The sequence below is a fragment of the Gopherus flavomarginatus genome, chromosome 1 (genome assembly GCF_025201925.1).
Source record: "Gopherus flavomarginatus isolate rGopFla2 chromosome 1, rGopFla2.mat.asm, whole genome shotgun sequence".
Classification (NCBI taxonomy): domain Eukaryota; kingdom Metazoa; phylum Chordata; order Testudines; family Testudinidae; genus Gopherus; species Gopherus flavomarginatus.
In genome coordinates, this window is record NC_066617.1 from 71,406,916 (window position 1) to 71,479,004 (window position 72,089).

General features: G+C 41.8%; 1 protein-coding gene and 1 long non-coding RNA gene across 3 annotated transcripts; one reads left to right on the plus strand and one right to left on the minus strand.

Moving 5' to 3' along the window:
- Nucleotides 1–19,836: 19,836 nt before the first annotated feature.
- Nucleotides 19,837–25,893, minus strand: LOC127042734 (uncharacterized). Its single transcript, XR_007772035.1, has 3 exons — nt 25,789–25,893; nt 23,023–23,233; nt 19,837–20,641 (listed from the first exon to the last, which is right to left on the minus strand). It is a non-coding gene; the product is annotated as an uncharacterized LOC127042734 (long non-coding RNA).
- TMEM19 (transmembrane protein 19) lies at nt 25,220–55,825 on the plus strand. Of its 2 annotated transcripts, none has more exons than XM_050935768.1 (7): nt 25,220–25,347; nt 26,085–26,232; nt 46,390–46,503; nt 48,335–48,472; nt 48,835–49,089; nt 50,679–50,888; nt 53,027–55,825. In XM_050935768.1, exons 2-7 carry the CDS (start codon nt 26,106–26,108, stop codon nt 53,188–53,190), a joined length of 1,008 nt encoding a protein of 335 aa, XP_050791725.1. In that variant the 5' UTR covers nt 25,220–25,347; nt 26,085–26,105; the 3' UTR covers nt 53,191–55,825. The 2 variants fall into 2 exon arrangements, with proteins under 2 accessions (XP_050791725.1, XP_050791729.1); XM_050935772.1 differs by lacking the exon at nt 25,220–25,347 and adding an exon at nt 25,703–25,887.
- Nucleotides 55,826–72,089: the final 16,264 nt, after the last annotated feature.

The following is a 72,089-nucleotide window of genomic DNA, read 5'->3' on the forward strand; positions in this document are numbered from 1 at the left end:
ACTGCCATCCCCATGTGTCCCTGCACATGTGTCCGTCTCCATGTGTCCCTGCACCCCTACTCAGACACCCTTCCTCCTCCCCATCCCCAAGTGTCCCTGCACCCCCACTGCCATTCAGCCCCAGGCTCAATGCTGTCACCCCACTAACTCCTGTGCCCGTCCCAGTCTGTCCCCCCCGCTGGCCCTTCTGAACCCCAGTCTGTGACCCTCCAGCAACCCCATGTGCCCCATTCTGTCCCTCCTGCCCCATATCTCATGTCTCCTCACCTGGTCCCGCAGGCAGGGCACTGTGTGGAATGCAGATACTGGCCCCTACCTCTCCATGGGTGGCCAATCCCGGTCCTGAACTGGCTGCCCTTTCTTCTGGTGTCACAGAAGCCCCTGGTGGGTGAAAGGTGTAAATGCAGCACCTTTCCAGCAGAATATATTTTCTGTGGAGAAAAAAATCTTTGGGGGACATGAATTCTGCATGTGCCCAGTGGTGCAGAATTCCCCCAGGACTACTCTAAAGCTAGTGGTTAGGGTGTCTATGTGGATGACTTAGGTACCAGTCCCCATGATCTAATGCTTCTTTAATTATTTATACATGATTAAACAGATTTGCCAGGCTAGAATGAGGGAGCTCTCTTACATGAGACCATCCCACAGCTCAGTGGTTCGAACACCACTCTTGAGATGTAGGAGAACTCTGTTTAAATCCATTTTCCCCTCCAGCAGAGAGGGAAATTGAACCCAGGTCTCCCACAGCCCAGGCAACTGCACTAAGCACTGGGCTAAAAGTTATTTGGTGGGTGATGGCAGCTCCTCCTCCTCCTCTGACTGTTACGTGTGGACTTAGGCAGGCACCCAACTCATTCTCACAAGAAACTACTTAGGTACCTACAATGTTTTGGGCTCCATCCAGACATAAGGGGTTCCATCACCCCCTGCTCTGTAACTCTGGGGGCCTATGTGCTGTGCAGCTGTAGTCCAATTCCAAGACACCAGTAGCCTGCACATAAGCATAAGGTCTTATCCTGGCTCTCACTAGCCTAGTTATACTTTGCAGGGTGACACCAACCGCCCTTCCAGTTCCCGATCTCCTCAAATACATCTTCCCTGAGTTCTTAATTACCAGTCACTTGAACTTTTCCCCTCTGGTTCATCACTCCTGAAGGTGTGAAGCCTCGCCTCACTTTGGCACACCTACTCCACACAGTTTGCACACCAGAGACTGCTTGGGAGGAAAGTGAACAAAAAATTTATTTACTAGAAAAACCACAGATCCAAAGATGAAAGAGTGTGAGGAAAGCAAACATACAAGTTACACAGAAAACAAACAAAGACAACCTCCAGGTTTACACTTTCCTATCAGATGAAAAAAATCCCTTTTCTAGTAAGAGTTACCTATTGCTTTAAAACAGTTTCCCAGTGTATCCCCTTAGCTGTAGGAGGGATCCAGCATTCTCAGACAGTTTCCCATCCTAAGACTATCCTCCCCGTTCTAGATGCTCTCAGTCAAAACCCCTTCCATTTTAAAGTGGTGTGCAGTTACTTTTTTCTTCTGCCACTATATGTATTCAAAGTGAGGAAAATTCCCTCCTTTCTTAGTTTTTGAAGACTGGGGGTTTCTTTTCAGTTTCAAGCTATTCTCATTTGCTTTGATGGTTTCTCAATGTTTTTTCCTGGGCTACACAATGACTAAGGCCTGGTCTACACTAAGCATTTATACCAAATTTAGCAGAGTTAAACCGATTTAACCCTGCATCCGTCCACACAACGAAGCCCTTTATATCGATATAAAGGGCTCTTAAAACCGATTTCTGTACTCCTCCCTGACGAGGGAAGTAGCGCTGAAATCGGTATTGCCATGTTGGATTAGGGTTAGTGTGGCCGCAATTCGACAGTATTGGCTTCCGGGCGGTATCCCACAGTGCATCATTGTGACCGCTCTGGAAAGCCATCTGAACTTGGATGCACTGGCCAGGTAGACAGGAAAAGCCCTGCAAACTTTTGAATTTCATTTCCTGTTTGGCCAGCGTGGAGAGCTCACCAGCACAGGTGACCACGCAGAGCTCATCAGCACAGGTAACAATGCAGTCTCCTGAGAATCGAAAAAGAGCTCCAGCATGGACTGCACGGGAGGTACGGGATCTGATCGCTGAATGGGGAGAGGATTCCGTGCTAACAGAACTCTGTTCCAAAAGATGAAATGAAAAAACATTTGAAAAAATTTCCAAGGCCATGATGCAGAGAGGCCACACCAGGGACTCAGTGCTGTGTGGACGTTAAGGAGCTCAGACAAGCCTCCTAGAAAACCAAAGCAGCAAACGGAAGGTCCGGGGCAGGGTCGAAAACATGCTGCTTCTAAGCTGTGCTGCATGCAATTCTTGGGGGGTCTGCCACCACTATCCCACCCCTGTCTGTGGATTCCGAGGTGGGGGTGATAATCTGAGCCATGGCTGAGGATTCTGAAGACGGGGAAGATGAGGAGGAGGAAGAGGAGGACGAGCTTGCAGAGAGCACACAGCACTCCGTTCTCCCCAACAGCCAGGAGCTTTTTCTCACCCTGACAGAATTACCCTTCCAGCCCTCCCAAGCCACTATCCCACACAATGAAGCCATGGAAGGGACCTCTGGTGGGAGTACCTTTGTAAATATAAAACATGGTTTAAAAGCAAGTGTTTTTTAATGATTAATTTGCCCTGAGGACTTGGGATGCATTCACGGCCAGTACAGTTACTGGAAAAGTCTGTTAACATGTCTGGGGATGGAGCGGAAATCCTCCAGGGACATCTCCATGAAGCGCTCCTGGAGGTACTTCAAAAGCCTTTGCAGAAGGTTTCTGGGCAGGGCAGCCTTATTCCATCTTCCATGGTAGGACACTTGACCATGCCATGCATGTAGCAAGCAATCTGGTATCATTGCATGACAAAGCCTAGCTGCATATGGTCCCAGTGTTTGCTGGCATTCAAGCAACATCCGTTCTTTATCTCGCTGTGTTATCCTCAGGAGAGTGATATCGTTCATGGTAACCTGGTTGAAATTCCGGAATTTAATTAAGGGGACAGAGATGACCATTCCTACTGAGCTGCTTCCCTGTTGCTTAAAAGAAATCCTTCCTTGCAGGTAGCCAAGCAGGGGGAAGGAGGACGGGTGATTGGCCCTGAGCTCTTTTGCGTTTGGGTAGCAGGGATCTTCCCTGCTACCAGCCATGTGGGTGGGTGGGAGGGGGTGTTTAGCAGAGATCTTCCATGATACCAGCCATGCGGTGGGAGGAGGGGTAAAGCGATCATCCCAGAGAATTGGATGGGAGGGTGGTTTCTGCTGCTGCATGTGTGAAAGTAGAATGAATTAAATTGTAAAAAAAGGATGGATTAAAGAAATGTTGTATGTACCTTTAAGCAGAAATAAGAAATGTTGAAATACAGGTGCCAGGAAAAGAAACATTAGGCATAAACAAGGGTGCTAATGGTGAAACATTAACAGAGGATCGGTAATAGTTAGTAAGGAAATAAGATATGCATGCCTAGCCCTGTAAATTTATCAGATTCTGCTTCCTTTGTTATTTTGTTAAGCGCTCGCCCTTTTATCTGTATAAATAAGATAGTTTGTGCCTTGCATGGTGCTCACATTATCTGGGTGTTATTACCAGAGCGCTGTGCTAATAAAACAGAGTGGTCTGACAAACTGTGAGTCCTGAGTCTAACTTTGACAATTTGGAGGTTCCACCGAGATGGCAACCGTCTTCACTGGGGCTGTGTGTTTCCTGACAATTTTTGTAGGATGACCATGGCAACCGGCACCTGGGCATTTGGCCTGAGCGGTCCTCCACTAGAGCGGAAAGGCGCACAACCACAGTGAGGTCTACGCCATCAAACCTGTTGGTTCCCACTCTGTTCTGGTAAGGATCCCGGGATCTGACATCAGGAATCTGGTCAGGTAATTATTTCTGTGTTTTGTCCAGACTGAGGACTGTCCTGTCTCTGTGTCTATCCGTCCTCTTGTGGAGTGTTTGAGTCTGGGTGCCGTCTCCGTCCGGGGATAGGCCGACCAAGGGGTTCCTGTCCCTGCGGTCTGAGTGAGTGAAATCTGCACAATCGCAGCTGCACCGCACTTTGGGTAAAACCCCTGGTGTGAGAGCAAGGGTGATTGAGGCAGTAGCCTGTGGGCTCCTTTTGTGTGTTGCACAGGGCATCGCTCTGACGAACCTGAATTTCCTTCTTGTGTGATTGGTGTGTGAAGTCCTCCTGTATGGGTAACCAGACGTCTAAGTTGGGACCGTTCCCTAAATGAACGCCGGCTCATTTTATGTATTTAGGATGGGTCCTGACTCCTGTAAAAAGGGTCCAGACTCCTGTAAATTTCTGGAAAAATGGTCTAGGCTAACTCAGGGGGATCCCAAAACTCAGTGGCCACTGTTAAAATCTTCAAACAAAGACTGAGTGGACGTCTTAAAGGACAAACTCAGCCAACCTAAACTAAATTGGCTAAAGGAGAGGTTAATTGTTTCATGCAGTGGTGGCAAGAGCAAATCATAGGTGGACAAAATCAAAACTCGCCTCTCAATTATTCAAATAATAAGTTAAAAGCTTTATTAAAAGCCTCCTCTCCCACCACCAGATTGAGTGCTCCCCTTTACCCCGTTCTCCAAACCCCAGATCGATCCAACTCTCTTCATACTCCCATCTCATTGTAAAAAGGACAAAAAGCCCCTTGTTCTGTTCCCCTTTGTTGTCTGCCTCAGAAACTGATTCTTTAGTGTTCCACTACCAATTCAGCAAGGCAGGGGGCAGGGGGTCCTCAACTAGCCCCCACCCTTCCTGGTCCCTTTCCTTGAACATTTCTTTCAAAATTGTGAAATGACCACAATATCACTCACAAACGGTTCATTGGAAAAAGCAGGATCAGGCCCAGACAAGCAGGCAAGCAACAGATAAAGAAACAGGTTGAAAGCCCTAAGGGAATAGTGTCAAGAGCAAGAAAAGCAGTAAGTGCAGGCATGAACCCCTGGAACAATACTTAAAATGGTGAAATCTGAGGTGATAAAGGTGTCATTTTGGGACATAAACAAGTGATTTAAGGAAAGAGAGTGAAAAGTTAACTCTACAGAGGCTGGAGAGAATTAAGCAGTTAAACTTTGTGAAAATGTTAAAAAAGGACCATGTTAAAGAGAGAGAATTCTTGGTTTCTTTGCAGCCATTCTGAAGGGAAAATGGGCCCTTTTCCAGAAGAGTGCCTGTAAATAATCCAAATATATATACAGCTATGTAAAAACAAAGCAGTGTAAAAAAAATGTTAAGGAAAAGAAAATGTGTATGTATCTATTTGTCTGTGAAAATATGTAAAGTTCTAAATCTAAACCAGCACATCTGGTTTGTAAAACTCCTGTTTTGTAGGTGTAAGATAAATCGATTTTGTTTTTGTTTTTAATGCCACTAAAAATTCATTTGACTCTTTAATTCAAAGTTGCAAAACTGACAGACCTTTTTGCAAGACACAGGTAATTAGTGCTGTTTGGCTTTGGGATTTAGCATTTAACCCTTAAGGGGTAACTTGATTCTTTACAAAAATTAAAATATTTTTAAATAAAGACCAAGTCATGGCTGCAATAGGGCAGTCAAAATCAGGAGACTAGGGAGAGATTCTGGAGTCTTTTTGTTTGTTTGTTTTGTTTTTTTGTAACAATAGCAGATAAGAGTTGTAATGAAAGAATAAGAAATTAACAGTGACCCTCTGAAGCAACAGCAGAGGTGAAGTGCACAAAACAAAAAGAAGCAATGTTAAAAACACTGAGCCTTAAAATGGCTCTGTGTAATTAGACTGTCACTTTGATAAGAGTACATGAAAACTCTGTAAGAACAAAAGAAACAGTTACACCTTATGTAAAAATTAATATGGCTAATGTTTTTAAAAAAGTTATAGTATAGAAAGAATGTGCATTTTCCCTAGGACATGTGCAGTGTATATTGTAGAAAGGGGTAAAAAAAATGCAAATGAAACGTGCTGCAGAATTAAAATCCTATTAGGGCTCCAAAAAGAGCCACAATAGGTTGTGTTTTCTTTTTCAGATCCCTGTATGTTAAGACAGAGGGCTTGTCTACATCAGAAAGTTGCAGCGCTGGTGAGGGAGTTACAGCGCTGCAACTTAGGAGGTGTACACATCTGCAGGGCACCACCAGCGCTGCAACTCCCTGTTTGCAGCGCTGGCCGTACTCCCGTTTTGTCTCGGGTGTAGAGGATCCAGCGCTGGTGATCCAGCGCTGGTAATCAAGTATAGACACTTACCAGCGCTTTTCTTGACCTCCGTGGAATAAGCAGGTATCCCAGCATACCTGAGGAAGCCTCTGGTAATCAAGCTGGTCTCCTTCCCCGGTTTGCTCTCGCGTTCCCCGAACCCCGAGCAAGCAGGTTTCCTTCCCTGCGGTTTGCAGGGTGGTTCGGGGAACGTGAGAGCAAACCGGGAAAGGAGACCAGCTTCGCCGCGGTTTGCTCTCGCGTTCCCCGAACCACCCTGCAAACCGCAGGGAAGGAGACCTGCTTGCTCGGGGGTTCGGGGAACGAGAGAGCAAACCGGGAAAGGAGACCAGCTTCGCCGCGGTTTGCTCTCTCGTTCCCCGAACCCCCGAGCGAGCAGGTCTCCTTCCCTGCGGTTTGCAGGGTGGTTCGGGGAACGCGAGAGCAAACCGGGAAAGGAGACCAGCTTCGCCGCGGTTTGCTCTCGCGTTCCCCGAACAAGCAGGTCTCCTTCCCTGCGGTTTGCAGGGTGGTTCGGGGAACGCGAGAGCAAACCGCGGCGAAGCTGGTCTCCTTTCCCGGTTTGCTCTCGCGTTCCCCGAACCCCCCTTGAAGCCGCCCAACAGCGCTGCAGTGTGGCCACATCTAACACCACTTACAGCGCTGGTTGCTGTAAGTGTGGCCACTCTGCAGCGCTGGCCCTATACAGCTGTACTAATACAGCTGTAACAACCAGCGCTGCAAAATTTTAGATGTAGACATGGCCAGAGTCTCTGAGCTCTGCTGATGGCTTTGAATCCAAAAGCCAAGCCTGTGTTGATGCAAATTACCTAACTGATAAAGAAAGGTGAGAACTGCCAGCACAAAAGAAGCTGCAAATAAAGAATACACCTGGTGTGCAAACAAATTGCCTACATAAAAGGCATGGTATAACAAGATACCTTTAATAGATTTGATGCTAATGTTATTGTTAATATTAAATATTAAAATAACTTTAATGTTAGTAAGTACCCCTGTAACAACTTGTAGTGTGTATGATTTTTGGAAAAATCTTTTAAAGTAATATGGTAATAATGCTTCTCAGCTATTACCTGTGAATAAACTTAAAGCTTAACACAGCAGGAAAAACATTACAAACTTGGTCTGCTATATAAGAGGAAAAACTTGAGGTACACCACCTCATGAATTTAATAACTAAACAGTGGAATAATTTCCGCATAACCTTTAAAAAGTAGAACCCATTAAAACCTGGCCTGCCTATAGAAAAAAAAACACAAGAAAATATGGGGGTAATTCCTCTGTTTTGCCTGCAATCAGCAAGGGTATTTGTAAAAGACAGGAATCTTTTAAGTAATAATCAATGCCACCCCAAAAAGGGGTAGAAAAATGTTATTTTTGTCTTTCAGATAATCCAAAGTACTGTATAATGGGCTATGTGTATCTGTTAATTCTTGGGGAAAAGTGTTTAAAAAGTGTGAGCAACCCACCAGAAGACAAATGTAAATGTAATGTAAGTACTGTGTTTACCAATAATCACATTTACTATTTGCCACAACAACAACAACAACAACAGAGTCTCAGCTTACTGTAAGCACTGATTTAGCTGAGTTCTCTATCAATCTTGGCATTGAATGGCAAACAGTTACCAATCATCTGTTAAAAGGTAAAAAGGTAACATAGTTCCTCAAAAAAAAATGTGGAAAACTGGATTATTCATATTATACACGCAAATGGGGACATGTTAAGAATTGCCACTGCAGTAAGACATAACAGCTTACCATTGGTATAACATATTTTCTGGATGGTCTCCCACAACTACTGGCATACTAATGTTACTACCCCTAATTGTTTTTGGTTTTAAATTGTATGTGTTTAATTGAAATGTTTAAAATGTGCTGGTGGATAAAACAAATGTATGTAAAGCTAAAGCCACAGGCCCAAATCACATCCCAGTATTTTCTATTACGTGGACTAAATAAGAAGTGACACTGACAATTAATAATCTTAGTGTCAAAAGGGGGATGTGTAGGAGCAGGATTTTATAATGTCCCATAAGAATTAAAGTATAATTTGATTTCATCCTGCTAGCCACCTTTTTTAAATAGCAGAAAGAAATGACCCCCTGGGACTATAAGATTCTGTTTTCCCATATGCATTACAAATTGGGCCCTCTCTAACTCTTTGTTTTAAGATTTAGGTAGTAAGAGACAGGATTCTCTGTTGTGTCTATGTTAAGTAAATTAGAGAAACATTGAAGGCCTGCGTCTCAATGTAAATTGTCTTGGTTATCAACTGTAAAACTTGCAAGGTTTAATTTGCAATGCTTTTTTGCTCGATATAAAATACTACTGTTTGTATTCTCAATCTATTTGTGTGAATGAGGAATGTATGCATCAGGAAAACATAAAGGTGTGAAGGCCATTGTTATAGCCAGAGTCAAGGAAGAAGTAGTAAAGAGACTTAAAGAACATCAAAGAATCACCAGGCACTGCTTACTACTCCAATGGCTGTTAAACTGTCTGGCATCTCAGAGTGGATACATGCTTCGCTGTGTAAAAATGCACCACCCCCAGTGAACCAATCATCACCTCAGGACTACGCAGAGTCAATTGTGACTCCAGAAGAAGACGTAGAGGAACAGCCTGCAATACCTTACAATCTACGTTCTCCTAAGGGTTGCCGGAAGCAGACGACTACATAAAGCAAGGCCCAAGAAGAAGCAGTAGTGAGCCTAGCGCCTGCTGCCTGGTGGACATAAAACTGTGACTGCAGTTCCCTCAGTTGAGGTTGTCAGAACCAGAAGGGCCCTGCCTCCAACATGCGCCTCTGGTGGTGCCTGTTCCTCGGCTGTTGGTGTCTTAAGGTCTGGGGAGTCCACAATGACAAGTCTTTTATCCAGCAACAAGTGTGGATAGCTCAGGCCCTTAATATTTCTAAATGCTAGGTCTGCAGCCACATCCCAGCCCACTCTCAAACTGGTGTTCCTGTCCTGGCTCCGATTCAATTCCCCAGACCTCACTGGAGGACTTTGTCCATTTAACACAATATGGAACAGTAATGACACCTGGGAAGAGGCTATTGGCAGTTCCTTTATCCCACTTGGGGGAGCAATATACCAGGCAAAAAGGCTCCTAAGGTTACAATCAGTAGTTAAAATAATGGCAAATAAAACCAGAGAAAGTTTAAGAGCCCTGGCCAAAGAAACAGGGGCGATCCGACAGGTGGCCGCCCTCCAGAACCGTCAGGCATTGGACATAGTGCTTGCGGCCAAAGGAGGGACCTGTGCTCTCACTGGAAAACAATGTTGTGTGTTTATACAATACCAATGAGGTAACAGATCGCTATAGCCACTTAGAACAAATCGCATATCTTCCCCATGTATAGCCAAGTTCTTTATGGAAGTGGCTAAGTAACCTGTTCACTTTCTCTGGCAAAGGAAACTGGTTGTTTCACGGAGCCCTAACTATCCTGTTTGGAATCTTAGTGATTTTTGTATGTCTTCAGTTAATCTCCTGTTGCATCCAAAATGGTGTAAGACATGCCACACAGATAGCTGCCCCAAACCAGAGTGCTAATATGATGATTTTAAATATCACTGATGAAGAAATAAAGAACGATTGATTTGTGGAACCAGTAAAATTTTGGTCATGGCGTGAGCTTGACCAAAAGGAGGGATTGTGAAAGTAGAATGAATTAAATTGTAAAAATAAGAATGGATTAAAGAAATGTTGTATGTACCTTTAAGCAGAAATAAGAAATGTTGAAATACAGGTGCCAGGAAAAGAAACATTAGGCATAAACAAGGGTGCTAATGGCGAAACATTAACAGAGGATCAGTAATAGTTAGTAAGGAAGTAAGATATGCATGGCTAGCCCAGGTAAACTTATCAGATTCTGCTTCCTTCGTTATCTTGTTAAGTGCTCGCCCTTTTATCTGTATAAATAAGATAGTTTGTGCCTTGCATGGTGCTCACATTATCTGAGTGTTATTAGCAGAGTGCTGTGCTAATAAAACAGAGTGGTCTGACAAACTGTGAGTCCTGAGTCTAACTTTGACACATGTTAACAGGAAAGAAGCAGCACTGAACGGGCTTTGCTTGATATTTGGTAAAGGATGGTGTCATAAACAGATAGTTAAGGGTTAATGTCTCTTTTACCTGTAAAGGGTTAACAAACAGGGAACCAAAAAAACACTTGACCAGAGGACCAATTAGGAAACAAGATACTTTCAAATCTCGGTGGAGGGAAGCCTTTGTTTGTAGTTTTTGGGTTTTGCTTTGTTCTCTCTAGGCTCTGAGAGTGACCACACATACCTACAGGCTCTCTAATCTTCTGTTTCAATTTTGTAAGTACAAAAGTAGAAAGACAGTTTAGTCTTTTTAATTGTTTTTCTGTATTTGCAACTGTGTATCTGGCTGGTAGAGTTTTAATGTGTATTTGGGTGAAAGTATTTTAAATTGTATTTCTGCTGAAGAAAGCTTTCTTTCTATTGTCTATAAGCTGAAAGACCCTGTAACTTTTTACCATCTAAATTGCAGAGATAGACCTTTTATTTTTTTTCTTTTTATTAAAAGTTTTGCTTTTAAGACCTGTCTGATTTTTTTCCCCTTGTTGAGGCTCAAGGGAATTGAGTCTGTACTTAACAGGGAAGGAGAAGGGAGAGGAAGGGTGGAATCCCTTTGTTTTAGATTCACGGAGCTTGAATCATTCCTCTCTGTGTGGTGATTCAAGGAATTGAATCACGGTGATCTTCTAGTGTACCCAGGGCGGGAAAGAGCTGGGAGGAAGAAAGGAGGGGGAAGGGAAATGGTTTATTTCCCTTTGTTGTGAGACTCAAGGAATTTGGGTCTTGTGGTCCCCAGGGAAGGTTTGGGGAGACCAGAGTTCATCAGGTACTCAGAATCCTGATTGGTTGCAGCGTATCAGATCTAAGCTGGTAATTAAGCTTAGGGGAATTCATGCTAGTACCCATATTTTGGACGCTAAGGTCCAGATTTGGGAATTATACTATGACAGATGGCGCTGGATATATGAAGGCTGCAGAAGACAATGACTTACCATGGCATCATGCAAGCCGAATTCTGCTGCCTGGACCTGCATCTGTGAGATTTCTAACACCAGAGCCGCAGGCACTCAATATTAAGATGCAAAATGCGACCTTGTAGTCAAATCACATGTGCTATGTAAGGTGAATAGTGTTGTTCACCGTGAAAGAATATAAGCATTGTTCTGTAAAATGTATCTTTTTAAATACTTCTCTTCCTTTTTTCCCTCCCTCATGCAGCTGCAAATTTTTCAAGCCTCCCTACTCCATCCCGAAGGCTATCTCAGATAAGGCGGCGGAAAAAAAAAGACGCGAGACAACATGTTCTCGGAAATCATGGAAGTGACCCGCAATGAACGAGCTCAACTGAATGAGTAGAAGGATGTGGTATCAAATTACAGGAAAGATGCCAGTGAACGTGAGGACAGGAGGGACGCTCGAGATGAGAGGTGGCGCCAGGAAGATCAGAGGTGTAGACAGGAAGATCAGCGGTGGCGGGATGCAACTCTGGGGCTGCTGCGTGATCAAACTGACATGCTCCGGCGTCTGATGGAGCTTCAGGAACAGCAGCAGGATCACAGAGTGCCACTTCAGCCCCTGTATAACCACCCTCACTCCTCACCATGTTCCACATCCTCCTCACCCAGACATATAAGAACGCGTGGGGGGAGGCTCCGTGCACCCGCTCACTCCACCCCCGTGGATAGTTCAACCAAAAGGCTGTCATTACTTTGAAATTTTTTTAGTGGCCTTTTCCTTCCCTCCTATCCTCCTCCCAAACCACACCCGGGCTACCTTGTCAGTTCTCTCCTTCTTTTTATAATGAATTAATAAAGAATACATGATTTTTAAACGATAGTGACTTTATTGCCTTAAGCAAGCTGTAATCAAAGGGGGAGGGTGGGTTGTTTACAGGGAATGAGTCAATCAAGGAGGGGGGGTTCATCAAGGGGAAACAAACACAGCAATCACACTGTACCCTGGCCCATGATGAAACTCGTTTTCAAAGCTTCTCTGATGCACACCACTGGTGTACTCTTCTAATCGCCCTGGTGTCTAGCTGCACGTAATCAGTGGCCAGGTGATTTGCCTCAGCCTCCCACCCCGCCATAAAGGTCTCCTCCTTACTCTCACAGAGATTGTGGAGCACACAGCAAGCAGCAATAACAAAGGGGACATTGGTTTGGCTGAGGTCTGATCGAGTCAGTAATGTGCGCCACTGCGCCTTTAAACGGCCAAATGCACATTCTACCACCATTTTGCACTTGCTCAGCCTACAGTTCAACAGCTCCTGACTACTGTCCAGGCTGCCTGTGTATGGCTTCATGAGCCATGGCATCAAGGGGTAGGCTGGGTCCCCCAGGATAACTACAGGCATTTCAACATCCCCAACCGTTATTTTCTGGTCTGGGAAGTAATTCCCTTGCTGCAGTGTTTAAACAGAGCAGTGTTCCTGAAGACGTGAGCGTCATGAACCCTTCCTGGCCATCCCACGTGGATGTTGGTGAAACGTCCCTTATGATCCACCAGTGCTTGCAGCACCATTGAAAAGTACCCCTTGCGGTTTATGTACTGGGTGCCCTGGTGCTCCAGTGCCAAGATAGGGACATGGGTTCCATCTATCGCCCCACCACAGTTAGGGAATCCCATTGCAGCAAAGCCATCCACTATGACCTGCACATTTCCCAGAGTCACAACCTTTCATAGCAGCAGCTTAATGATTGCTTGGGCTACTTGCATCACAGCAGCCCCCACAGTAGATTTTCCCACTCCAAATTGATTCCCGACTGACCGGTACCTGTCTGGCGTTGCAAGCATCCAGAGGGCTATTGCCACTCGCTTCTCAACTGTGAGGGCTGCTCTCGTCTTGGTATTATGGCGTTTCAGGGAAAGGGAAAGCAAGTCACAAAGTTCCATGAAAGTGCCCTTATGCATGCGAAAGTTACACAGCCACTGGGAATCATCCCAAACCTGCAAAACTATGCGGTCCCACCAGTCTGTGCTTGTTTCCCAGGCCCAAAATTGGCGTTCAATGGCTAGAACCTGCCCCATTACCAGCAGGATCCCCAAAGCACAAGGGACTGCGGTTTGAGAGAATTCTGTGTCCACGTCCTCATCACTCTCGTCGCCACGCTGCTGTAGCCGCCTCCTCCTCACCTGGTTTTGCAGGTCCTGGTTCAGCATAGACTGCACAATAATGCGCGAGGTGTTTACAACATCCATGATTGCTGTCTTGAGCTCAGCAGGGTCCGTGCTTGCTGTGCTATGGCGTTTGCACAGTTCACCCAGGAAAAAAGGTGCAAAATGGTTGTCTGCTGCTTTCACGGAGGGAGGGGTGAGGCTATACCCGGAACCACCCACGACAATGTTTTTTGCCCCATCAGGCACTGGGATCTCAACCCAGAATTCCAAGGGTGGGGGAGACTGCGGGAACTATGGGATCGCTATGGGATAACTACCCACAGTGCAACGCTCTGGAAATCGACATCAGCCTTGGTACATGGATGCACACCGCCGAATTAATGTGCTTAGTGTGGCCGCGTGCACTCGATTTTATACAGTCTGTTTTAAAAAAGACGGTTTCTCTAAAATCGGTATAATCCTGCAGTGTAGACATACCCTTAGTACTTGAAGCCCATATCTCATAACAATTACTAAGTTCATAAAAGCTCTTACTCGATATACTCGTACAATAAAATATCATAATAATGCAAACAATTGGTTTAACTGGGGGTTTGAAACCTTCTGTTCTCTCCTTGGGATGTCTGGACCCTGCTTGTCACAGCACCTAAGCCACCTGACTCCATGAGAGTTTTCCTGGTTGTGACTTGCAAGCAGAGATCAGTGCTTCTCTACAGTCTGTATTTAGTTACCTAGCTCTGTGGGAGGGGCAAGACTTAGGACGTTATCCCCCATAGGTTCTGCCTAAGCTAGCCAATCTAGTGGGCTGGCTTTTGTGGCTCTATCATAACCTTAGTCCCAGATTTGGACCTTAGCGTCCAAAATATGGGGGTTAGCATGAAAACCTCCAAGCTTAGTTACCAGCTTGGACCTGGTACTTGCTGCCACCACCCAAAAAATTAGAGTGTTTTGGGGCACTCTGGTCCCCCTGAAAAACCTTCCCTGGGGACCCCAAGACCCAAATCCCTTGAGTTTTACAACAAAGGGAAATAATCCTTTTTCCCTTCCCCCCTCCAGGTGCTCCTGGAGAGATACACAGACACAAGCTCTGTGAATCCAAACAGAGTGACTCCCCCTCTCCGTTCCCAGTCCTGGAAACAAAAAGCACTTTCCTCTTCACCCAGAGGGAATGCAAAATCAGGCTAACAAATCCAACACACACAGATTTTCCCTGATTTTTTTCTTCCACCAATTTCCTGGTGAGTACAGACTCAATTTCCCTGAAGTAAAGAAAAACTCCAACAGGTTTTAAAAGAAAGCTTTATATAAAAAAGAAAGAAAAAATACATACAAATGGTCTCTCTGTATTAAGGTGACGAAATACAGGGTCAATTGCTTAAAAGAATATTGAATAAACAGCCTTATTTAAAAAGAATACAAATCAAAGCACTTCAGCACTTATATTCATGCAAATACCAAAGAAAAGAAACCATATAACTTACTATCTGATCTTTTTGTCCTTACACTTAGAAACAGAAGACTAGAAAGTAGAAACTACTTCTCCAAAGCTCAGAGAAAGCAGGCAGACAGACAACAAAGACCTTAGACACAAACTTCCCTCCACCCAGAGTTGAAAAAATCCGGTTTCCTGATTGGTCCTCTGGTCAGGTGCTTCAGGTGAAAGAGACATTAACCCTTAGCTATCTGTTTATGACACGCCCCCCAAATTGCAGACAGTGGGGAAGCTCACTGGCGGCGATTTCCTTCTAGAACTTGAAAATAAACAGATTAATACAACACATGCACCTTTACATATACCCCTAAGTATATAACTAACAGACTTCTACATTTTAAGAACACTTTTTAACTACTGAATTTTGGGAAATTTTCACGGGAGAGTGCATCAGCTACTTTGTTAGAGGCTCCTGTGATGTGCTGAATTTTAAAATTAAAATCTTGGAGAGCTAAACTCCAACGAAGAAGTTTTTTGTTGTTCCCCTTGGCAGTATGAATTCACTTTAGTGCAGCATGGTCAGTTTGTAGTTGGAACCGCCGTCCCCAAACATATGGGCGTAGCTTTTCCAGGGCGTACACAATGGCATAGCATTCCTTTTTACTGACTGACCAGTGACTTTTTCTCTCAGACAGTTTCTTGCTGAGAAACACGACAGGATGGAAGTTGTGATCTGTTGCTTCCTGCATGAACACTGCTCCTATACCACGCTCAGATGCATCCGTGGCTACTAGGAATGGCTTGTCAAAGTCCGGGGCCCTGAGCACAGGGTCAGACATGAGCGTTGCCTTAAGTTGGGTAAAGGCCTTTTGACACTCATCAGTCCACTTAACTGCATTTGGCTGGGTCTTTTTGGTCAGGTCGGTCAATGGGGCAGCGATTTGGCTGTAGTGTGGTACAAATCGCCTGTAGTATCCGGCCAAGCCTAAGAAGGATTGGACCTGCTTCTTTGACCGTGGGACAGGCCACTTTTGGATAGCCTCCACCTTGGCCTGTAGGGGGTTTATGGTTCCTTGACCCACCTGGTGCCCCAGGTAAGTTACTCTGTTTTGGCCTATTTGACACTTCTTGGCCTTAACAGTTAGTTCTGCCTGCCTGATGCGCTCAAAGACCTTTTCCAGGTGTAGTAGGTGTTCGGGCCAGGAGTCTGAAAAAATGGCCACATCATCGAGGTAGGCAACTGCAAATTCTCCCAGTCCAGCTAGTAGACCATCTACCAGCCTCTGGAAGGTGGCGGGTGCATTTATATAGTACTGGTAATGACTCTCAATGGGAGTGCTATTGTGTGACAAAAGACTCTTAATAGCACCTTAATGGTTTCTTGCTTAAGATGCAAGCTACAAACTACCAGAGAGAGCAGAAAAAAAAAATTCTCTCTGGTTCCCTTTTAAAACCAAACTGTTTCTCTCTGCTAAAAAGCCCTTAGCAGAGAAAAGAAAAATATAATATTCCTACTGGCTTCTGGATTCTGTCTATATCCCAACTGCTGCTACTCATATCATAACCTTAGCCCCAGATTTGGACCTTAGCGTCCAAATATGGGGGTTAGCATGAAAACCTCCAAGCTTAGTTACCAGCTTGGACCTGGTACTTGCTGCCACCACCCAAAAAATTAGAGTGTTTTGGGGCACTCTGGTCCCCCTGAAAAACCTTCCCTGGGGACCCCAAGACCCAAATCCCTTGAGTTTTACAACAAAGGGAAATAATCCTTTTTCCCTTCCCCCCTCCAGGTGCTCCTGGAGAGATACACAGACACAAGCTCTGTGAATCCAAACAGAGTGACTCCCCCTCTCCGTTCCCAGTCCTGGAAACAAAAAGCACTTTCCTCTTCACCCAGAGGGAATGCAAAATCAGGCTAACAAATCCAACACACACAGATTTTCCCTGATTTTTTTCTTCCACCAATTTCCTGGTGAGTACAGACTCAATTTCCCTGAAGTAAAGAAAAACTCCAACAGGTTTTAAAAAAAAGCTTTATATAAAAAAGAAAAAAAATACATACAAATGGTCTCTCTGTATTAAGGTGACAAAATACAGGGTCAATTGCTTAAAAGAATATTGAATAAACAGCCTTATTTAAAAAAAATACAAATCAAAGCACTTCAGCACTTATATTCATGCAAATACCAAAAAAAAGAAACCATATAACTTACTATCTGATCTTTTTGTCCTTACACTTAGAAACAGAAGACTAAAAAGTAGAAACTACTTCTCCAAAGCTCAGAGAAAGCAGGCAGACAGACAACAAAGACCTTAGACACAAACTTCCCTCCACTCAGAGTTGAAAAAATCCGGTTTCCTGATTGGTCCTCTGGTCAGGTGCTTCAGGTGAAAGAGACATTAACCCTTAGCTATCTGTTTATAACAGGCTCGCATTCTGAAGTGCTTTTCTCTCCCCATTCACTGTACAGGGAGTGCTGGCACCTAATGTGGACTTTGTGGATTTTAGTGTTGTTTCAGAGATTTCTAGCTGCCTAAAAGTAGGTACTGCAACACTTAACTCTCTTTGTAGATCTGGCCCAAAGTCTACAACAACCTCTTCCTTGCTAACTATCAAGCACTTTACTCCATCTTCATTCTACTTGACTGCTGCTTTTTTCATTGTCGATCACGCCCTCTTTCTCGATATACTCTCTTCTCTGGTTTCTGTGGTCCAGTCCTTTCTCTAACACCATCTTCCTTAACTGGAACTTTGGAATACTTCACTGGCCCCTTCTCCTTTAGTGCATTAAACGTAGACTTTTTAATGCCTTCGGAACCCTGTATGACTCAGCCTCTCTGTCCCTAATGATACCAGCCTTAACTACCCATTTTTCAGCTTCCCAAAGGTATCTCCCTGCTTTCTTTGACACTGCCCTTATGCATGGAAGGACTTCACTGAACTTAGCCATAAGAGCCTAGATAATGTATAATAATAGGAGATATACCTATCTCCTAGAACTGAAAGGGACTTTGAAAGGTCAGTTATTGAGTCCAGCCCCTACCTTCATTAACAGGACCAAGTACTGATTTTTGCCCCAGATTCCTGGGTGGCCCCCTCAAGGATTGAACTCATAACCCTGGATTTAGCAGGCCAATGCTCTAACTACTGAGCTATCCCAGCCCCTTCCTCAACACCTCTCTGTTACAATGCTTATAGAAGTTTGCTAGCAATCATTGTTCCATTTGAGAAATAAGTTGGGCATAATTCATATCACATATATATGTATTCACATAGGTATTTGGTAGGAACACTGTATTTGTTGTTTCACTTACCTCAGCTATTGTTTATTTTCATGTGTGTGATTATGAGCTTCTGGGGATACAGATCATGCTTTTTTTTCCTGTTTGGAAAGAACCTAGTACAGTGTGGGTATGTGTAAAATAATAGCCTCTGTACCAATATATTCTGAATCAGAGTCGTTTGTCTCACATCATACTTGTTTATATGTATTTAATGCCAAATCCATCAGAAGTCTTTCATTTAGCATTCCCTCCAGTATGATTATTCATAAGTTCCATACCCCTATAACTGGACATGTTTCCTTCTATTTGCTTTAGCATCCTCACTTAAAAACACCATTATCTTGAAAATATCATGTTACTATCTATTTTGTTAAGAAAGATGCAATGCTTAAAATGACTATGTGATAGATTTTTTTAAAGCTACTTTTCTTCACTTTGTTAATTTTATGCATTTAACATTACTTTGTTCAGAATCAGTTTTTCCATTAATGAAAAGGACATCATCAGGAAAACCCTAATAGGAACTTAAAAGATTTTTTTATTTTTATAAAAGTTCCAGGATATACTATTTAAAGGTTGCTCTATCAGACACATGGATTTTTAAAAATCATTTTTAAAGAACAAATTCAGTTGATAACTAACTATTTAATAATAAAACCAACCATCAATATTGCCTTTATGGAAGAAATATAAAAGCAATGTAAAAGGCCGCTCCTGATTATAAAGTTTTGCTCTAAGTCAAGCTAATAGAGATATATTTTAAGTAAAAATGAATAAAATGTACACAGAACTACCAAACACCCTTAAGTAATTAAGAACACTCTAAGTTTTCTAATCTTTACTATCAAACTAATTCCAACATAACTATATCAGCAGGCCTAGAGTTGTATTTATATAGACTCAGCTCCACCCCTAATTGGCATAAGCTCACCTGTTAAGGCTTTCAGTTCCCCCTGCTCTTCCTGTTATTCCTTGATTAAACAAATATAGTTCCTGTTATTTAAAAACATCCACAAACAGGTAAAAATTGACTAATTTATAATGAGAGTGTTCCCTCTTGATGTTACAGCCCTAAGGAAAGAATCTGAACAGTGATACAAACACTGTCTTTTCAGAAACAGAGAGATCATGGATATGAATTTACTTGAGAAGTGGTGAAGAAAAGGAGATGCAAAATACTAGATTAGAGGGTACAAGAAAGGAGGGGAAGGCGGGGGAAAGCAGTAAACAAAATCTATTTTCAAGAGCTCTCTGGGATAGGAAATATTTTATGTTCTGATATTATAAACCTACATTAGAAAATGCCAAATCCTGAAATATTTCTGGGATTTTTTCAATTTTAGAATGTAGATGAGTGCATTGTGATTAATATACTGTATATAGTAGAATGCTAGTATCTTCAAACATCATATTTCCTTTACCTATTCCTTTTTCTTATGATGGTACTGCAGTGTAGGAACTTATAGACTCAAAATCAGTTTTGGTTTATAGTGCTATGATTGGTGTGCTGTAGCTGCAGATAAGAAGGCCTTCAGTTCTAAACTTTTGCTTTCAGTTGCATACACCTTCTTTTAAAAGATAACTTTTAGCTGAAACTTTTCATGATGTTTAGACCAGAAGGGCATTTATTTAGGAAAGCTGAAAGAAAAGGCCTTTCCAAACCATTAAGAAAATTGTTTAGTTGCTTTTTTGGCACTGAATGGCTCATGGTTTATTTAAAAATATACAGATTATAAATTTTACAAGCATGAATGAGTAAAGTGTGCTGCTTATATTTATAGAAATTTAGTTATTAGGTGTTGAACACTGTGTACTAAGCATGGAAGGCACTTTACTTTTTTCTACTGATTTAAGCACATATTGAAGAACAATATTCTTAAAACTAGATAGTGTGAACATTTTAATATATTTTATTTAAATCTTTGTCCATAACAAAGGTAGTGTAAATTTGTATTGCATAAGAACAATAATTATGGAGTGAGAGTCTAAAAACAATACAGACCTTTACTTCTTCTATACTGTTTTGTACTCTCTCTTCTTTGGTCAGGAACTATAGGGATAAATTCCATTTGTTCTCAACTGTTTAGTGCTGTTTGCTTGGTATGTCTGATGTTTTACTGTTCTATAATCCTTAATTATAATATATAATCCTGTTTCCCCAAGCATAGTACCAATTTCAGGATCCAGAACTCATGTATAACTTTCGCAGGTGCTAATAAAAACACAAGCCAAGATTAAAAAATAAAAAAATAGGACACTAAAGTTAGCATTTGGATTGACTTCATTAGAAGCTGCTAAGTGCTTAGCACTTTTGAAAATCTGGCTACTTATTTAGATGTCTAAAAGACCCTAGCTTTAGGTTCCTATTTTTTAAAAATCTTGATCATATTGCTTCATGTGTATTATACAAATTACCTCTTAATCCTGGACCCAACAGGCATATATTTTGGATTATCATAGTTGAAGATGCTTGGGGCAAACCAAACCAGGCTTTGACAGATTGTGGACCAAAGCCCCACAAACTGAAAGAAAGAGAAGGTGAATATATATATGCAATCATCATTACAGAATTAGTGATTCCAACTTTCTTTATAATCAGATAAAATTACAACTTGAAATCTTTCTGGAAAGCTGATCCTTTAGAGTCTTTACAGTCTTTTGTTCAGGATGAGCACAGCTCAACAAACACTCTTTTGCTCCAGTAGTAACTCTTAACTTTTCAGTGTGCTACTCTAAGAGTTTACACTAACTTTAATATTTTACAAACAAAAATAATATTGCAGATAGATAAGTTCATATTGAAATGAATAAGTTAGGGAGTTGATTGCCACTAACTAGGCAATGGTTTATTAGACTACTGATCTGAATAAGCATGATCTTGCCTTGTTTTAAAAGTTAGGTCATTTAGATTCTGTTAAGTATTTATATATGTGCACTCTAGCATTGTTACTTCAGTGTGGCCCTTAAACAATTGCCTTTTTTGTAGGGTTAAACTGATAAAAACAAAATCATGTTAGCTGTTTGCAAATAAAGTCATGTTTATAGATGGATTTTTCTTTTCTTTTTGCGGGGGGGACGTGGGGGGAGAAAGACAGCAACACTACAACTAGTTCAGCTACATCAGTGTTAGCATTTGTGGGAGCTGGAGTGCAGAGAAGATTCCAATGGCTGCTGGCTTTTATAACCACAAAAGAGGGTTGCAAATAGGCTGAAAGTCACCAGAGTCTTGTCTGAAACACTTGACCTAATGGTGGCATCAGTGGTAATTTTTTCACTAAAATTACCAGAGCCTGTATGCTGTAAACACTTACGCAGGTGCTTAACATTAAGCACAAGAGCAGTCCTATAGACTTTAATTAAATTAAGCATGCATGTAAATATTTATTGGATCAGACCCCTAATATAGACAAAACAGAAAGGCCTGCAAGCAGCCGTTTAATAATTCCTCCATCTCCACAACAACAAAAGAACCTCTGAGCTCTTGCAACTATTGCCAGAGGATCCCCAGTCTTAGGATATGGCTACATTTGGAATTTCAAAGCGCTGCCCTGGCAGCACTTTGAAGTGTGAGTGTAGTCGGAGCAGCAGCGCTGGGAGAGAGCTCTCCCAGCGCTGCATGTAAACCACATCCCTTACGGGTGTAGCGTGCAGCGCTGGGAGCCGCGCTCCCAGCGCTGCCGCCCTGATTACACTGACGCTTTACAGCGCTGTATCTTGCAGCGCTCAGGGGGGGTGTTTTTTCACACCCCTGAGCGCGAAAGTTGCAGCGCTGTAAAGTGTGAGTGTAGCCATGGCCTTAGCTGTGTTTGTAAGTACTGTTTAAAAACTGCAGCAGACGCTGAATGAAACTTGATGTAACATGAACCAAAGCCTCAATAGATGACACCTGCCAGCTTGTTCAAGCTAAAAATGTTTTAAATGGTGTAGTTCTTCAGGGAAATGATCAAATATTACATAAAACTTCCAAATTTTAATTCCAAAACTAAGATTTTTAAACAATTGCCATCCCTTCTAAGTCACCAGAATTTAACAAAAATGTAAACATGGCTGTTGCCAACTCTGTCTGCATATCTATTCAAGGTCATAGGACCTAGCCACACCATCAGGGATTAATTCACCTGCACATCTACCAATGTGATATATGCCATCATGTGCCAGCAATGCCCCTCTACCATGTACACTGGCCAAACTGGACAGTCTCTACGCAAAAGAATAAATGGACACAAATCAGACCTCAAGAATTGTAACATTCAAAAACCAGTAGAACACTTCAATCTCCCTAGACACTCAATAACAGACTTAAAAGTGGCCATTCTTCAACAAGAAAACTTCAAAAACAGACTCCAATGAGAAACCGCAGAACTGGAATTAATTTGCAAACTGAACACCATCACATAAATAAATAATGACTGGGAGTGGCTGGGTCACTACAAAAAGTAATTTTCCCTCTGCTGATACTCCCACCTTCTTGTCAGCTGTTGAGAATAGGCCACTTCCATCTTAATTGTATTGGCTTGTTAGCACTGATGCCCTCCTGCTTGGTAAGGCAACTCCCATCTTTTCATGTGCTATAACATATATTCTGCTTACCGTGTTTTTCACTCCATGCATCTGATGAAGTGGGTTTTAGCCCACAAAAGTTTATGCCCAAATAAATTTGTTAGTCTCTAAGGTGACACAAGGACCCCTCCTTGTTTTTGTTTGCTTACAGTTACTCAGCTGTATAAATATTTGTGGGATATAGGCCTTTTAGTATATGGGCTGTGTATATAACAATGTAGAATCTGTGAATGATACTTCAGAATTGTGTAGATTGTAGAATAATCCCCAAAATCTTGTACATTTGATGGCTATCTGCCCCAAAAGGGAAGGAGAATATACAGAAGGTTCTAGAATTTCATACCTTTCTTTGCTTTGTGGATGTACAAAGTTTCTGATACTTGGAGTCAGATGCACTCATATCCAGGTCCCCGCCCATGCAATGTGTGTGGTCACAGAGCACCTCTCTTAATAACTCCTATTGGCTTCTTTGCTGATCATCTGGCACTCTCTAAACAATTCTGGCATGTACTCAGAAAAGTTGCCAGACTGGGTTGGTCTGCACTCATCTGAAACTAATTGTAAGGCGGTGTTAAAGTCTTTCACTCTGACACTATAGGATTTTGCTGTGTTTCAACAAGTTTAAAATCTCCTTCAGGACATTTGGAGATATCACTGCTACTCCCATGATTTCATGCTCTAATCCTTACATTGATGCCATCATCCTGTCATTGTTATTCTGTGAATCGGTAAGTGAGATTGTTACCTATTAATTTTTGATTGTTCCATAATATAAATCATGTACGGAATTCTATAGCTCCTTGGCTTCAAGTTGTATAGCCAGTACTGACCAGCCCCAGAACTGACTGAACGGGAGTGCACAAAGCAGGTGGTGTCACAGACTTGGTGCTTCGTGAGTGGAGCAGGGGTTGGGCATAGAATCAATATTCACTGCAAAGGATGGGGCACACAGCCCAGGTCTGAGGGTGGATGGAGATCTCATTGAGGAGACAGTACAGAGTACAGACTCATCGCAAGGAGTGGGGCACGTAATCCTGGTTCTCACTGAAGTATTGGGAAAGGTAAATACTCAGTGCTCAGTGTGGGGTGGGAGACAGCCACAGGTATCACTCTCATAGAGGGGATGTGGGGACCCAGCCCGTTGTCACTGAGGGGATGGGAGAGCATATAGTCAGTGCAAGAGAGGGGAGCACAACCTTAGCTCTCACTGAAGGGACTGATGGAGGCACAGGCTCGATGCTTAGTTGAAGAGAGGGGGGAGGTCATGGGTTCCATGCTGGAGTGGGGTGAAACTGCCCCAGGTCTCAGTTCTAGTTTCAAGGAGGGGATGGGGCTGGAGCCCAAGCTGTAACTGATGGGAGGAGGCTACTGGCGGTGTGCGTATTTGTAAGTAAGTTTGGGGGGGAACAGTTTCCATGGGGTAGGTAGTCCCCACTGTTACTTAGAGGTTTCGGGGATGGCCTCAGTGGTAGGGGGGAATCAGATCCTGCTATCACAGGGTGGGGAGCTGGGTGTGTGTGTGGGGGGGGCAGTCCCTGCTGTTAGGAGGGCATGGGCTCTGTGGTGGAGGTTGATCCTGCTGTCTCAGAGATTAAGGGGGCCTGGGCTCATGGGGGGCAGTCGCCTCTGTCACTAGTGGGTGTGGAGCGCATGAGCTCAGTGGGGGTGTCAGTCCCCACTGCCACAAGGATGGGCAGGAATGATGTTGGTTGGGGGGGGTCACTTTCACAGTCAAGGAGAGCATGGGCTCAATGTGTTGGGGATGGGGTGGGTTACTCCCCACTGTCACAGGTGGGGGCCTGGGCTCGGTGGGCGGGTCAGTATCCACTGTCAAGCATGGGGCGCAGGCTCTGAAGGGGGATTAGTCTCTGCTGTCACAGGTGTGGGGATGGGGGAGACGTACTTGGGGAGACTCTGGGAGGGGTCAGAACCAGCTGTCACAGGCGCGGGGGGGGGAGCCCAGTAAGTGGGGAAAGGCCAGTCCCCGCTGTCACGGGCTCGGGGGCGGGCTCAGTCCCCGCTGTCACGGGCTCGGGGGGGGGGTGCTCAATCCCCGCTGTCACGGGCTCGGGGGGGGGGGGCTCAGTCGCCGCTGTCACGGGCTCGGGGGGGGGCTCAGTCGCCGCTGTCACGGGCTCGGGGGGGGGGGCTCAGTCGCCGCTGTCACGGGCTCGGGGGGGGTGCTCAATCCCCGCTGTCACGGGCTCGGGGGGGGGGCTCAGTCGCCGCTGTCACGGGCTCGGGGGGGGGTGCTCAATCCCCGCTGTCACAGGCTCCGGGGGGGGGGCTCAGTCGCCGCTGTCACGGGCTCGGGGGGGGTGCTCAATCCCCGCTGTCACGGGCTCGGGGGGGGGCTCAGTCGCCGCTGTCACGGGCTCGGGGGGGGGGCTCAGTCCCCGCTGTCACGGGTTTGGGCGGGGGGCCTCAGTCCCCGCTGTCACGGTGCTGCGCCTGTCGCGGAAGGTTTTTCCCTGAGCGGAAGCAGATGGGTAGGAAGCTCCGGCAGGCAGTCGACAGAGCATGCGCGGCTGGGTGGCGGCCGGAGCCCTGAGGCTGCGCGGAGCCCGGGTCCCTCTCTCGCTGCCGGTGCCCGACCGCGCCAGGGGCCGAGCATGAGGCTCGCCCAGCGGCTGGGGCAGGACAGCAAGTCCGCCGTGCGTGGCCAAGGGTGAGATGCGGAACCCTCCTCCCCGGCGCCGCCGCGGCCGGGCCGCCACTTTGTGGGGGAAAGGCCAGTAGACCCGACCCCGCCCAACCCCTCACGTGGGGGAAAAGGCCCGCACACCCGATCCCCCCCCCACAAACACCCCTCACGTGGGGGGAAAGGCCCGCACACCCTACCCCCCTCCAGCCCCTCACGTGGGGGGAAAGGCCCGCAGACCCGACCCCCCCATAAACACCCCTCACGTGGGGGGAAAGGCCCGCACACCCGACCCCCCCCACAAACACCCCTCACGTGGGGGGGAAAGGCCCGCACACCCGACCCCCCCCACAAACACCCCTCACGTGGGGGATAAAGGCCCGCACACCCGACCCCACCCCACAGCCCTCACGTGGGGGATAAAGGCCCGCAGAACCGACACGCTCCCAGGGGCGGGGTATCACAAACTTGCTTTGCCTTTTCTGACGCTCCCTCTTTTATTTCGGGTGGGGATATGGACTTGATGTCTCTTGCGTGTGCGCGCTGGGAGAGGCTCCCTCTTGCTGGGTTAGTTTCCAGATGCTCCCTCGTTGTGGGGCGGGGCGTTGTCATGTGGGAGTGTAGTTGTCTTTAACTTAGCAATGATCTGAGGAATGGTCCCTAGTGCTAGGGCCCAAGGCACAGCCCCTGCATTAAACTTTGTTTTTAAGAAAAATGTTTATTTAATTGAAATTGTCTGATACTTTGTTCTTTTCCTCCCATAGGTAATTGTCCTCTGAATTCCCATGACATACCGGCAGGAGGACTACAAAGAATCTATCAAAATGATGACAAATATTGTCATTTTGAGCTTGCTTATTTGTATTTCATTATCTTTCTGGATTGTGTCCATGACAGCAAGTACATACTATGGTAAGTCTGTGACCAGCCTACGTGGCTGAGTAAAGCTAAGCCTTATGCTCAACTTGATGGCTTTTTTCTGATAGTAAATGATAACTTTTGAACACTGCCTCCAGTCAGTCCAGACTTTTAGAGGATGTTCTAGTCATCAGTGGGACCCTATGGATTTTGATGAAAATTGAAAAACCATTGGAGGACATATGGAGGCCCCTGGCATGTAGTTAGAGACCCATCAGTTTCAGTGAGAGCTGTTAATGGTCTATAGATCAAAGAACCAGTTGATGGTAGCCATTAATACCTTCCTGCATAGTACCTCCCATCTGAGCTCTGCCCATTGATTCAGTAGAGTTTAAAATGTGGTTGCCCTGAATGGCTTATCTCCCAGACAGAAAAAAAGAAATAATTGTGTAGGGGGAACATAAGGGTAGGGGCACAGAGACAGGTGGCAGGTGGCACTGAGACGAGTGGTACAGGAAGAAAATGGGGGACCCTAGTAAGGGAGGAAAGGGAGGACACATGGGGCCCCTGGCGTGAAGGAGGGGTTTCTGTATGGAGTTTCTAAAATGGAGGGAAGTGGGAGGGTGGCCCTGGGAGCTTGTGGTGGGGAATTGAGGAATTCAAGCAGTGTGGGCAATGAGCTCTGCCTCCAGAAGCAAGATGTGCCAATCCTCTAATAGATCATATTTTGTTAATTTGCAGTTTTGTAATATTGATTGAAGAAATCTTACTTTTAGACAAAATACATGTCAGGATCCTTGTAGTAGGAGAGTATTAAAGAATACTTTACATAAATGTTCTGTTATCATTTTAGTCATTATTTCTGGTGACTGTACACCTACCAACTGCTGCCTTAACTCAGAATCGCAACATGCAGATTCTTTCAATATCTGCATCACGAACTATATACTTAATTACAAAGACTTCAAACACTGCTGAAAAAATTCATAAGTATTTCTTTTGGTTTTGAGTTAAGGTGACCGCAATGTGTAAAGTGAACTGCCACGTGTTTACATTGTCTTTAACCACATGTATGAACTCTGTGAGTAATAGTATATTTAGTAAATTTAACTTAACAGTTTTTATGTGGGAATTTTCTTATTTTCTCAGAAGAAATATAAGAAGCCTTGTAAACTTAAAAGCAGTTGGCATGCACAGTACCCATACATGTCTCTATAGAAAATTTTGTGTTGGGTGATGCTGGAAAGTACTAGGCTGTTTCTTACACATCTTAGGTATGCCCAGGTGGAGCTCCTCTCCTGTGTATACTATAGGAGGTCCACAGCAACAAGGCTCCCCTCCTGTCATCTCCCAAAGCACTTGCTTTGCACTCTTGTACAGAGGAGAAGGGGTACTTCTGTCTTACGAATCTTTTTGCATACCATAAAACATGCATCATTTGTTGGGATTCCCTCTGAGACCTTTTCCAATTGGCTTATCCATAAGCTCCTTCGTTTTCAGTTTAAACCAAATTTTACTGAAAAAAACTCAAATTTTACAGAAAGTATTATTCAGTTATTTATGATTTTCACTCCACTTTTATATCACTCAAATAAAAATAACTAGTTTTATTAGGAAAATAGAATACATTGCATGACATATATGTATTATGATAACACATTAGTCTGTGTGTATGTGCAAAGCTGCCTGTTGAAGTAAGGCTATGTATTAGTCTAGAACAGGGGTTCCCAAACTTGATTCATGGCTTGTTCAGGGCAAGCCCCTGGCAGGCCATGAGACGCTTTGTTTACCTGAGCATCTGCAGGTACAGCCGTTCACAGCGGCCGTGGTTCACTGTTCCCAGACAATGGGAGCTGCGGGAAGCGGGGGCCTGGCCTGCACAGCTCAGGTAAACAAAGCTTCTCACTGGCCGCCAAGGCCTTACCCTGAACAAGCCATGAACCAAGTTTGGGAACCCCTGCTCTAGAACAATGGTTCTCAAACCTTTTTTTTTTTTTTTTAGGGACCACATGCTGAGTGTCTTGGTGGACCACTTAGTGATCTTTCCAAATGTTGTTTGTGCCATTAGCTAACTATTGTAAAGCACTTTGGGTAAAAGCACTATATAAAAAAACACCTTAATAGTAATTGTTTTTTTGTTCTACAAATAAAAGCACACATTCATATTTTAATATCAGTAGTCTTACTTTTCTAATGCAATGGATGTGCCTTCTCTCCCCAGCTGTGGCAGCCCCTAAACTAGGGCTGGAAAGAAGGAGAGTCTCTCCCCCACTGTGGCAGCCTCAGCTCTGGGGCTGAGGAGGAGGCATTCGCCACTTTCTGTGGCTGCCACAGCCATGCATGTCCCAAATTCCCCCCACCTTCTCTTCTCACCCTATTGCCCCCTCCCACCTACCCCTTCTTCCCCCCCAGGGCCACCACCTCACCTTACATGTGTGTCTTCTCCAGGGTACAAGCACCTAATTAGTGGAGCCATGCCTGTGTGACTCCACTAATTAAGTGGGTGGCCCTTCATTCTCTTGTGTGTGGCACCCAGGCTCGCACCTTAGAGGGAACTATCCATGGACCACCTGAATGGAGCTGGCAGACCACAGTTTGAGAACCTCTGGTCTAGAAGATACAAACAGTAGGCACGCACATAAGCTCTGAAGTGCATGTGCATCTGAAAGTACTGATGAATCTCACACCCACCATGTACATATTTAAAGCTGTTAGCAGATAATGGTTTAAAGATCTCCCTCTAAAATGGAAAGAAAATGAAAATCTGTATCAGAATACATTTCAGAACACAAGGAAGTATTCAAAAGCTGGAAAAAAAACAAAAACAGGAGAAAAGAATGAAGTTAAGTGTGTGCGCTGCAAATGGCGTGACCCAGTTATTAAATGTAAATATTTATAGGCTAATAGTTCTAAGTCTACAACAGTAAACTGTTCAAATAAAAAGTTTTATTTTGGGTTTAGATGTATTGTTTTGTTAAATTCACTATGTTTTGAGTTCTATTTTAGTTCTGTAGCAAACCACATTGAATTCCATTAAATCAAAGCATTAATCTACTGAATGCTCCCCCCCCGTCCTTCCGTCCATCAAAATAAACCCCAATATTTACCCAGAAAAATTAATAGCTTTTTCCATCAATTTTCACCTGTTTTTGTTGTTGTAATACAGGGCATTTAAGCTAATTTTTCGAAATATTCAAATTGTTGCCCACGGCAGACTCATTTCGTGGATTCCCTGGCAAAACTAAATACAATAAAAGCCAAAAATGAAAGGTCCTACTTATCCAGAACAGTTTGTCCAGTTGTGGGAGAACACTCATTCAGTTCTCTGGAATCCAAAAACCTTCTTTGACTCCATATTTAATCATTCAAGTTCCTTTACTTGGCGTACAGCGAATATATGCAGAGTTGATCAGACTCAAGGGGGGGATGGGGGAGGGGTAATAGGGCTTACAACACATCCAAAGTTACACAAAAACCTCTTCATTTATATACATTTACACGTTACATTGACTATACATTGCATCATGTGTTTTTTGATTGGATTGGTTATTTTGCAAGGACCAGTCCCTCTGTAGCCTCTCTGACCATGCATTGTGAACTCTCATCCTCTTTTTACTGTCCTAACTTATCTTGTCCATTGTTAGCAAATGGTTCGATGGCTGTTCTCCCTCTTATTGAAGCTGACCCAGACATTGTCTTTTTAGCCTAGTGACCTGTTTACTTCAGCCTAATGATCTGTTTACTTCCATAATTTTATCCTCCAAGAAATGAGGCCTCCCTCCATGTGTTAACTACTTATGTCATGGCAGGTTTCAGATACGTCACTGCAGAATGTGCCTGCTCTGTAATAACCTTGAGCCCTTGGGGATCAGGAACCCCTGCATCTGCAGAGCTTTGAGCTCTGCTTGCCAGGCACTGCTTTTTCTCGTGTTAAGAGCTGATGTCCAAGGTCATGATTAAGGATACAATTTTGTCACAGATTCCGTGACTTTAACGGACCTCTGTGACTTCTTTGGTTTCAGCCATCGTGTCCAGAGCAGCATCCCTGAAGCAGTGGCTTGGGCTGGGACTAACAAAGGGACAAGTCGCAGACTTCTGTGAATTTTTGTTTATTGCCTGTGACCTGCCAGTGACTTTTACTAAAAATACCTGTGTCCGTGCAGTAGTTCTTGCAGCACTGAGACCCAAAACTTTAAATGCCAAGTTTTGATGAGTAAAATTTTAAACGTTGCATTTCAAAAATAATTTCAAGCCAAATCTCTTGATTCTTAACTATGAAATTGCTTCATATATCATGCTATTCTAGCAACATGATTCCCTATCATACTTCAATTTTTTTGACTGTGTTTAAGATGGAATTTGGACTTCCAATTTAATATCAAAACAAGACAGTAATAAGAGAATATGAAGGTTGCTGATACATTGCTGCTAATCTAGTAGCCTTATCAGAGGTTGTATCCTGACTGAATATCCTGGGTGCTGTAGCTAAATACTGTTAATGGGTTCAGTTTCAGTAAAATGTTTGAAGTCACTGTAGAAAACCATGTTTAGCTGAATGGGTACAAGTTGATCCTTTTTATAAGTTAACTGGTCAACATTAGTCTGCCATGGGCACTGATTTGAATATTTTGAAAAATTAGCTTAAATGCATTGTATTTATGCTTTTCATATTGAGAGACGTTGGTAAGTGATAATACTGTTACCCCATGTAGTATTTTTCCTTTGTGATCATCAAGGTAATCTATCAGACAGTGTTACACAGTAATTGATCTGATAGGACTAGGAGTAATTTCTTTCCTTCTCTTGTATCCAAGAGTAGACTTTTGAGCTTTCTTAACATCCTTGTTGTTGCCGGCAGATAACTGCCTGAGGCCAAGCAACAGCGGCGGGTCCGTCGCCTGGTGTGCCGCGCCAATAAACACACCAGGGTGGAGAAGCAAACCAAGTTTATTTGAGCTCAAATAAGGTGCAAGGGAGAAAATCTCAAATCCTGCCCCCCTAAAACAAGCAGTTTCTTCCTTTTATATCCCAGTTGTTTACTACAAAACTTTTTCGTGCTGACTAGCTAATCTCTCACTCCCCCCTCCTTTCCCATCCAGCTGCAGTATCTTTTCTCATTCAATCTTTTGTCTTACCCCTTCCTCCCCCCTCTCCGCTGCTGAGACATGCATACAGTATCTTAAAGCGGCCTTGAGCGGGCTTTAGCCTAGCTTCAATGTATTACAGCAGAGAACTGAGTTTTCGGTTGTAACAGCAACTGCTAACACTACATTTTTGCAGCTATTAGTACATTAGGTTACACAAGGTTACACAAAGTGTTTAACATGGAGTAACAATGGTTCATTGAGGCCTACAACAGGAGGGCTTCATTGACACTTGTGGTCTACCCCCTTTTCGAGTTACCTAGGGTTATGCCAGATTGACACCAACAACTCTCTCCTTTGAGAATACTCAACAAACTTTTGGCTGAGTGTTCTCACATTTAAAGGATAACATGTGATTAAGCTCTAGGGAGCTGGAGTGCTTTACAGCAAGCAAGCAAGAGAAGAGTAACAATACACAACACCACACCAGTGAGCAGGAGGTGAACAATACCTTCCCCTAGTTCTCCCAGATTGAGTAACCAGCCCCAGAGGGAATCAAAAATAGTAGGTTTCCTTTCCTGGGCCTTCCACTGTTCAAAAGCCTGTTTGGCTGACAGGATGTGCTTGTTAATATCCTGTGCGCTTTCCGGGACATAAGTACAGTATTCATCCCCTATAAGGGCGCATACCCGGCCCTGGGAAGCCATACTTCCACTCTGGAAGTGTCCACATATGTCTCCATGATCACAGATCAGATGGTATTCCTGATGCATCTGTAAGGGCAGTGGGCCAAGTCTGGTACTCAAGATCACTCCGAATGGCCATCAGCTGGTCATTCAGGAAATCCCGAATACCTAAGCATACTAGATCCCACTGCAATGCCTTTCCAGCCTCAGTTATATTCAATACCATCTTTTCTTGGTGTAGTACTATAATACACCTGTTATTTAACTATTCTCAGGTACTGTCAAAAGGCATTCCCCTTAATAGCATACATTATTAGTCACTGGAATGATTTCAATACGGGTAAAATTTCTAGTAGCAGAACAAACTCTTTGGGTACTTGTTATTTAAAATCCAATTAGAGAGAGCAATACATGCTGAAGGATTTATCCAGAACACAGGGCACAGCCTGTAGAATAAACCCTAAAATCCAATTATACACATTCCCAAACATGAGTCGCACAAATGTCCTCCCACCAGTGTATAATTCTTTGTTTCTTCACCAGGGTCAGTTCTTAATGTCCTTTCTAGTCAGGAATTCCTGGACTTTGGCAATTTCAGTGGAGCGAGTGTTCCTTCTTCTTTCCCAAAACAGTCGTGGTGCAGCATCATGTAGGGGAGAGGTTACTAGCACATCACCCTGTAACGTTTTTGATTCTTCTAGAAAAATTCAAAGGCACAGTAGATCTGTCAGTGGACAAGGGAGAGGTTACTAGCACTTCACCTTGTACTTTTTCCTTACTGTCCAGAAGGCACAGTGGAGCTAGAAGGTGAAATAGGCTAATCATCAGTAGGAGAATTCTCCCGATGTGGAGGGGTCTTTTTGCAGTGAGAATCTTGGGTCCAAGCAATCAGTCTTTGACATTTTACAACGATGTTGGTAGTCACCAGGACTTAAGGGCCTTTCTAGGGTGGAGCCAGAGCAGACTTTCATTGGTGGACCTTTACATCAATCCAGTTTCCTGATTCCAAGGAGTGGCAGGGCTGCTAGGGTCTTTGGGTAGCTCTTCTTTACCTATGAGAAAAGAAACCTAACATTTCATTAGTGCCTGGCAGTGTTTTGCAAACCTTATAGCTGTGTGGGCAAATTCAAGCCCTCCTTTTCCTAGTTGTTAGCCAAGTCTTAACTGTGAGCAGTGTCCTTGAATGGAGTCAGTGTCTTATCTATAGCCTGAGCTTTCTAGCTAATTCTTTTTTTCCAGTTAACTCATTCTGTCCTTTGTCCTTCTTCCTTTCTTGGCTTCTTTTAACCTGCAAAGGAAACTTCCACTTTTTACTTATACACCTTTTTTCCAACAATGAAGACATAAACATTGTCATTATACAGTACATTAGTCTTATTATTTAATATATGCTACACACACCCTTTCACTAAAATAACCTTATTACAGAACTTTGGAGCTTCAAGCCAGGACAAGCACACCCACTTTGAGGAGTTTATTCAATTCAACCTCTAGTCCAATAGCTTCCCACCATCCCCAGCCCTCTGGCTAGAAATCTGAGGTAGCCAGAAAGATCCCATATACAATATGGGAAGTGGGTTAACTTTTATGTCCTTGCTTTTAAAGACTATTGGTATGCAAATTTTAACAACAATTTTTGCAATTAACAGTTTGGCCAATGAAATTTCTTTTTCTTGAGGAAATGCATTAGACTTTAGTATATCACATTCTCCTGATTTATCCAAACACTTTGTATTCCAAGTTGAACAAAACAAGTATCTGCATTTTAATTTAACCTTTTTGTTTGATTTTAAACTAGACTATTTTATAAAAATATTAAACACAAAAATTCCAGCCACAAGACAAACACCACAAGACAGAACATAGAACACAAAACATAATTCCTATTGTGCCAGTAAATGCATGGTACGTTGAATGCTGTTCAGCTGGCATCAGTTTTCTCTGATTATCTGAAAGACAAAAAAACAGAGGTCTACCCTTTCTGGGCAGACAATCATCGCTTAAAATATACAAATACCCTTGTTGACTTCAGGCAAAACAGAGGAATTACCCCATAGTTTCTTGTATTTGTTTCATAGGCAGCCCAGGTTTTCAATCACATAACACTGTATACATTCTTCAGCTAAATTAACTAAATTGTTCATAGCCAAACCAAATGATTGCAGTCCAATAATTTCTTTGCCTGAATTTATTTACAAACATTTCACAGACACCAAGAACTTTTTTCTTTAGATTTTTACAAAGTTCAACTGCTGTTCCCTCCAGCAACTACAGAGTTAACTTCTCACTCTCCCTTAAATCACTTGCTTATCTCCCAACAGCCACTTTTATCAACTTAAATCGCCATTCCAAGTAAGTCCTGGGTATTTGAAATCCCCATGCTTACACTTACTGACTCCTTCCTTCCACTACACCCTTAAAGTTTTCCAACCCATTTTCCAATCTTTGTTGCCTGCCCACCTGGGCCCGATCCTGCTTTTCTTGCTGAACCGTCCCTTCCATGGGCACCAACTTGTTCCACTACCAGTTTAGCTAGGAGGGTAGGCTTCTCAACTAGCCCCCACCTCTCCTGGTCTCTTCCCTTAAACATTCTTACTCACAAGACTACCCGAGTCCTCCCTCATGAGGCTTGTCACCTGGACAAAAACACATGGCCCATTGGGCAAAGGCCATTTACTTAACATATAATCCAACCCCCTTTAGAGGCTTTACCCAAAGACCCATCCATCTGTCTGCTGACACTTAAACAGAAGAGAGAATTACACAGAGAGCAGAGGAAATTACAGTTTAAGCCAGGTTTTCCCACTTCTATACTCTGACCGCTACAGGGGACGGGACAGAAGGATCTCAATTCGACCTCAGAGCTTCCTCGCACGCATGGCTTCCACTCCGAGGAATTACGAACGAGAGGTTCAGTTCCGCCCACACTCCTAACGCCCAAATGAACAGAGCAGATAAACAACAGTAACCGGTTAAACAGAATAGAACCAGAATCAGATAGCATTTCCTTATCCTGTTAGGGCTCACTTTTAATCATGCAATTCTCAACATATAACACCAACAGTACCAAGCAAAGCAAACATAAAACAACAAGGGTAAAACAAATAGATGGTGTAAATTCTGCAGGGCTCCCCCCTTAATTGCTCACCAAACTGTGACAAATTTCTGTTACCAATCTATCCCTCGTGTCAGGTGATCAGGCTGACGCTACAGGATCGTTGGGGGAAGATAAAGAAAACACACCATATAACTGTATTTTAAAGCTTCATTAATAAAATAATAAAACAACAACGGAGAGTGTTGGGAACACTCCCACATCACTCAGGAAAATATTAATGCCCCAAGCCCCTTTCATACCCACACACATACGTCCAGACTGGCCACTTCTGTGTATAATGTTCAGAGAAGAGGGGAGAGGTGGATGGGAGATTATCCTGTATACAGCTTGTCCAGAATTTCTAACATGCTTCCGCTCTTGGAAGGGCTGTTCTCTTACACCCTGGAATCTTCTGCAGCGTCGCTTTCAGAGATTCCAGTCCAGGTCAGCTGCCTGTGGCTTCTTCGGTGTCACAAAGCCACACCGGCTCCGGGGTCACAAAGGCACACTGTTGGATCTTACTGGACAGTTAAGCTTTGCAAATGAATCTTAGTTCTGTAACTTGTATTGCCTTTGGTTCGCCTCTGTCTATATTTTTTCACAGCCAGCTGGGGCTGAAAGCATCCCCTCCCTGCACCAAGCACAGTCCGCGCTGATTCCTGACCCTGAACGCAGAGCAACCCCCCACCCTTCCATCCCTGGGCCAAGATGATTTTTAAATTAACCCGTTCCTTTCCTCAATAGACAGGTTTGTTCACGCTGTGTCAGGGCTTTTTGGTGATTAAACGCTCCTCTTAGATGTATGATCTTATCTAGATTGAAGTACCTTCTAATGGGCATTGTTTAGATGGATTTTCACGCATGTAAATATTCCAATTCTCTAAATACCTGCAGGTTGTTGAACCATAATGTACGTACATGTAATATGCTGGGGTACCCTAGGGGGTGAGGTGGAATGTTTAGACTGTCCCCCTACCCATTTTCCACTTACACACACAGGGAGGGTGCCCTGTCCGCGCTAGCGGCTCATAAACTAAGGATTTTTCCCTACAGGAAAGGCTAACGAGAATGGCCATGACCCTCCTACACCTCCCTTGAGCAAAGAGCGTCAGCCAGTCTCTGGGAGACGGCGCTGCTTACTCTGATTGCATCCAGTGAGATGATCAGATTGTCAGTAGCCCACACGGAAAGGAAAGGAGGAGGGAAGATGGGTACACACACTCCTAGGCCCAGGCAGCTTCCTTACCGGACGATGCCAGGCCGAGTCAGCCCACCATGGGTCGGACCTCCTAAAGATCCACTAGTTACCGGGCTTGCGTTAGAGTAGTCCTGGTCACGAGCTTTTGCTTCACAGGGTACTCTGGGCGTCTTCCGGTAACAGTCACTCACACTGGCCCCCAGTACCATTCTGCATCTGATCTTGCTTTTTAGCTACAATAGGGAGAGAGTGCACTAGGACATAGGGTCTCCCCTTTCTAGACAGGTCCCTCCTTTGTCCCTGCACTATCCCTAACCTGCTTTTGAATCCTTGCACTCCGCCAGACAGGGGAAGAACAGGAGCTACGGTGGGAGATTTTTACAAGAGCTCTCCATACAAACAGCTTCAGAAGCTACCCGTTCGCTGACAAAACAGGAGTAATTGGAGGATCGTGTTATAACTAAGTGATCCTTCCGGTGGCTACCTTTTCTGGTCCTCTAGTTGATATTGAGGCCAGTCTACTGTACAGAACTTTTTCAGTTTATTCTTAGTCATCGGATCCGAGCCAAACACCTTCCAATTCACTAGAATGCATTCTAAGGGTGTACACCTTACCTGGCACCCCATACCATGCCCTTGACCCATTATATGACGCTCTATCGTCTAATGGGAATTACAACGACTGGGCGTCCCCAGCCTCGGGCCTAAGTCCATACTACTGGACTGTTCCTACCTTATTCAAGGGACCGGTTCCTCACCGTCGCCCACAACTGCTTCTCCACTACTCGAGCGCTTTGCACCGTTGTTCCCTCTGGGGTCGCTCGCACCGCGTCTCCGCTGAGGCCCCCGGTGAAGTCACCGGTGCGCGCTGGGCGTTGGTCGTCGCCACAATCCGTCGACCACCAGAAGGGATCCAGGCAAGGCTAATTTTAGCCTCAATGCCCACCGTTGGGCACCAAGAACTGTTGCCGGCAGATAACTGCCTGAGGCCAAGCAACAGCGGGGGGGTCTGTCGCCTGGTGTGCCGCGCCAATAAACACACCAGGGTGGAGAAGCAAACCAAGTTTATTTGAGCTCAAATAAGGTGCAAGGGAGAAAATCTCAAATCCTGCCCCCCAAAACAAGCAGTTTCTTCCTTTTATATCCCAGTTGTTTACTACAAAACTTTTTCGTGCTGACTAGCTAATCTCTCACTCCCCCCTCTTTCCCATCCAGCTGCAGTATCTTTTCTCATTCAATCTTTTGTCTTCCCCCTTCCTCCCCCCTGTCCGCTGCTGAGACATGTATACAGTATCTTAAAGCGGCCTTGAGCGGGCTTTAGCCTAGCTTCAATGTATTACAGCAGAGAACTGAGTTTTCAGTTGTAACAGCAACTGCTAACACTACATTTTTGCAGCTATTAGTACATTAGGTTACACTAGGTTACACAAAGTGTTTAACATGGAGGAACAATGGTTCATTGAGGCCTACCACAGGAGGGCTTCATTGACACTTGTGGTCTATCCCCTTTCTGAGTTACCTAGGGTTATGCCAGACTGACACCAACATTGTCACAGGGGTCATGGATTCCGTGACTTTAACAGACCTCTGTGACTTCTTCAGCTTCAGCCCTCGTGGCCAGAGCTAATTCTTCTGGAATTAACATTTTGATGCCCAGACAAAGAAACAGCAAAATTAATCAATGAAATATTCTATATTCGTATTTGAGTTGGGGCGCAAGTAAACCTATAGCCAAAAGTTTGAGTAGTAATAACGTGTGTTTAATTTGATAGGAGGTTTTGACCTGAAAAGGTAAAGTGAAAGGAGGTTCATCATTATTGATTAAAAACAAACACAAAAAACCCTTCATGTACTATTCAACCTGAAGTATAAATAAATCTGAGTGTCCACACAAGCCACAATGCTTTATGAAAAGACTCCTGTCAGCTGAAACATTTGCAATAATAATAATAATGAGAATGCATTTCTTAAGAATAGGGGAAAAGAAGAGCTGGTCATTGGAACTTTCAAATGTGATTTTGATACAGCCTGTAACATGATTTTGTGTGAACTGAGTACTTCTGTATTCTCCACTATATTACAAAGAGTTCATAAAATGTAAGACAGTTCAGATGGCATAAAAAGAAACTTTAGAGATACTGCTTGTTCCATTGTAGGTACTTCCTCTCGAACAGACATACAGAATGCATAATGTAAGTTCTCAAAAATATACGTGAAAATATATCTTAATGTACCATTTGAGATAGGAACAGTAATTCCCAGACCGGATCTAGTCTAGTATCTTGTTGTTGATAGTAGCCAGTACAGATGTTCCAGAGGAAATTGCAAATTATAAGATAATCTCCCTCACCAGGAAATTTCTTTCTCTCACTTGTCAGTTAGTGGTTGTTTATGTTCTGAAACATGAGGGTTTACATTCTTTATTTTTTATCCTTTTGCAACTGTGGATGTTCTCATTATTTGTATAAATAGGAATAATAAATGTCTAATCCTTAAAATATCCTACCAAGAATATATTGTTTGTTTTTAATTTTTAAATCACTTTTTGTCAGTCCCTGGCCATTGCTTATTCCAAGGATATTGAGCTAATATTTGTCCATTTCTTTCATTGTCTGCAAAAAAAAAAAAAAAAAAAAAGGAAGTCTACTGCTATCCTTAGCCACTAAGAAGGCCTTTGATAAAGTAGTGTGATTTATTTTAAAAACATTATCGAAGGTGGGTTTTGGAAGCAGTATGAAGACTTGAATAAATGTATTATGACTCTCCAGCTGCAAGGATAAAAGTGGATGTAGTACACTTCAAAGTATTTCAACTACAAAGAGGAGCCAAACAAATCTTCTGTCTCCATTGTTTGCCCTATTTATGGAGCCCTGGCAGAAAAATATGTTAGAATTATTGCATAACCTATTCCTATTAAAGTGGAACATAAAATAGTGCTGTATGCCAGCAATATGATGATAATGGTTACTAATCTGTACAATCTACGATTTACATTCTAAAATAAATTAGTGAATTCAGTTGTCTATCAATATATATAATTATACTAAATCTGAAATATTAAATACAGGGCTGTAGTAATCTGTAATTAAACAGCTGCAAGATACATTTGAGGTTGTGTGATCTAAACAAATATGGTTCTTAGTAGTCAATACTTTTCCTAATCAGCTATATGAAATTAATTTTCCTCCCATTATTTTAAAACTGAAATATGAGTTGGATTGGGAAAAACTATATTTATCTTGGTTTGGCTTTAGGTTGTCAAAAATTAATATCCTATCTCAGGACCAAACAGTATGGGTATCAAAAAGAACTCAAAGAAATGTAAATAATAATTATTAAATTGTATGTTACCATAAATTCCCAAGAATAAAGGAGAAAATTCATATAGACCTAATCTAGGAGGATGATTGGCAGTACCAAATTCATTAAAATGTTATTTTGGTGGCTCAGTTAAGATCACTATTAGCCTGGTATCATTGTGCCAGTAAATGCTGGGTGGAAATTGAACAACAGAATTTTAAAGATAAATGTAGAATGTTGTTTTTTTTTTAATAACCTAAAAGATTTAGATCAACACATGGAGAACAATCCGTGTCATGACACTTTGGATCTGGAATTGTTTACAGATAAGAGTTAGTCCCTTTCCCTGCCCATTTACACCCATCAGATACAATCCAGAATTTCCACTGGGATTATCTAATCCAGTATATAATGTGTGGGATGAGAAAGGGTAACCATCAGACAGCTATCTATAATGATAGTATTCCATAATTGTATCAGTTCATGGGGAATATTAATATATCAGTTTTGTCTTATTTGCAACTAAAACACTAATCCAATGTAGAAAGCATGAATTTCAGACTAGTAATGAGAATAAAAACATCAGTTATGGGAAAGACCAACTTGAAGGGTCTGGTCTTTGCTTTATATAATGAATTGTTACTGCGGTATCTTGAAAATAAGACTCTCTTTTGTATATATTTTCCTTAAGTGCTGGAAAGGGTATGAAGGGTGCATGTCTGGTGGGGAAGTCCTAAGATACAGCGGGTCCCTGGTATAAATCAGGGTTGTGTTCTTGAAAAGGACCATGGACAGGGTAAATTGGATTTAAATCACTAGTCAGGAAGACTTGATTTAATCATGGATTTCTACATAAAAGTGCATTTTTGTTGGTTGTTATAGCCTTAATGCATATTCTTTACAACTCAGAGATAGATGTAGGTTTCATTTTTAGAAAGTACACACTATACTTTTTAAAAATTACTTATTTTGAAAACTTTTCAGATTAGTTTTACAGCTATACCAGAAAATAAATGATTGATTGATTATTTCATTTACCAAAGGTAATTGAAGCAGATATTTATGAAGTCATTGGGTGGTGAACAGGTTAATCATTAATATTTGGAGGATTTTCTTATCAGGCTGTATTAGGAGGAGAACAGCACCAGACAGACATTTAAATTGTTTTATTTAACAAAACAACAACATTATGTATTCTGGAATTTTGAATTTAGTTAAAAATTCTGTTTTTTTAAAATCAGACTTGTTTTTGTTAAAATTGTTGTTAACTAAAATAGTTAAATGAAATATTTTAAAAAAAATTAATTGACTGTCAGCCAGGTCAATATGAGAAATTTAAAATATTTGCTTCTGCAGCTAACTCAGTAGTCTTCACCTTCATTTTCCTGTTTGTTCATAATCTGGAAAAGAAAAACAAGCTTTCCTGCTTTTTCAGGTCCCAGTGATTTCTCAATTTGGAATGAATTAGTCCAAAGAAAGAAAATATTCTTTCTACACCAGCAGAAGAAGCTACTGCTGTTAAAAGTGAGATTATCACTTCAACAGTCTCTGAATCCAAGTGCTTAAGTAACTTCCACCAGTTCACTGGTGTGATTTTCTTTAAAACATCATCAGCAAACACATATTAGTTGAATGGTTCACCCTTGCCTCTGAATTGTATTATGGTTGGTATTATCGTAGAATAGAATCATAAAATATCAGGGTTGGAAGTGACCTCAGGAGGTCATCTAGTCCAACCCCTGCCCAAAGCAGCACCAATCTCCAACTAAATCATCCCAGCCAGGGCTTTGTCAAGCCTGACCTTAAAAACCTCTAAGGAAGGAGATTCCAGCACCTCCGTAGGTAACACATTCCAGTGCTTCACCACCCTCTTAGAGGGATGATTGCTGGATGTCCATGTCATAGCCTACTCCTCTTCTTCAGCAGTTAAGTTTGACCCTGGTACCAAGTATTGAGAATATTTGCAAGAAAATGAGCTGGAAATGGTGCTTGTTCCATTCGTTTTTTTAATGCTTATAATTTAACTCTGTCATTGCATATTTCTCTTTTTAAGATCTCCCTCAATTCCTTCCAAATTTCAACAGCATCAGCAATAAAACAACTATTTCCCTGCATTTTGTTCAAGGATACAGAAATACATTTCAGAGTACTCAGCATGTGTTCAACATTTCTCTTAAGCCCAATGTTGAGAACTTTGGCTGTGACAGTGCTATCTATTTTTTCACGATTTTGTTCACAAACTGTCATCAGATTAGGCCAGTTCTTGATATAGCGCTCAAAACAGTCCACTACTGAGTTCCATTGCATGTCTTGTGGGAGAGTTATCTTGGTTCCTCCCACTTTTTTCAGAGCAGCCGCTACAAAGTTGTTGTTACAGAAGTATTTTGCAATTTCAACAACATTAACCTTTATTTCTGGAACGCTGAAGTCTTTGGCTAGGAGGTGCATCAAATGAGCACTGCAACCATATGTTATTAGCTTAGGACTCTTTGCTCTCTTCTAAATAATTTCTTCTCATCTTGCATAGATTTGCAGCATTGTCTGTGACCAAGCTGTGTACTAGACATTTGAATTCTTTTTTTCACAGTTGGTTATAGCTTTTACTGCTACTTCTTGTAAGTATTCTGCTGTGTGTGCATTTCCTAATGTATCAGTTGTTTCTGTAAGGAAGACCTTCCCTTCTTCTGTTGTCACACAAGCATGTACAACAGGATCATTGTGGACATTGCTCCACCCATCAAGACTCAGGTTAACAATTTTACCCTCTAGACCTTTTGCACACTGCTCAATTTCTCTTTCATACACTTTATCCAGCAATTTGCCTGCGACATCTGCTCTGTTGGGTGGACTGCATCCTGGTGTTAATGACTGAACCATATTAATGAAGTGTGGGTTCTCAATCATACAGAAAGGAAAGTTCATTGCATAAACAAAACAGACAATTTTTTCATCAATTACCTCTTTTTGTGATCTGCTGGTTCTTATCACAAACTTATCTATGGTTGTTTCTGCATGATGGAGTTTTTGTTTTTTTGCTACAGGTAGTATACTGTGGCTATGTGATATACATGGTATGACTGAAACACTATCATTGGCAGATCACTCTGAAACTATAGAAAACAATGGAGATCTTGAAGGTGGATAGTCTTCAGAATCCAGTATGTTGAGGGTGGTTTCTCCTAAACAAAATAAGTCAATGCAATTATTTAATTATTATTACCATACTACTCATTTAGTATTACTCATTGCATTCACTAACACTCAGTACTACTTTAAAGGTAAAATTGTAAAAGGAAGATCTGCCTATTTCAGCTATTTATTTTTTTATCACAACTGCATCTAAAATGATAGTACCATAGAGTAACAACTATATTTTTTGCTCAGACATGAGAATTCAAGAACAGTTCAGAAGGAAGACAGGCAGTCCTTGAGAAAAAAGTATGAAATAAAAGTTTACCAACCTGAAGATCCCGCATGTTCAGACATATATTCCTTTCATCATCTTCAATGCAACATCTTCCTGAGAAGAAACACTTCTCATGATGATGTTTCATTCGGGCAACTTGTTGCACTGTTTGCATTTTGCACGCATGCCTGTCTTACCCACAGGTAGAGGAACTTCATTAGAATATTCCCAAGCTGGATCTCTTTTATGGCCTGCTACCGTTTTTCCTTCTAGTGAGAGAATGGTATGGTAGATATCAAATCAATGAAGTCTACACTCAGAAAGACCTAAAGACTTCTGGAATATGCTGCTCAAACAGTTTCAATTTTGTTTCTACTGCCTGTCCCTCGCTTCTCACATTTAACTCCAGACTTCTCTTTGTCCAGATCTATTCCACCCCCAAACAATCTTCTAATCATTGAACTTTTTGAAACTTTGCACTTTTAGAAAGAGGTAAGGGATTGACCCTGTGTACACAAATTTGCAGAGGGACAATAAGGTTGAGGTCTGTCATTTCTCACCTCTATATATTAATTATTTCTTTATTTAAAAACATTTTTGCTGTTAACAAGCAGGTTATCTCTGGAGACACAAATCCACAGTTTGAGAACTGCAAAGCTAAGCATCTCTGATGATATCTTCTAGGCTGAGCACTGAGTTCCATTGGGTAAATAGAAAGATTAACCTAAATAATCTATAGAGAAGCTCCTGGAACCCTGTAAAATTTGGTCCCTAATCTGTGAACTATTGGAATTGATTTACAAAACTTTTCTTAAACATTACATGAATATATTGTCTCATACTATAGATTTAGAATTTATAATCCCTATTCCATGATGAGATGTCTTTGAGCTATAATGTATCTTAGTTTAAATTATCTTGATAGGTTTTTTCCTCAAAAAGCATTTTATCAAAAAAAATCTGATTTTTTTTTAAAATCATTGATTTTTATCCGCCCTGGCCAGGGATGCCGAAACAATGTATACTGGGGACCCACTGGTACAGCAGTGGCATAGGTAGGAGAGGGACACTTGGGTGGGCTATGAAGAGGGGGCAGAGGGGTAGGAGCAATTTGGCCATCTCTTTCCCCCTCCCCACCAGCTGGCCTTCCAAGGGAGGGAGGATGATAGTTGCTCTGGCTAGGGGCTACCAGAAAAAAAAGGGTGGGAGCTCGTAAAAATGTGCGTACCGCTCTGCTCAGGACTTGCCCCGCTCCACCTGGCGCTCCTGTCGAGGAGCAGGAGTCGAGTGCCGGGGCTTGCCCTGCTCTGCCCAGTGCTCCTGCCGGGGAGTGGGATTGGTGAGCGAGGGCTTGCTCCGCTCCACTGGCACTCCAGCCAGGGAGCAGGGTTGGTGTGTGGGGGCTTGTTCTACTCTGCCTGGTGTTGTAGCCAGGGAGATGGGTCAGGGGCTTGGAAGCCTCCATGGCCTGACCCGCTCCCTAGCAGGAGGGCTGGGCAAGCAGAGTGGGGCAAGCCCCTGATACTGCTCCGCAGCTGAAGCACCGGATCTGGGCAAGCCACGTACCCAAACCCCGCTCCGTGGCTGAAGCGCCAGATGGGTGGTGTGGGGCAAGCGCTGCAGTGGGAGCAGGACTGGGGGTGGGAAGGGTGGGCCTGGATGTTAAGTGAGTGAGCCACGACCCAACCATGGCTACACATATCTGTTGCATATCCATCCCTCATCAGTAGGAGAACATGTTCTGATTTATGTTGGTCCTGATTGACGTATCTCTCATTTGCAAATTACACAGTACAGTATTGCAAATGATGGATATGTGGATTGGGACCAGCGTGAATTGGAACATGTTCCCCTATTGATGAGCGATGGCTAGGCGAAACAACGGATAAGGGGGAGACTTATACCGAGGACCCCCTATAATGATATTTTGGAGGAAAATGCTAGAATTTTCAAGATTAGGCCTACCCCAAAACCAACAATGATTCTATATATGTAATAGTCCAAAGGAGGTTATTGATTTGCAGAAAAATTCATTGCTAACACAATTAGTGTTTCCAGCCACATGTATGATAGCTCATTTTTGGAAAAGGGCAGATCCCCAACATTAGTGGCATAGACATATAAAAGTATGATTAATCATTGCAGTGCAAGAAATGATAGCTTTATATTAGGATCAAGTAGATTTTATAATGTATGGGTTACCACAGGATCTGAAGAAAATAAATCCCTAAGATAATAAGAGTTTGATCAAATACAAATGAATGTTTTGTAGATAAATACAGACCATGAATACTTATATAGAAAGTTCATATATGTTGAGAGGAAAAGTTAAAATTGGCCATTTATTTCTACTACATGTTTTATATCTAGATGATTTCTGATCCATGGCCATTACAGGACTTTACTTCCCACTCCATGAATATTTCCTTTCCTTAATAATCTTTTTGTACGTGACTATGTCAGAGGCTCTTGGAAGGTCCAACTAAATTTATCTGTATGTTCTCTTTTATCTACTCTTGTGGTGACATATACAAAGAATTTTAGGAGTTTTGAGAAACATAAATTTCCTTTACATAAACCATGTTGGTTTACCTCTGCCACATCATGTTCATCTAGATATTTATAATTCTAATTTTACTTGTTTTAACTAGTTTTCAGGATACTTCACTAAATTGCCAAGATTATTTGTCAAAGCAATTTTTAGTTAGTTGAAATGTTTTTCAAAATCATTTGTATTCATTGCATAATGTACTATAAATATATTGTTAAAACTACTTCATATAGTTCTAGAGAGCCAATCAGAATATAAGGTACTCCAAAGATTTCCGTGTATTAGTTTATTTATTCAGATGTAGTCCTGCCATCTCTGCATAAAAGTAATAATAATATTTTGAAAATTTAAGTTTTCTAGGCTTTATATTATTCTATGTCTTTACTTGAAGTTAGGAAGAAAAGATCCCATAATGTCATTTGTCCATTAGTGTCTTTATGTATTTGCTGTAAAATCATAATTACATCATCCATTCTACCAAAATTAAAATCAGGCTTCAGTTAGTTTTGAATTTTAATTTTCACTGTTTGTAATTCCCTTTTAGAGATTTATAAATAATGTCATTTCCCTGCAGTTTGGTTCTTTTTCTGATTGGTAAAGTTTTTATTACTAATCTGAATACTTTGTCTTTATGTGGATTAATTTATGTGAATGCTAAACAAAAGGAAAAAAAACTCTATAATGGTCCATTTCAATGTCGTGTTCTAAAAGAGAGCTAAAGTATTTCCCTTCTGAATTGTAAAAAGTGTGAGGAAAATAAAGCAAGTCTGATTTGTTCATTCAGAATGTAAGTGCATATTAGTAAAGATTACTATTCTGACCATTTTCTATCCTTCAGAAGGCCAGTATATAACATTTTATTTAATACTTACTTATTTTAACTCCTCAGGTACTTTACGGCCTATTTCTCCATGGCGTTGGCTTTTTTCAGTTATGATTCCACTAATGATTGTTTCACGAGCCTTTAAGAAAAAGAGCCTGGATCACAGTGGAGCTTTAGGGGGTATGTATTTTCTGGGAATACTAAGTGAACTATTTAATATATAAACTAAAGTGCCTTTCTTAATTTTTGCATTTCTGTGCATTTTTAAGGACTTCCTACTCTCAATTCAATAATAATAACATAGAAGTGTAAGCATACAGTATCTGTCATGGCTTCATGTTGGTTTAATGTTGGGTGTCATTTATACTTTTTAAGCAAGCAGTTTATCCTACTGTAACTACAACTCACTGTTAATATTGCCAGTAAGACTTATTTAAATATATAAAATTATTTTTTAAGTTTCAGTACAATATATATATCAATCTGTTTTTAAATATAAAATCCACTACAATAATGGCAATGAGACATGAGATAACATACACCATCTTACTCTGCAGTATCTGGAGTCTCATGGAGAGACTGATGGTTGCAGTCTATTTCCATCCATGCATAGTCAGAAGAGTGGAAGGAGTATGGGGAAGGGAGGCTGCTGGAAAGCAATTCCATCAATCTGAGACACATAGGGGAGCCTGTCTGCTTGATTCTTCAGTTTATGTGGTACAGACCCAGACTGGTCTCTGTGGTTCCCTTTGCTGAAGGATAGGCAGTGCTCCTTTCTTGCCTCCCAAAAATAAAAAGGAAAGTAATGATCTGTTCAAGTCTGCTTTTCTTGACTAGCTGGAGAAACACCAAGGTACAGTAGAGCAGCATTACCAAACTCTGATACAAACCTTGTAACTGTGGTGCTAGTCCATTTCATGAAGCACAGGGCAGAAAGGAAGATTAGTGTCAGGGAGAAGGGTAAAAGAGCACAACCCCAAATCTTCCCCTCTTTTATATCACACTGCAAATATGGTACTTCATCTGCAGGTAAAATGTCAGGCAACACTTTGAAAGCCACCAACTTCACTTTTCTTCTCTCTTTGTAACCCCTGCTGTAACCAGCTGGAGGAGTAACTCACTTATATAGAGAATCAGGCCAATCTTCTGTACTGCAGTGACACTGAGCTAGCTGAGCCTCAGGTGGCACCAGTTGTCTTCTTTTTACTAGCAGAATGTGGCTTCTGATGAGCAGTTGAGTAAGTAGGGGGGATCCAACGTACATAGTGAGTAGGAGAAAAGTCAAAAACAAACATGTAAAAAAGCAACAAAGAGAAGGATGGCAAAAAAGAAATAACATACAGAAGAGAAAAAGCAAGAGAGAAAATTAACAGAAAAAAGGAGAGAGATTAGCAACTGTCAGGACATGATATGAATGGATGTGGGGGTGGGAATGCCCAACCTGTCAAATAATCCAAAGAGGTGGCTCTATTTAATAAATAAATAAATAAATCCAAGTCATGAAAAGATGTGTTTAAGGTCAGCATTCAGATAGTAGTGGCTGGAAACATAACAGTAGTTCTCTGTCTGCTTTCTGCCTAGAAACAATAAAATACTCCAGGCAGGGTATATCCAGGGATTTTCACTTAGATGTCATTTGGCCTCATCTTATTGTTAAATTTTCTTTGCATCTTGCGTAGATGAGTGGTACTGTTTCCTGGCAATATCAGATGGCTGTTTCAGAAACCATATACTGTCCAAATACTTAGTGGACGATTCAGGAATTTAAAGGAAAACATCAAAGCAAAAAAGGTCAAAAAAAAAAAATTCAGTCAAAATGGTTGGCTCTTTTTAAATTGTGTAAACAGTTTTCAGGTACTGCAGTAATGATCTAGCTAATTGCACTGCACTCTTTCATGATAAACCTACAATCATTGATAATTTTTGAGATTCCTGTTGTTAATTGTTTTGAAAAGATGATTGCCTGAACTAAACTTGCTCGATTTCCCCCCCCCTTTTTTTTTTGCTTCAGCATTAGTGGTTGGGTTTATCCTAACAATTGCAAATTACAGCTTCTTCATTGCCTTGCTCATGTTTTTTGTTACTTCTTCAAAACTTACTACGTGGAAAGAAGATGTGAAGAAGCATATAGATTCAGAATTCAAACAAGGTAAACACTAAGAATTATACTGTCAGACAATCTGTAAAGAAGAGATACTGTATCTTACCTGATACTTTTGAAAGTTGGAGATATTAAATAGTAGTACACAGAATAGAGAACACTGTAAAGCGTTCTTATCCTTTTTATCCCCATTCTGGACTAGACGCAATGTGCTTGCTAGTGGTTCATTTAAGAGTAATAAACTAAGGGTAGTGATTGTGACTTGATTTTCGTGTTGTTTTTTGTGTGTGTGCGGGTTTAGGGTTTTTTGCGCTTTTTTAATTTGCTTTTGCTACTGTATGATGTGGCTGAATGTCAAGTTTCTCTGCTACAGTGAAAATATTCAAATATTTTTGTTTGTTTTACTCGAGGTGGGCAGAGGAATTGGGTGCAAGTATTCTGTAACGGTGGTGTCCCTACAGAGCTGGCTCTGCTATATATGATAGAAAATGGACCAGGTGAAATTCCAGTAGACTTTTCCAAGCAGTATACTGCATCATGGATGTGTTTATCCCTTTTGGGAGCTTTGGCCTGCTCTGCTGGAGATACTTGGGCTTCAGAGATTGGTAGTGTCTGGAGTAAAAGTGAGCCAAGGTTAATAACCACATGGGAAAAGGTTCCAGTAGGTAAGGGCTTACTGATTTACGCATTCTTGTCTTAATACTGTGTCATTTCTGTCTGGGTCTGTTAACATAATCATATCCATAAAAAGAATAAAACAAATCCTGCTAGCATTGTGAAAGTTTGTTTGGTAAAAATTAGTACTTTGACATAGTATTTACCACATTCTGTTTGTCATGGGCTGTAAATAAAAAAATAGCATGTGGAGAGAGAGAAAAATTCAAAAATACCTTTTGGTTTGATTTAAACTGAAGCAGTCTTTTTCTTTCCAAAATGCGGGGTGGGGGGAAAGACATTTTCAGGTGTTTTTAACCCTTTTTATTTTAAAAAAAAAATCTAAATTGTGAAACCAAAGAGTCAAAATAAAATATTTTGGTTTTTGAAATGGTGTGAAATAAACTGTTTTGATGTTTAAAAAAAAAATTCTGACTTCTTCATCCAAAAAACTAGTCACTGAATTTGAACTGATTTTGCAAATAGTTTGTGACCTGAAAAATGCATTTTTGACAGATTTACTACTATGAAAAAACTTTATGTAGCTACAGTTAGATATCATCCTGTGAGATAAAACCCTTACAGAATTCTAAGACTGTTTTGTTTTTACTACCATTAGCGTGTTCAGATTGCAGTAGATGTAGTTTAAAGAATGGTAACTGTCATCTGACTTGCTTTAAAAAAGGGGAAGTGAAAATCAAGCTAGATAAGATTTCTAATTAGTAGCAGAATGTGTGTTTTAAATGTAAAGATTACAAAAGTGCACTTTTAAACCAAATAATCAATTCATTTCCTGCTTTGCTGTCTTACCACTCCTTGTCTCCTTTAATTGATGACATTGCTAACTCTTAAACAATTCAGAGTATTGAGTTTTCTTGGAGCAAAGAAATCTAGATCCCTACATTGAGTTGGTGATTGTAATATTGTAAGTTGATTTCTAAATTGTGTGAGGACAGTAGTTTGCCTCATTTTGTCGCACCATAAATGCTTACTGAGTTCCTTTTGAATAAGTAGTTAAACGTGTTGCTTTTTTTAGATAATTCTTTTAAATATCTTTTGGGCAAAACATATCTTGATGAACTATTTCTGAAAGTTTAAACAGTAGACACTCTGGCTGAATAGAGTTACATGTACAGATTGGGAGGGTATCTTTATCTTCCACTCAGTCTACTCCAAAAATTGAATTGTCTAAGTAATACTGAAACTGTGTGAAAGTTTCTGGATTTATAGCCATGGACACTGAAGTTATCTGATTACTGAAGTGGTAATTCATAGGCAGCAACTTTGCAGGGTAAGCTTCCCAGCACAGTGCCAGTCAGAAAGGATCAGGTCTTGCCTTGTCTACACTAGCCTTTTTTCTCTAAAATTTCTCACCACTGCTAATACTGGTTGCAGCTCCATTAGCAGTAACAACAGTGAGACCATCTGTGTAGACAATCTGTTGGTTGCTACTGGAAATTTCAGAGAAACAAAGGCTAGTGTAACAGTGCCTCTGGGAGTGAGAGGGTAGTTCTATCTTCACTGTCAAGTAAACCATTAAAGCCAATTAATACATCTTCTGAAATGGTTTATAACTCAACTCCGTTTTTCTTTGATTTAGGTACTAATGGAGGTGTTACGTTAGTGGGCCTAATTTCAAGTCTCATTGGTGGCATGCTAGTAGGTGTGGCTTACTTCATTACTCAGCTTGTTTTTGTGAGTGATCTGGATATATCTGCTCCACAGTGGCCACTTGTTGTGTTTGGTGCAATGGCTGGTTTACTGGGATCAATTATTGATTCATATTTAGGAGCTACAATGCAATACACCGGTAAGACATATTCTGCTTATTTTTCCGTTTAACTTAAAAGCTCCCTTTTAACTCCAGAGAGGCTGGGGAAGTGGTTTTGAAAATGGGGAAAGAATGGAGGGATTACCACAGTGGTCAAAGAAAGTTAAATAGAATGGTTGAGATCAGAAAGAAGATAGGAGAAAAGGCAATTTATCTTAACCCTTATGCTCTGCCATCTTCGTTCTTTTCCCCACTTTTTGATTTTGGCATTTCAAAATTTTCTGAGCCTGCTATCATCTTTGAGTCATCAAAATGGTTGTGAAATGGTATGACGGGAAAAAATGGTAGTATTTTTTTTTTATCAGGCCTTGCTTGAATATGTCAGATCCTAGTAGTGCACACTGGCTTTGTGTACTTTTTTTCTTGTTCCACTGAATTGCTGTCAAACCAAAGTGTGTGTAATACTGTATGACAATACTTTCCTTTTTACTTTCTATTATCCTATCACAAATATAGTAAAGTTAAAACCAAATTGTCCCACCTTGCCACATGGAATAATGCATTACTTTGCAAATAGTCACCTTGATTTGAATGATAGTAGCTGTAGAGTCAGATACTACTTGTGATTACGGGAGGCAGAATCTGGCCCTTGTGCAGTGCATTTGGGTTTTAATTGTGGCTTTCACTAAAGAAGTTTATATGGGGAGCAGAAGGTCTTTTTCTTTGTTTTTTCTTGGGTTTGGCAAGTTATCTAGAAAATAAACATGAGACTTGGCTTTTCATAGCACATATTAAGTAAAAGTTAGGCTACCTCAGCATGAAGTTAGTGCCTCTGTAGCTTCATCCTGTTCACCACTGAACTCTGGTTTTGGCCTAAGTTTAGTAAGAGATTGGAAGGCAACAACACTGCTAACTATTTGCTTCCCAAACAGGCTTAAAAAAAAAAAAAGTTGTCTTTGGTGTGTTTGCAGGCCTCTCTTTACAATAAAACAGAAGTTCAGGGTGAATATTCTTATCTTTTGACATGCTGGGCATTAGGAGATACTCAAAAGCTACGAGAGAAATACTAGCATATATTGGTCTGATCTGCTTTGAGGTGCTTCCTTCCTTTGTTCCCCATACAAACACCTCATATGTCAGTTTTCTAGAAATGTACATTTCTCACAGAACAAAAAATAGTGGAGTGACAGGGAGCACACTGGAATAGCTAATGGAAAAACAGTTTTATAATGCTGCTAATACAAAGTTAGAGTAATAACAACAACATAAGAACAACATAGAGTAGAGAACAGCTAGGTTGGTGGGGGGAAAGCCATGCAGCTAGCTTGGAAGTGGAGATGTTAGTGAGTGCTATTTCCGTATTTAAGACAGTGGTGCCCAAACTTTTCCTGTAGTGGCCGCCCCTTACCAGGAATGGAATCTGTCTGTGCCTCCCCTTTCATTACTGCAGAGTTGGCTCAACAGAGGAGCTTGGGCTGAAGGCACAACTGGGAATGGGGGAAGAAGAGCTAGGGCTATAAGGGGAGCTGACCTGGGGCAGAGGGGGAATGAGGGCAGAGTTGGGCTGGGGCCAGGGCCAGAGCCGTAGCTGCGGCCAGAGCGGGGCTGGAGCTGGGCAGTGCTCTCTCTGCACACCCCCCCTTGTAGGGGTTGGCCGGGGTCTCTCTGCGTGCCTCCCCAAATGTTCCTCCACTGATCCAAGAGGAGTAGACTTGCCATCAGATAGAGTAACCATTTTCTTTACACCATTTATCATTGAAAATTAATTTTTTTTGACAGACATACTTTGTTTCTAACCATTTGTTTGTTCAACAGCATCATTCATATCAAAACTCTTTAGTTTTTTGTTCTTGATTAGCACTATTATTAGCTTCTTATTATAGGACTGCATATGTAGATTTCATAGAAATAGTAACTATATTTAAAAAAAATCTTCTCACTAACAGTAATTAAAAGTATAGAATCTAGATTCCCTTCTTTGAGACTATTAATGTTAGTTTAGAATAATAGTTAAACATTATTGGCTAGTTAATTGTCCTTTTTGTATGTGTTTGACTCAACAGCCATATACTAAGCACTTGTAGGCAGTCATGTACATTTGAGGACTTGGTAGTAGTGGGTTTCCTCTCAACTGTGATAGTATTGTAAATTTATCTTTTATTTACTACTTTCCCCAGGTTTTGACACACGTATTGGCATGATTGTCAACTATGAAACAAAAGACTCAAAGCACATATCTGGAAAACCTATACTGGACAACAATGCAGTAAACCTCTTTTCTTCCGTAGTCATTGCTTTGTTACTTCCTGGTGTGGCATGGGGTTTCTGGCCAAGAGGGTGAAATTTCTTAAGTCTTTTAATACATAGTTCAAATGCACTTAATGTGAATCAAAGGTTTCTCCCAAAGCACTGTTTTTAGCTTGTTTGTGGGAGTCCTCTGCATCCTTTTCAGAGCCAGAAGGATTCACTGCCTTAATTTCCTTAGGCTGTAAGTTTTATGGGCAGCCACCATCTTTCTGGAGAAACAGGACCAGATGAGGCTCTGTTAATAACCTGTCATTGCTGCTTCTTAATTGGACACAGATTGCTACTTTGTAACATGAAGCACTTAATTTTCCCTTCTGGATCTGAATGTTGATTTTCCCTTCTGGAGCTGAATGCTTGGCCTCCAAATCATTTCCAACTCCTGGCAGAAGAGAGAGTGAGAGAATACAACTGGAAATCTAATCTGGGTCTGCCATACAACTACTATTAACACTGTTCACCAAGCCACAAACAAAGTACTATATATTTTCTGTAATAAAGAGCATAGTAGTATTGATAAAATCACTGAATTCTAGTTTAGTATACATTTCCCATTGTGTGCTCAACATTATAGGTTTTATAGAGATGTATGGAAGTCTTTAAAAAATGTACTTTAATAAGCATTGTTACCTATTCCATGTTGTATTACGTTTTTGCCATGCTTTTGACGATGGGTAGGAAAAAGTAATGTTATAACATAATGTCTCAGGCATATGACTAAATTTAAAATCAAAACTAACCTTTTTCCAATAAGCAAAACAAGAATATAAGGCTCATATGAGCAGCATTATAAGGTACTTCTTAGATTAAGTTACTGATATTAAAGTAAAGATTACATTTTTTTAATTCAAAATCAGCTGGTTAGAAAAGATGTAACTTGTTCTGTAACTGTGGAATTACTCTTTAATAATCTGAGTTTAATAGCATATTCACCAAGTTGTGATCTTCATGTTCTTTCTCAGTAACACTACTTTTTTGCTTTATGAATTACTGCTCACTGGAATGTTAAAGTGTTGAGGCCTCTGTTGTTGATAAATTATTACGGGGTTTTCACTTTTGTCATTAAATGACAGGTTAAAAAGTTTTTTCAGTTAACAACTTAGTATTTATTATATAGCATCAGATCCTGCAACTGGGTTGCATGTGTGGGGATCCTTTTGTCCATATAGAGATCATCCACTTGGATCCATTTGCAGGATATGACTCATAATGTGTGCATCAAAAAAAGTTTGTTCCAATCTGAGAGCGATTACCAGTTCCAGTGATATTCCCGGTTTTAAGTATAGGAGACTTGGCAGAATCTTTCAAAAGAGAATAAAGTAAGTGTGACCACTGCATCCTAATATTCTTGTTGAAAAGCACTGTAACATAGAAGGCACAGATGCCCTTACTGATTAATTATATTTAATTTAGCTGTAAATAAATCAGTTTTTCTTTGATATAGTTAGGATTTTGTGCTAACACATTTTTTATTTTGTTAATGCCAGTAGACATTAGAGAGAGGCTCTTGGAAAGAAAAAAGTAGATTATGGTGAGTTCGGTAAGAAAGAGTGAAAACATACTTTTGAGAGGGTTTAGCTTTTAATTTAAATATTTGTATTGTCTGGTATATTATGTTGCAGGAATCAAAGGTATCTTTTCAGAGATTAAGGACGCTTTTAGCCAAGTTTCCATTGTAATCTAATATGGATCCCAGGACTAAAACACAACACAACACTTAACATATATCCATAACACATTTAAAAAAAAAAACTTTGCATAGCAATATGAAATGCCTTCATTGCTGTTAAATTAAATTTTAAACAAGCAATTTTGCACCTAGCAGATAAGGATGAGATTTTCAAAAGTGTAGCGTATTGACTTTCCTCTGTCAGTGAGAGCAGAGTTAGGCCAACACTGAGTGCTTTTGAATTTCCCACCATTAAATTTCTAGTGTACAGAATCATATTTAAAGAATGATTCTCGCCTTTTCTATAGCATTAGTTTTATTAAATAATATCAGCTCTGGACAGGATATAATTACACTGGACAAGATACTGTTAAATTGAACAGAACATAGTAGCGCAGATTATGTTGCCTTTGATTTTTGTATTTTACACAATAGCTGTGCAGAAAGTATAGCCCTTATGAGAGGAGGAGGAGAAATATAAATAGGGAAATTGTATGTGACTTAGTGCCTGTAAAACACTGCATGTCACTAAGTGTAGTTACTGGGACCAGAAAGAAGCCGATGGAATGTTAATACTTGAGATCACTAGAAGGTGTCTGGATAGGCACAGAGAAAATAGACAAAAGTAAAAGGGCGGGTGATAAAAGGGAAGGAGGCAAAATAAGCAGAATAACAATTACATTACACTTTGTTTTAAATATTTGAATATTTGTTTTGCCTCAATGTCTCTATGTGGATTCGTATTAGAGATTAATCTGTGCCTGTAAATTTAAATTTGACATTTACCTGGCACTAATTTTATTTTTTTCTTACTGAAACAGCATGAAAATTCACAAATCACCTCTCTAATACTTTGATCAGATTTCCTTAAACTGAAAAATTCCAGTTGGAGGTCAGTTGAGCCTTATCTGTATAGTTCTATAGATTGTGTATGTTAAGACAATGACAGTTTTTCAATATAAATATGAAGCAGTTTTTCTTAATAAACACACAATGCAATTGGTTTTTGTCTGTTGAATCTTGTTTCTGGCTGAAAAAACTTTCACTTGGTCTGGTATTTCAATCTGAAGCATTTTTAAGGATACAACAGTGCAATCATTTATTTACAGAATACAGCTTTATAATTGTACTAATTTACTAAGTGTCCTAAATGAGCATTGTTTGTGCCTGAGAGATCCACCGTAGTTAAGTGTGCAAGCACTTCAGTGGTAAACCACAGTTCACTGAGACATATTTAGCTAAAACCACTAAATAAAGGATGTCAAACCATCTGGGGAGATGGCCCAATTACATGTTAAAATGTGGCTCACTGCTTTGATTTTTAAATTATTACTCTGAGTCCAGATAATCCTTTGAACAGCGATAAGAGATAGAATATGGTTTCAGTGTTGCATGGCTCTTTCTGGATCACTACTACTTCTGCCTTTTGTTTGGCAGTTTCTGCATGCAGTTAACTGGTGTGTGAGAGAAGTTAATTGTGTATGCAAATTGCACACCTACATTATTTTCAAATCTAATTCCTAAGTATCCATTATTGGCTTCATAGTGAACACTGGGAGTTAAACTCATAGAGTTGAATGGGAGAGTTCCCATCTATCTGCTGTTTAGGATAGGACCACACTAATTCATGTTCAGATGGTTGTCTTTGCAACAAAGGGTTGAAACTTTTTTTAAAAATGAAAGCTTGCATCCTATTGAATCTGAATGCCAGATTAACACATGAAGTGGACTGATGCCCTTTCTAAGATGAAACAAGTTTAGGACTGGATGGCTCAGGATTGGTAATAGGGCTTGTCTACATAGATATGTTATATCCAATTACCTTTAGTTTGCCTTAAAGTGCCTTGCATCTATACATAACCTTTTAAAAAGTGAATTTGGCATCTTACGTTGCTGTAATTAATCCTCGTAAGAGAAGCAACTCTGCAATGAGTTTGTTTGCTGTAAGGGTTGCATATACACACTCCTAACTACTATACTTCTGGCAGTCTCCCCAGTGCATTGCCTCACACCTGGATCAGATTGTCTGTGTACCACCATGGCTCTGGGGTTATTTTGACTGGATCTCATCTCCCTGTTTAAATGCTGGCTAGCCTGTGCCTCTTTTTGATACCAGATAGTAGTGAGTTCACACACCTGGAGTCACATATGTTATAGCCATACCCCTCCCTCCCTCCTCCAAGACTTCCCTGTGGACCCATGCTTCCCATTCCTCTAGGTTTATTTGTGAACTCCTGCGGAGAGGTGCTAGATTGGATTGTTTTGGAGAGTTGCATGTTCAATGCTTGGAGAAGAGTCACCAGAAGGCAGACTTCTGCAAGACACTGGCAGAACCAATGAAGAGCAGGGCACTCCCATACCTGGTTCCAGTGCAGTCAGAGCACAGAATCTTGAGCAGAAGTAGCTGAAGGCAAGGGACAGGAACAGGACTTCTGGTAAAGCTCTCACTACGTGCCAGTACCTTGAGGACCTGGACTGTTTCTGCAATCAAAGCCACCACTGCATTTAAGAATGATGTGGTAGACCGTTTTCCGCAAAGCACCCTAGATAGCATAATAGGTGCCCTTTGACCCAATGTATATCAGGAAGTCTGACAGGAGATTTTTCTGGGCAGCCAAGAACGGTATTACACAGCAGATTTAGAGATTACACAACAACACTGTATGGCTAGCCAGCCTGAAATTGCTGTGGATGAGGCGCTACAAAAATGAGCCTGAAAATGCTACAGAGGGGAGCCGTACCAATTAGTACTATAAGCTGTACTGTATGGTTTGTATTACAATACAAGTGTACAGGGAGAGTTAAATAATGTTTTTCCTTGTACCAACCGTCTGCTGTTGTGTTCGGGGAGCCTTTCCCTGCCTACTTAGCTTTTAACTTCACTACACTAGAAGTTCTGAAGTTTTATTTCCCTGCAGTATCAAATCCTGCTACTGGTCCCATTTGCTGCCTCCCTTCCTGAGCTGTTTCCTGCTCTCTTTCACTCACCCCTGCTCAGATGTTGGCAACACAGGCCTGGTAAAAAAAAAAAACCTGCATGGCGGGTATGTTGTAGCCACAGACTAAAAGCGATAGCCAAAGCATTGTGGCTCAGTTTCATTAATACCGTTAACTTTTAACTAATTTATGTTGTGAAGTAAACTGCCCAAATGAGGCTAAAGAGATTTCAAAACAGATTGTAAGGCATTCATTCACTGCAGAGTTCTCTTTATTTTGGAGTGCACTTTGTTCATCTGAGGGTGTCATAAAAGAGACCTTAAGGCAAATTAGAGCTTTCTTTTGGCATGGACATTCTAAGGCAATGAGTTTTCTCAGAATTGCCTATAGAGCTAGTCTCTCCCTACCACCCCTGCACCAGCTAGGGGGACACTATCCTGGTAAATAGCAGTGCTGTATTTGCCTGTTGCCTTTTTGAACAAGACCTTTCTCTGTCTCCTGGGGACTTGCCGCAGAGTGACATCTTCCACCATAAGGACAGCCTGCAGAGGTGTAGATGCAATCACAAAGCCTGGAAAGGGAGTACATGCTGGAACACCTTTTGTTACAAAGTTAAAGGCTGGGCCCCAACCTTGCACTGTGTTGCAAACTATGGAGAACACACCATACTGGGACCTATTTCAATCTTCCTAATGGCAGACCCTTTCCACACAACAGTCAGCCCCCTGGCATCACCCCACATTGATACTGGTGAATAGATTCATAGATTCTAGGACTGGAAGGGACCTCGAGAGGTCATCGAGTCCAGTCCCCTGCCCTCATAACAGGACCAGATACTGTCTAGACCATCCCTGATAGACATTTATCTAACCTACTCTTAAATATCTCCAGAGATGGAGATTCCACAACCTCCCTAGGCAAATTATTCCAGTGTTTAACCACCCTGACAGGAACTTTTTCCTAATGTCCAACCTAAACCTCCCTTGCTGCAGTTTAAGCCTATTGCTTCTTGTTCTATCCTTAGAGGCTAAAGTGAACAAGTTTTCTCCCTCCTCCTTATGACACCCTTTTAGATACCTGAAAACTGCTATTATGACCGCTCTCAGTCTTCTGTTTTCCAAACTAAACAAATCCAGTTCTTTCAGCCTTCCTTCATAGGTCATGTTCTCAAGACCTTTAATCATTCTTGTTGCTCTTCTCTTTGCCACCTCAGAGATGCAGAAAAACCAGCCATGGCCCAACCTTGTTCCCCAGCCACCTGGCCTCCACTTCCCCTTTCAGGCACCACTCACACCAGCCTGCGCACCCGGTACCTGCCTGACACAGGTGACGGTGCAGGTAGGCTGTTGGAGCTGGTTCCAGGCTTCTTTGCCTTTTACTTTCCCCACCCCTTGCTGCGCTCCAGGCCCCCAAGTAGCCAGTGGGAAATGCAGTCCCACCACAACAAACTCACTCCTCCCTTCCCCCCCCCCCATGGCAACTAGTGAATCTGGCCAGCCCTGGAGCATTTTAGGAAGGAGGGGAAGGCAGATGTCTTCCAGGGAGGCCTGGCTCTGACGAGGGATTGGCCAATGAGAAGTCTCTGCTGAACTTTCCCTTTGCCCTCAGGATGGGGAAACAGAGAAAGGGCAATCAGCAAGGCAATCCAAAAACTGGCCAGGCGGTAATCATATTGATGAACCTTCCACCGTGATCAACCTGGACTTTACCACTCCATGGAGAAGTACCCTTTCATGCTGATAATCTCCGAGGCATGCTGTGGGGAGCAAAGAATAGGCATGGGGGTCCTATCAGTAGCTCCTGTGGGAATCCCACCTATGCAAAGCTGTCAATAACTTCCTATGCATTGCCAAGCTTTACGACAGCACCCCCTTAATAGCATCACAAACCTCCATATAAAGAACCCCGGCAGTTGATATAGCAGCGCCAAACTGGTTAGCTACTGACCTATACGAATCGGGCTGGCAAGCTTCAAAATGGCACTGGCTACACACTTCTCCAGAGTGAAGGAAATGCTCATGTTGCTGTTGTGCTGCTGCAGCTCCAGGGTGACCTCTACACAGATCGCCAGGAAAGCAACCTTTCACAACCTGAAGTTCTGCAGCCACTACTGATCATCCAAGTTTTGCATAACTATCCTGTCTCCCCAGTTAGTGCTAGCTGCCCAAGCCCAGAATCTCCACCATGTAAAACTGTACCAGATAAGTCCTGCAGAAGTAACTGATTAATTTCATCCTCCTTCTACTCCATTGGCATCCATATTGCTATGGAATCCAAAGCCTTTTGACGTCATCAAGCTGAATCTATCTGGCTACATCATCTATCTGGTCAGTGAAGTAAAGTTATTGTATGGTTATGTTGATTTATTAGATTTTCTCATATAAAGGTATTGGTATAGCATAACAAGGGACTATCAGAAAACCTGGAAAGCAACACAATGGATCTGGGGGGAGGAAGGGGCAAATAACAGACCGTGACCTACTTCCAACACAAGCTACTGAAAACATATCAGACCTGTCCTCCACTATCTATTCTAGCTTCCCATACAATTCTGAATCAAGTTCAAGGTTTTAAGCTTTTCTTCAAAGTGCTCAATGGCCTGGGCCCTGGACATCTAAAAGATCAGCTAAAGTTCTGGGACAAAAACAGCGGTTGACAGCTCTGCTCCTCTCGCACAATGGAATTCTCAACACTAAGAGTAAAGCTCATCTGTGCCGGAGACAGACTTTCTTCAGGAGTGGCTTTTGACCCAGTATCTCTGATAGTGCCCATCACCACAGTACTGGAGTGCCTTGAATATATTAATTTATCCTCCTAAATCCCCAATAAGGCAAAAGTAGTAGTAGTCTCCTCATTTAACAGACTGGGTCCTGAGGCAGTTAGGCCGTGATCAAGGCCAAAGAGTTTGATTGACCTAACCAAGATTACGAGGAGATTTCTTTGGTACGAGACACATTTGAAATGAGGAATATGATATATCTGAGAGATTACTTTTCTAAATCATGGTTGTTTCACTATTAGAGAGCAGCATTGTTATTCTCCTTTCCTTTTTACTTATGCTTGTGTTAGCTGGAAACTTTTTTTTTTAATAAAGAGAGAAGGTAGTCCCTCAGTGCTATATGCCAACAACTAAGACAGAACTGTCAGATTGTTATTTGAATGAGATTTTATATAGATCTTACTGAAATGTTGCAAAAAACTTTCATCACAAGAAAGTGGTATGTTAGCACTCGCTAATAATTGTTTCAAAATTAGGAAGTATTCCCCTACACAAGCAAGAGTGGGAACCCTGCCAATAGATAATCTAACATGATTAGAAACATGACAAAACAATTTTGAAAAAAATCCTGGTGGAATTAAAGCTAGAAGACAATATACTAAAAATTAACATAGCTCTCTCTAACACCTGCAGGCTACTAAGCCATCAGATATTTCACAGAAAGGAAAAAACAAACAGTGCATATATACAAACAAATGTTGAAGGCCTTTTAAGTGACCAACTTGAAAAAAACAAACCAATTAATGAAGAAACCTGTTAATGCAATGTGAAGGTTGCAAATGAAAACATCATTATTTCATGGTGCCCAGACTTGGCACCTTGCAGTTTTGTAGATAGCATGTTGGTATTGCCATGCAGAGATCGTTACAATCTAAAGCACCTCCAACTGACTGTGTGGGCAGACCCTGATGGTCACAAAGAGCCACACTGACTTCAAAGGGAGTCAATTGCAGAAGTAGATCATAATTTTACACATAATGTAGCCAAGGGACAACAAAGGATAGGGATAGATTGAAATGATTAGGGAATTAGGGCACATGATTTATGAGGAGAGGCTGAGGGAACTGGGATTATTTAGTCTGCAGAAGAGGAGAAGGAGGTGGGATTTGACAGCTGCTTTCAGCTACCTGAAATGGGGTTCCAAAGAGGATGGATCTAGACTGTTCTCAGTGGTACCTGATGACAGAACAAGGAGTAATGGTCTCAAGTTGCAGTGGGGGAGGTTTAGTTTGGATATCAGGAAAAACTTTTTCACTAGGAGGGTAGTGGAAGCACTGGAATGGGTTACCTAGAGAGGTGGTGGAATCTCCTTCCATAGAGGTTTTTAAGATTAGGCTTGACAAAGCCCTGGCTGGGATGATTTAGTTGGGGATTGATCCTACTTTGAGCAGGGGGTTGGACTAGATGACCTCCTGAGGTTCCTTCCAAGCCTGATATTCTATAGAGACCGTGATCACAGTAACGAGACTGAGATTATTCAGCAAAGGTATGTGTATAGACAGCATAGTTGAACTAATTGTTAATGTGCCGTTTTTGATAAAGTATAGGTGGAGCTACTAGTGCTACCTATAGTTATGGTTGCCTGTTACTTTCCATTATAAGACCCTAATTTTAGCTGCATACAACTTTGCCAAACTTTAACCACTCAGGCTGAAATTTTCTATGCTGAGTGTCTGCCTGAGGCTGAACATTTTTGAAAGTATCAGGTGAAATATTTCAGTTTCCAAGAATGAGACTGGGGGAAAATGTTGTTTTTGCCCAGATTAAAAAATATTTTCTTACAACTGTTTTGTTGGAAAGATGTAGCGCAGTCATCATTCTGTAAAGCCGCGGTTTGTAATTTAGCAGGGAGATTGCCCTGCTGACAGGGATGTGCTCTGAACTGTGCCTATGAAAATTAACCCAAATTTGGCAAAGTTCTTTGCCTCTGAAAAATTGTAGTTTGCACAAGGTCATTAGAGGCTTGTTAGTTTGGCTACTAAATGAAGATTCTGTCTGCACTGAGCATGCTCCAACTCCTCACAGAGCTGTGAGCTGATTGGACTGTTGATGTGCCATACCCACACAGCACGCTTCGTCCCAGGCTGCAGGACTTAACTAGACTTTCTCTGTAATAGTTCTAAGCTCTCCAAGGGGCTGCTCTGGCACTTGGCCCAGAAACTGACAGCAGTGTGACTGTCTCTCTTGTGCTATCAATATTCACTCTACTGGCATGTGGAGGACAAGACTGAAGTTGCATAACTTGAATGCAAAGGGGGTCAGGAGTTGGAGCAGGTATGGAGGTGGATAGAGGTGGAAGGAGAGAGACTCAGGCTGGGAGAACAAGGGAAGAACTCTCTGTAGCCACTACAGTACACTCCTTCCAGAATGTGGAGTTGAACCCAGGATTTCTGAATCCCTACATTCCTCTCCTGTCAGAAAATAGCTAGAAGCCCACAGTCAAAGTGTGTGTCTTAGCCTCCTCTGGTGCCTGGTCCGCATAAAAAATAACAGCCTACTACTGCACTAGTTACTCCATTAGGTCAAGTGATAGAAGTCTATGGTATGGATCTTCAGGTCTGAACCCTTCTTGTGACCAAATATGGTTACACTTAGTGGAATTTTTTTTGGCACTTTTTTTTTAAATTCAGAAATTACATCAAAAATACATTAAAAAGAACATTACAGCTGCAAGGTCAAGCACTCAACAATTAGGAAATGCCAGAGTGCATGTTGCCCTTGTAACCTTAATTTGGGTCCCTTGTGTGTGTTCATTATGATAGCCTGTAATTACGTGATCAAAATTATTTTTTTCTGTAAGACTCCTGCCTAACTGAGTGCACAAGATGGACAGTGTTTCTGAGTTGAGTAGTGAATGAAGCAGGGGTTTGCAGAAAGAGAAAGTATAATCTCATAGTTAAGAAGGTTAAAATCTGCCCCAGAAAATTGGATTCTATCTCTGCCTCTTGCCACAGAGTTCCTACATGATGCTGGACAAGTCATTTAAACCTAGATGTCCACAGCTGGCCACCACTTGTGTATCCCTCACTTTCTGGGTCCCTGACATGAGAGTATGGAGCCAGATTTGCAGAAGTGATGAATGCTTGCAACTGCAACTGAAGTCAACTGGACTTGTGCTTTGAACACATAATGTGTTACAATAATGCTAAGTACACTGCAGAACTAGTCCCTAAGTGTCTCAAATTGGGTACCCAAAATTAGTGGTCATGTCTGACAATTTTGGCCTTAACTTCTCTATGCCTCTGATCCCCATGTGTAAAATAGGGATATTATTCCCACCCGCTCTCACATGGGTGCAGTGAAGATAACTTTGCTAATGTTTGTGAAGCACACAGTGTGACTCTGACAGCGTCCTAGTGCAAAAGGGCAAGGCACTCCCTGGTATCTGGTGATGAGCTTCCGCTGGCCTGACCAGTTCATTAATGTCCTAAACTGTGTCAAATAAAGTATCAATGGAAAATGAATAACAGTGATCGTTAATATTCTTCTACCATGTATGCACAGTAAATGCCCAAGGGATCACACAAGTATGAAGGAAATTTTGAACTAAAATGTGTTTACCAGACAAGTCATGGGAATGGGTCAACATTTTTTTCCTGAAGGACAAGCTGACACCTCCAGCCAGGTGTCATCAGAGTTGATTGACAACCCCATGACAAATGGCCAATCATTTGCATTGGAGAGGGCAGGAACTGATCAATTTGCATTTTAGCAAACACCAGCAGGAGAAGAAACCAGCATGGACTTTCCTTCTCATCTGATGCCTTCCTTACAGCTTGAATTAACTTTATTTGAGGGGGGGGGTAGGGGAATAAGTTCCAGAAAAATAATTTCAAAAGTTCAGTGGACTGTAAAAGAGAGGGGCAAGAACCTCAAGTTGTCTTTGACCTAAGACAACAAAGGAACTAAGCACTTTAGACTGCCTGGGAGATCCTGACCAGAGGGATGGTCAGATATCTTGCTGAAAGATAGTGTGGTAAAGATCTTATCTTGAACCAAGTCTGTAGTTTTGTCAAGTCTACAAAGCATTTTTCACTTTTATTTGCTTGTAACCATTTCTACTCTATCCTTTAAGCTTGGACTCAAAATCTTGCCTCCTTTTGTTAACAGACTTGTTTTAATCTAAACCAACCCAGTGCTGTGCTTGAATTGAAGTGATTGTTAACTCCAGTTAAAGTGATAAGCTGTGCAGTATGTTTCTTTAGCTGAGTACATGAACATTCTTATTGCTCTGAATGGTCCAGGAAAGGGCTGAGCACTGCCAAGCATACCGTTTTGGGAAAATTTGAGATGGGTGTGTTGGGGTCATCTTGCCAGGTGTATCCAAAGCTGGTGGAAGGTAGAGTGTGGCTGTGGTGTAACAGGCTGCTGGAGTCAGAGTTGCTGGTCCAGGGCTGTTTATTGCCCAGACCTCAGTGCATGCTTGTGTGCTGACTGGGAGCATCCAGAGAATGGAGCTATAGCAGCAGAGCAGTTGAAGGCAGATGATGACAAAACCCTGTCCTGGTCTGCATTGCACCTCAGCACATGACGCTCAGGTACTATGGTGAGAACACCACAGAAACACCCAAGAGGCAGGGATCCCATGGGAGGAAGATAGTGGTATTAAAGACAGTATTGTAATGCACATATCCAAGAGAGGGGCAAATTAAAGGCAAATTCTGGCATTTCCTGACTTTTGAATGCTTGACTTTGTAACCTTGACATTCCTTTAACATAAGTTTTTGGATGTAATAAATGTATAAAATGCCTGATAACACAAAAATGTCTTGTTGACTCATGTTTTGTGCCTGTGGCAACAGGAAGAGATCTTAGGAGAGGTTTGAATGAAGAGGGAATAATAGTCTTGCAAACCAGTTCAGAAAGAGTTTCCATACATACACAGCAGTGTGTGGGTAGGAAATGCAAAAATTAAGGTTCTAACTGTAATGTTAACTAAGCCACATTGCACATTTAGCTATGTTTACAAACAGACTCACTAATTGAAAAAGCCACATGTGCAATGCTGTTACTGTACTGTTACATGCAAAAATAAATTATTTTGTTACACATATGTTGTATATGGTTTTGCATTTAATGTCTATGTTGTTTTCAATCTTGGAAAGATCACCCTTGCTGCTCTACTATGAAGCTATGCATTTGTTTTGTGCAGCTTCTACATATTTTACTGCGCTATTTTGTATACACAACAATGACATAATGGTAACATCCTGCTAGAAAATGTTTACTGTGCAGCCATGAAAGTGAATTTTTAATAATTTCTGCCATTATTAATTTTTAAAGAAATTTCAAACTTCCCAAACTGCTGTCTTTGAAGCCTAGCCATTTATGAACTTTAAAGTTTTGCTAGTTTTGCGATATTTATGTGCTAAATATCTTGCTTGTTTGAAAAGTGGGAGTGGGAAGAGGGAGAATATTTTTCTCCACACTGTTCATGGGAAAAACAGCTGCAATTGGGTCACACACAAAATATCAGGATTAGAAGGGACCTCAGGAGGTCATCTAGTCCAATCCCCTGCTTAAAGCAGGACCAATCCCCATCCCCAGACATGTCCCTAAAGGGCCCCCTCAAGCATTGACTCACAACCCTGGGTTTAGCAGGCCAGTGCTCAAACCAGTGTCTCTGTTCAGTCTGTGATTTTTAGTATCTAGCAGAGTAATGCAGTTAAGCTCCCAGGCTCATCTTTTGAAAGCGTTGTGCAGGTTTCCTTTGAAGATGAGGATTGATAGGCAGATATAATGATTGCTTTATGAAAAGTGCTCACCTACAGGTGATAGGGTGTTTTTGTCTTTTATCATTTTACTGTGTGAGCTCATTCAAGAGCATAGTCATTGTCTGCTTTCACCCACATAGTTGTTACTGGGGCATTTAGTGCACTGGATGAGGTGTACCTCGTGTGATAATCATGTGTAGGATCCATGGATCTTGAAAGGTGCACTGTGGGCATGTAGGTCATTTTAGAAGAGGAGATATGCCTGAAGGTTTTGCATCTGTTGTTCTGGCAGAGTCTAGTGCTGCTTTGAGTTGGCGTGTACTAGTCTGTGAGAGCTTGCTTCTGATGATAAGGAAAGGCTATGGAGTTTTTGAAGGGCAGAAGTAGGGCTTCAGGAAAGATTTCCATTAGGATGGGGTCCCCATTGAGTATGGATGGTGGTAGTTTGATAATACCCAGTCTGAGCTCCAAGGTGGGGTGGTAGGTAACAATTAGGGGGTACGTGGTCAGAGGAGGTTTTATTTCTGTATTGAGCAGGTACTCTTGGGACATTTGGGTGGCCTATTCCACAATATGATCTACTTCTCTGGTGGAGCGTCCTTATATGGTGAAAGTGGTTTTAAGTGTGTTAAGGTATATATTCTCGACTTTCTCCTGAGAGCATATTCTGTGGTCTTCAAACAACCTTCCAATGGCTCCAGTTTAATATTCTACACAACTAACTTTCTGAAGCACTTGGATTTGGCCTGTGAGGGTTTCCTGGCAATAGTTAGCAAGGCCCATCTGATTTCCCTTATAAGCTCACATTCAGGGTGACATTGCTTAATGGCTGCATGTTACAACAGGATAAATTTTATTATAAGCAGCAAAATCTAAACATTATCTTTAATACTCTACAAATCTCCTTTGGTTCCACTTCTCTTAGCTCCTGGAAACTTGTCATTTCCACACAGACATACAGATCTACTCCAGGTTAGCCCTCTCCTCATTCCTATGTTAAAGAGTCAAGATTATCTTTCCCTTTACAGAGAATAATCATCTGATGCAGAGATCGGCAAGCTTTGGCATGCAGCCCACCAGGGTAAGCATCCTGGCGGGCTGGGATGGTTTGTTTACCTGCCGCGGCTGCAGGTTTGGCCGATCGCGGCTCCTATTGGCCACGGTTCGCCGCTCCAGGCCAATGGGGGCTGCAGGAAGCGGCAGCCAGCACATCCCTCAGCCTGCGCCGCTTCCCACAGCCCTCATTGGCCTGGAGCGATCGGCTAACCTGCAGCCGCAGCAGGTAAACAAACCATCCCAGCCCGCCAGGGTGCTTACCCTGGCGGGCTGCATGCCAAAGGTTGACAATACCTGATCTGATGTCTTTTGACAGTAATACAGCTTAAATCCAAAGGGGCATTTGTTTACTCTGAATATGCCAGTTGCTAGACATAGCTCGTTCATTTGCTCTCAATTTTTTATTCCAAAATTGCATTGATGTGACAATTGTAACTAGCTTAAGGCTTTCAGCCCCAGGAAGATTTGCAGATGTTTATTGCGATGGCTGGCAAGTCTATGTGACCTGATGGTAGAAACATAGTCAGCCACAGGTGTACATTATGGTGCCCAAAGTTTCTCCTATGTATGGAGCTGAACCTTTGATATTAATGATGGGAATCATTTCTGTAACAATTCCTCATTGCAAACAAGGCCTACTGGCTTTAACTCTGTGTCAATTATATTTAAATTATCCATCTTTCAGACAATTTACCCAGACCATGTTTTATTGAGTGACCTGCTACAGAATTTCATTACTAAAACCATATCCTTTATAACAATACCATTCCTGGTGCTGAACTGCAGTTAGTGAGATGTATCCTCAACAAGCTTTGACTCCATAAATAAACTTAAAAATCTCTAAGTCTTCCATAAGGACTAAAGTGTCCAAGCTTCTGGAATGTTTAGTGCTTTGATTCTGTTTTGCCTCTAGGGTGGGGCAGTAGAAAAGAACAGAATTTGGTTTGATATTGCTGCTTTCCTGTTTAAAATATCTTTTTTATTTTAAACATGGAATTAGTTGACATGCAGCAATGGTACAGGAAAATATTGTACAGTATCATTGTTGTAGATAACTCACATCTTCCAAAGAGATCAGAGCAACTGGAGGCAAACGAAGCAGCCGCTAAGTGCTCAACAATAGCAGAAGTTGTTTTATTGATAAAGAAGATGTTGCCTAACACAGCAGGATGGATTATCTTTTCAGCTTGAAAAAGGATGATCCCATTCCAGATGAATAACTAGTAGAGACACATATCCATCCAACCACCATTTTTTCAAAGCAGTGGCCTCTTTTAACATTCACTACCAACCCATTCTGCAGCAAAGTGACATCAGAGTTTATATTTGTTGACCTTCAAAAAAACACAAATCCACTGCAGGTTGTTGTAGTGTGAGACAAATATGGAACAACTGCATTTTGTTGCTGGTAGCACTTTGCGGTCCCTGCCCTGCCAACAGGTCCTAAAATTTTTCAATCTATCTTCAAAAACTGAGGGTTTTTCCCACCTAAGCTGGAGAGTTTGTATATATCACACCAGTTTTATAAATTGGGATAGTTTTGTGCTGTGCCTGCAGTTCTGTGGTGAACCTATCAATTTCTGCTAGGTATACACTTGCATTTAAAAAATATTCTATTATTTGTACAAGGCCAGCTGTTTACAGAATAAATATGACAGTTTGTCCCGAGGAGCTTGCCATCTAATTCTGGTAGCAAAGAAACCTACTTGAGTGTGATCCCATGCCATATTATCTGGCTGAGTCTAGGGACACAATAGGTCTATTTTAATTCCAACTTCCTTCCTGCTTCATGTCAAACGGGAAATACCGTGAGACAGGAGCATCCTTTCTCAGAACAGTTTATAGAGACTTCTGTTTCTGGTCCTGCAGGCATTAGGAAGTGCAGAGTGAAAATTACATAATGGGAGAAGGGGAAAGTTATACAGACTTTTCTGAATCTTGAAAGTCTTCTTATGAAGTTCAGATGAAGATCTTTGCTTCCTTGTTTTAGCTCAAGTAGCTTGACTGTTTTATTTCTTTGGTCGGGGAATTTAAACAGTAGGGGCCAGATTCCTTTTTACTGTCTGGCCACTCCGCACCATGTTCTGGCTGTAAATGACCAGTAGAGAATTCCCGTCCTGTCCTCCTCAATAAATCTGGTGGAAGTGGCCCCTATACCAGGTGATCCTCCCAGTATAAAGGGCATGCTGAAGGAGAGAGCAGGTCAGAGACTTGGCAGAGCACAGCTCTGCTATGCTGATTCCCACTGGTGTGGGCTGCTGTAACTGATACTAGGACCCAGACAGGACTGATGCCATGAATAGATTTGCAATAGCACCTTCGTTCTCCTATGCTGAGTGAACCATGGACATGAGAGAGTTGCACACTATAAAGCGATGTGTTGTAGAGATGGTATATGCAAATTGTTGTAATTAAAAATCCCATAGCACTTTGTGAAAAGACAGGGTATTAGCTCCAGTTCCTGAACATATTCCAGACAGACCATTACCTCAAATTGTTCCCATATTTGGAACCTAGGATAGAAAATGAACAACACTGCTACAAGCTTTTCTGTAGTTAGTTAACTGTGTAGAATTAGTTAACTGTGTAGAATATTAAACTGGTACTAGCATCTACTATACCTTAATGGTGTCTGAATGTCACTGGTGGGAAAATTGGTTAATATACATGATTGTTGTAAAGAAGTGTAAATTGAATACTGTAGACAGCTTTAGACACTTTAGTGAAATTAGCTATATAAATATTGTACCAACTCCTGACCCATGCTGACACAGCTGCTGGTAGATGTCCTAAGGTAGTGAGCCTGCACCTCTTTCTTTTCAGGGTGGGCACAACCTTTCCCTCTCTCCCGCCACCCTTTGCTTACACGGAGACAGAAATTCCTGACACAAAGACCCAAGTGCGCACAGAGATGTTCTGAGACCATTTATATAAAACAAATATTAAGCAAGGGGATGGTACAGACCAATGGGTCGAAAGGGAATGGGAGACTGAAGGGAATTCACAGCAACCATGAAACACTATTTTAAAAAAACTAAGCACAATCCTTTCCCCAAACTCTGGTGGTGCCCAAAACCTTTTTCCCCTTTCACCTCCAAGGGCTCTAATCCCACCAGTGGTACACACAGAGCTGAGATGCACTAGGCTGGTGAGTTAGCTGCTTGCTGGCTGCGCAGTCTTGACCTCTGCCTGGTGGGATATGTGGCTCCTTGGCCTTCACCTGTCCTGAGGACACATGCAAGTCTGAGTCCAGAGTGTTCACCACCAGCTCCTGTCTAGCATTGCCCATCACACTTCTTTCCCTGGACTCACACATACTGCATGCAAAGCAACCGGAGTCCTCTTTCTTTCCACTGAGGCTCCCACCCCTGCCAAGATAGTGTTCCCCCACTGCTCCAGCTCTTCCAGAATCTTCTGGCTTCTTGCCGCTGTAGGCTGTTGATCCTCCAAACTTGACTGCTCACATTTAGGTGCATCTGCTGTCAGTTATTCTGTTTTCAATCCCAGTCTTTACAATGATGAAAAACTATTCTAAGTATTATCTGAAGTATAAACTGTTGCCTGAAAAGTTGCACGATCAGATTTCTTTCAGCATTCCATGAAAACCTCAAACAGTGGGGTTTGCAGAATTTTTGCATAGTTACCATTCCAGATGTGCTGAATCAGAGTTCCTGGACCTTGAGCTGTCCCAATGAGCCACTTCCCTGAGGCCCTGCACTATTGCTGATTAAATTATAGGATTAGTATTGCTTTCAGGAAACACAGGAAGCCTGAAAACTGCCTGTGTGTGGTGAAAAATGTTCTAAGGTCTCAGGGAACTCAGAGGAGACTTGTTGAAAGTCAATGAAATTAAAGTATACTTGTACTTCACAGTAATGCATGCAGTCAAAGGAAAAGCAACTCATCTAGGGGTTGAGCCAGTTTCAGCAATTGCCTTTTAAATTAGCTGTTGACACTGATTGGGCCCAACTCCATCTGCCGTTAAAATTATGAGACTGTCTGAAAAAAGAAAGCCAAGAAATTGTTCAGATTGTATTAAATAATCCAACACTCCGCCTCCCCAGTCCAGTTCAGTGGAGAAACCCAGGCATCACTCAGTGCCTTGAGGCTCTGATTTTCTGGAGTATTCCAGATCTGGCAAATTGAAATGAGATTATTTTCTGCTTCTTGGCATCTCTTCCCCTAAAACAGTCATACTGTTTTAGCCAAACATGGAGCCTGTCAGATATGGACATAGGCATCGGTTTGAGACTATTGTTTCTACTTTATAGATTTTATCTGCTTCTTTGTGAGCCAGACCTTAAAAGCATGAAAACTTAAAAGGCTATTGTATTGCGATGTGCCAGATGATATGTGCTGTAGAATATTCACAGAACTTTGTATCAATACAGGTTATATGTGTAACACTGACCACCTTGATGTCATTGGCAGGCTTCAAACCTGGGACTGCAAGCTATATACTGAATGAGCTAAAAAACACCTCTTGCTTAGCCAGAGCTCTGGCAGGCTCATCAAGTGCTTACTGGCTTAGCTGCATTCACTGGAGGGGGACCAAATACCACAAACAAGCAGGGGTTGCGTATGTGTGCGCGTATGTGTGTGTTCCTGTGGAATCTGCAATCCCCTAGGAGTAGTTAATGCACAATCTCAATGCCAGTTATGCAGCTTCCCATTCGCTGAAGCTTCACACCTGAGGAAAGGGGCAGCGACTGGCTTTACCTGTTTCAGGAGATGAGGAAGGAGAGGCTTTGGAGTATAGAGACTGAGTTTTAAGTGGACTT

Bases quoted from the DNA above. Each gene is read 5' to 3' on its own strand.
- TMEM19 (XM_050935768.1), top strand. From the start codon at position 26,106: ATGACATACCGGCAGGAGGACTACAAAGAATCTATCAAAATGATGACA. The intron at 46,504-48,334 runs GTATGTATTTTC...TTTTTGCTTCAG, and splicing joins TCACAGTGGAGCTTTAGGGG to CATTAGTGGTTGGGTTTATC. The intron at 49,090-50,678 runs GTAAGGGCTTAC...TCTTTGATTTAG, and splicing joins ATGGGAAAAGGTTCCAGTAG to GTACTAATGGAGGTGTTACG.